Consider the following 71,769-nt stretch of genomic DNA (forward strand, 5'->3'; position numbering starts at 1 on the left):
CCTAAATTAATAGACATACGCACACATATAAGGGAATGGAGGAGAGGGAATGGGACAACATTTATTTCAAACCTATTGTGTACCATGCAGTTTTGTCCTGAGTCTCTCATTTAACGTGAGGCTGGAGTGATTAAGCTTCTAATCCAGTGCTGCAGAATTCCAGGATTCCACTGCCTTCAAGGCATCCATAAAAACCTGGTCTACTGTTCATTCTGGGCTTGCTGTGCTCCATGTCAGATGCTAAACACTTCACATCACATTCAGTCTTCATAACATCCACTTGAGGTATTGTTATTATCATCTCTGTTTTACAGGTCAGAAGACTGGAACACAGTGTGGTTAAATAAATTACCCCAGGTCACAAATCTAGTGAGGAAAGTGTGTATTCGCATCCCGGCTGTCTAATATTCCAATGACTTCACTATTAACTACTGCTGCTAACTATGCCCTTGCTATTAACCATTGCAATTTAGTAAGAAGTAGGATTCAAATCCTACTTAGTTACTATCTGTGTGACATTGGGCAAGTCACTTAAAATCCATAAGCCACCTATAAAATGATAATAATAATAGCATTTACTTTGTAGAATTGTTGTGAGTTAACATTTATAAAATGCTCAGAAAAGAGCTTGGCACATATTTTGTACTAACCCTTTATTTAATATTCATAATAGTTAAGCAGCTGTACTTTCTATTGATTGATACTTTTTTATGGACAATTACTTGCAGAAATTCTTGAAAATTTTTGGATAACTTTTATGCTTAAAGTTAGATTATAAATTAATTGCTACTTATCACTGATGGGAGCATATTTAGATAACACTAAAGCATAATCTAGATTTCCTTTCTGGGCATGATAAAAGTCCAATATCTCCATTTATTCATTTGTTCACCCATTTAACATTATTATGCCCAGGGGACACTTGGTAAATAAATCCCTGCTCTGGAGGGGCGTTCAACCTAGAGATGACTACATTGTCTGATATAGCGTAGAAAGAGAGCGTGAGAAAGTTGTAGGTTCTATGACCAGACCTGTGCTCGTGTTTGCTGAGTGCACTGAGCTAGGCACTGGGACTGTCCAGGTAAACGGTTCCCCTGCCGCTAGCCAGTGTCCAGTGGGAAGACATCCTTAGCAGATTCCTTGCTGTCCTACATTATATCAGGGATCTTGTTAGAGGAGCATAGGAGAGAGGCACTTACACCCAACCCAGAGCTGGCAGGATAACAGACTTGTGGACATTGTCAACCAATTATTGTGTTAAAAGTACAAGAAGCCAGAAATTAAACTGCATTAGATGGGGCCGGCGCCGTGGCTCACATGGTTGGTCCTCCGCCTGCGGCGCCAGCATCCCATATGGGCACTGGGTTCTGGTCCCGGTTGCTCCTCTTCTAGTCCAGCTCTCTGCTGTGGCCCAGGTGCTTGGGCTCCTGCACCCGCATGGGAGACCAGGAGGAGGCGCCTGGATCCTGGCTTTGAATCGGTGCAGCGCGCCTGCTGTGGCTGCCATTTGGAGGGTGGACCAACGGAAGGGAGACCTTTCTTTCTGTCTCTCTCTCTCAACTCTGCCTATCAAATTAAAAAAAAAAAAAAACTGCATTAGACAATATGGAGAAAGAGTTCCCCCAGAAAGTTGGAGCACCAAGAATCAGTGTGGCACAGTGGGGAACCACAGCTACCTAGCAATGCTGGCACCTAAAGCAAAAGGGAGGGAGTAGGGAAGGTGGGCATGAGGAAGGGGTGAAGAGTGTGTGTGATCAACTGATGGGGCCAAGCACTGATGAAAACCCCCAGCGAGGCGGCTGCATGAAGAGTGAGCCATCCTTAAGCTTCTTTCTACCGAAGTCCAAACAAAAAGAGTATCATTTTCCTATTGAGAGTCTCAGAACCAGGGCTATGGTAAATCCTTACAAGGAATATTGTAAAGAACACCAGGTCTGCTTTCTGTGGCTGGGTTGCCTATTTCCCTACCTCCGTCCTGCTCAGCAGACCAAACATCGGGATTGACTCTGGGGTCTAGACGGATATTTAGACTGAAAATGCATCTAGTCCATGGCTTGAAAAGACCGATCAGCAAATCCTTCCGGCACTTAAAAGTGTTTTATTCCTAGACTTAAGAACTCAGGGTAGGGTAAACCGCACTCTCTGGATGGCCTCTGTAAAGTTGGCCATGGCGGAATTTCAGCAAAAAGTCAGGAAACTAGAGAGATGAGCGCTTTCTCCGCTCTGCTGTTACTGCAGACACTGGACAACTCACCAGTGACTGACATGTCGCCAGGTGGGTGGCGATGTGATTGCTCATCAAGGCAGCGATCACTCCCTTGCATCTTCATGCCAGACACAGGGCCCTCTGGCTGCGGTGGGGCTTGCTCCCTGGATGGAGAAAACACGGAAGAAGGGATGCCAGGAAACAGGCAGGCACAGCAGTTCTGGGTCAGAAGTTGGCTGGGGAACAGCCTGACTGCCAAGTAACTTGCAGTGATGTCAGAGCCCAGCACCACCAGCAAACACCAGCCAGCTCGCCAACAAAAGGCTCAACAACAGAGAAATCGTGGGGCTGTGTTGCCAAAACTGTTCTTTCCGCCCCCTACCCTTTTCTTCTAAGAGGAAGAACAGCAGGAAGAGGGTTTATATTTGAAGAGCCTTCCCCTCCCCAGGCCCCTTCTTTTTGGTCACAAAGTGTGAACCAGTGAGGAAACAGTTCTGTGGATGAGTCGGGTAGCAGTTTTTTTGGGGGGTGATCTTTTTTGAGTTCCTTTCCAAAGCTGGAGGAGGAACTTTGAGAAACAACACAGAACAGGGTATTTTCCCTAAACATCAATATGTGACTTGGGGGGCGGGGGGGGGGGGGAGCAGGGACCACGGAGGAAACGAAGACCTTTTTCTGTGTCCTCTCGGCTCTCACCATGATTAGCCATACTCAACTGAAAATTAAAAGTTTGACCAAAAAAATTTTTTCTTTCTTTTTCTTTAAACGGAGCATCGTAGTTCATCCCAGCATTTAGAGCCCTCAGGAATTCATACTTCCCCTGGAAATTAATAAAGCATTCTTGGAAATGAAGTTTTGGATTAAATCCTTCTTGTTTAGGAATATATGACTTTTTTCCCCCCTTTCATTTTTGACAGTCAATTTTAAATGATGTCACTTCAAGGACATTTTCATTTCTCCCACAACGTATTACACGAAACACTTGCCTGTAAAAACCGGCTCATTAGCCTGCAAAATTATACTGTACTGAATGGCTTTCATTCAACGGAGAAATGGGATTTTTAGGAGGCAATTTCTGTATTTTATAAAGATAAAGCAATGTTTGATTGCTTCTCCCCAGCTGTTTTGCTTAGCGGTTATAAAGAGAAATTGTGGGGAGGGGGGAAGGTAATGCGGGGGCGGGCTGCTAAGGATATGCTTTAAAAATAAATAAATAAATCTCACACCAGAAAACTAAGGCAGAACTTCCCGGAACGGCTGCGCCCGCAGCTCCACCGGGCTGCAATGGTCGTCCTCTGGTGACTGGAGGGAAGCTCTGAGAAGCGAGGCAAGGAGGACCGAGGGGGAGACGCGCTAAGGCTGCTTGGCAGGCTGCAGCCGCCACCGCGAGCTGGAAGACTGAGGCGCGGCGCGGCGCGGCGCTGGAAGGAGCAGCTCCTCCGAGGTGGGGAGGGAGGGCGCGCAGCGGAGCCACAGCGAGAGCAGGGACGCGGAGGCCACCGAGGGGTCAGCGGGGCCGCGGCGCCAGGGTGGGGGCCTCCAGGCGGCGCTGGCCGCGGCGCTGGGGCGAGGGCGAGCGCGCCGTGCAGCCCGCGCCTCCTGCCGTCGGCTCCCGGGGGTGGGACCCGCGCCGGGAGCTGCTGAGTGCGTGGAGGGAACCCGGCGCGGCTCGCCTGATGGATTGACTTGGAGATGGATCGAATTACACCATTTGCTGTGCAGCGGTTTGTTTTGCTCCTGCTCCGTCCCGCCGCCGCCGCAGCAGCCGCTGCAAGACCGGGTGGTGGCGAGTTTCAGGATTCTGTCGAGGACGCCGACACCTAAGGAGACCGAGGGATCTTGTTTTCTGCATTTTCGCCTTTATTTGCTTTTACCTCCCGGAGCGTGACAAGCTTTCTATTTTTTTAATTATTATTATTATTTTTTATTTTGCAGCAGCCACCCCCCATGAGGTAAGACCGTCTTTTACACATTTGCTGATGTTCCGCGAGCGTGATGGGGTGGGACCTAGAACCTCGGAGAGTCAGCACGCAGCCCCCCACCCCCGCCGGGGTGTGTGCACGCGCGTGTGTGCGTTGTCACTAAGCAGCCGATTGCTTTTCCAAGCCGCCCTCCGGCCAGCAGAGCTAGGGACGCGCACGGGGGTCTAGCGGAGCCGTCAAAACTGGCAGCGCCTGGGGGAGGGGCCCGCGGACGCCCAAGACCTCCCCCATCGTGCGCCCCCTTCCAAGAAGGAGGTGGAACCGCCGAGGGGTGAGGACGGCGAGGAAAAGTTTCTCGCTAGCCAGGGCCAGCCCGGCGCTCGCTCGCACACTGTCAGGGGCTGTCGGGGCCGCCTCGGGTTCCTGGCCCCCGCGCTCCCAGCTCGCGGCTCAGAGCCGGGCCGAGGCCGAAGGCGCCGGCTGCAGGCTCGGCCCCTGGATCGGACGCCTGGATCGCCTGGGTCCGGTCGGAGCAGCCCCACCGCGGGCGCCGCTACCTGTCCGAGAGCTGCGGGGTGGGACCGCTGGCGAGGGGCGGGGGCTCGGCGACTTGGCCGCCTCCCCACCCACGCCCCCCTGGCTCCCGCACTCGCTCCTGCCCTGAGGGCTGAGTCGCTGCCCACCACTCCTCTCTCCTGCGGCTGGCCCAGCGCGCGCCCGGGGAAGGCGAGCAGGCTCCGGGGTCCGGGGCTGCCCACCCCACCGCCCACCCGGCCCCCGGGCTTCTGCTCCTGGCCACTTCTCTCCGGCAACTTTGCGTGCTTTGTTCTCGGCTGGAAATGCTTGGCGGAAGCGCCTCGGTCAGGGTCTCCGCCAGGAGGCAAGAGCTCGGCGCAGAGATGGGTTGCGTTCGCGTCTGCCCATCAATTATGGATGGAAACAAATAAGGAAGAGTCAATTTTGCATGAGCCCCTGCTCCGGCGGCGAGAGGCGTCGGCTGCGCTGGCGGGGGCATGGCGAGCAGGAAGGTAGGGAAACTTTCACAGCGGCGCAGAAACCCCGACGTAGCCCGCCTCGGGTCCCCAGGAAGGGCTTAGAGCCCCCTCTTCCGTGTGGGACCCTGGGCTTGGAAGCAAAGGGCACCAGGGTTTGGAGGTGTGCACGAGGACTGGGTTTGAAAAATCGCTGCTCAGTTGGCTCTCGGGACCCTTGCTGTCAGGTGATTGTTTTTAGGAGCTGAACTTGTAAAAAGCCGAATGCAGGGGAGCTAGGTGTGTGGATTCCAGGACCGGCTTGAATCAGGCGGTACCGCCGGTTTCAGGGGAGCAGTGAGAGTAGCATCCCAGCCCCTCGCCGCTCGGAGCTGGCACATTTTCCCACAGAAAGGACGGTAGATCTTTATTTTAAACGCATAGGCTTTGTAAACAGACATTGGATCTGTGTCTGCCACTGCATTGCCTGCTTTCCCAAAAATAGCCCCACTGTGTCCAATGACTTGGAGGGACAGTTTCTCCCCAAAACTTCTGGCTAGGGAAAATTTTGAATCTTCAGTAAAGCGTACGGGTGCTTTGTAAGGTGGCTGTTCCCACCGCTTAGTAAGTGGACTATTTTGTTTATTTCAAGAGTGAAGTCCTAGGAAGATGGTTTCACATTTTTTTTTTTTTCCTAAACTGGTTGGGTCTGTGTCCCTGAGAGCAGGAGAAAGAGTTGTTGGAGGCAAATTTTCAAGGTTTCTTCCAGGCAGTATTGAGAAATCTTATCTCAGACAGCTGCGGGGGAGGATTTTACTATCCTTTTGGTGGTTGAAAACAATAGGTTTTGGTGGTGGTTTATTCCTGCTGTTTAAAAAGCCCTCTCGCTCTCTTAGGTATCTAACTCAGGAAATGAAGTTGTGTGTAGTCATGTTTAATGTAGTGAGTGACAGGCAAATTCTGTCAAGCTGGCAGTTATTACACAAACATTTACTCTGGCTTAGATAAATAAAAATTGCCAGATAAGCTCTGAGATTTGGGTCTCTATTGCCATGAACCTAAACATCTTGAGATAAATACACTGTAGCTCAGCCATCGTTGAGTTTTGTTTTTTGATAGTTAGTGTCTGAGCTTTTATTTGGATGTCTAGAACATGCTCTCAGAAAGATGGTTAAATAGATTACCTGAAGATTTCCAAAATGTGTGGTTTTCTTCCATTGGCACATTTAGATAGATTAACAACCAGCTATGGCTTCTTACTGGATCTTACAGAATATTGTTGCCTGACCTCATGTGTCTACTGGGCATGTTACTATACTTTTTTTTTTTTTGAGAAGCATTTCTATGATACAGGAAAGTATGCCAGGAATATTGTGACTTCCCCATCAACAGCCAGCTGGTTAACTTGAGTTTGATTTAGATTTGTGGGCGTTCTGCCTTTTTTTTTTTTTTTCTGGTGCCCTCTAATAGCACCATCTGGTCATGTCTCCCCTGGTTTGATGGATTTGAAAGATGGCTGTGACGTAAGCCTGTTAGTCCGTAGAGTGAGGGCAACTTGGGAATCCAGAGGACTTCAGTTCACTTGCTTGCTGTATGTGCAGGAAGGCTCTGTCCAGTAACTGTGCCTGGGGTAAGTGGCTCCCTAAATCATGCGGGATAGCTCCTATCCCGTGAGAGGCCATGGACAAGTAAACAAAAATTAGAACTGTGATTCACAAAGATGCCCATAATTGTTAAGGACTTATTGACTGGAGAAGTTTTCACTTCTTGTTGCTCCATCCTAATGACCCATGGTAATTAGCTTAGTCATTGTTCTTGCATGTGAGTTTCACTAAGATACAAAGAGTGAAAAATGCATCTGAAATAGGGTCATTTTTCACTCTTCTGATATATTTTCTGCAGAGTTAAGAGCCTGGCCGAATGCCTAGCCATTATTAGTGTAACCATAGGAGGTGAACTCCTTCCTTAGCATATTACAGGATAAAATATTATCTTTTATTTCGATTAATACACTTTCAGCCTGCACATTGTAGATTCATTTCTTGAGGAAGCAAGATATCATTGGCGTAGGCCAGTCAGTCTTGGTTGGTTACCTGTCCTTTCGCCAGTTGTCTTAGCCAGTGTTCCAACACTGTGTGGGCCAGTCATGTTTCTATATGTCCAACTTGAGCAAGAATTTAAGAATTAGGAAAAAAAAAAAAGAATAATGAAAGGGATCATTTGATAAGAAATGTAAATATGCACCTTTCTTTTGAAGCCTGTTATTTTATCCTATAGAGATTTTAAAACAATATGGTCCACACCAAATATTTACAGAGATTCAGCCTTCTTGCCTTTGACACAAATGAATGATGCAGTATACTATCAGGAGAATTCACGGACTGAATGTGTCATTAGAGTGGGAGATCTCACTTTCTCTGACTTATGTGATTGGAGACAGCGTTCAAATCCACCAAAGCCTGTGTCTTGGGTTGCTGCTTATTTTGTGAACAGCTGCCAACTTCCAGTTGGGAAAAAAAAGTGTATTTTGATTTCTTCCCATGCCACATGAAGAGAACAAAAGTCGCAAAGCTCTGGGCAGCATACCGTGGCACTTTTTTGTTGAAGTGGCTGTACTTGCACAGAGGACTGATAATTGAAGCTGTCTCCATTTTTCCCAAGAAAACTACTAATCTTTTTCTTTGAAAAAGCAACCATTTACATTGCCAAGGGCGATCAAATCAGTGGTCCACCCAGATACCACATGAGGTGTACTTATTTCTCAAACTTCTTTCCTATTAGGCTTTTGTTAACTCATCCAGATTAGCATTTTAACAACCCTGAAGTGAACTCCTGCCATTCTCTCTACTTGGACACAGTATGTAGATCATCCATCATCCTGTCCTTGGCTACAACAGGCTGCTGGCTCCATCACCATTTGGAGCTACACAGAACCCATCCGACTGTGAACAGCACAGCTGGCTACAGCAATTTTTTCTTCCACACCACTGGCAGCATTGTCTGGCTGTGGTAACTAAAGTTAACACCCAGAACAGGAAGTTTCCGTTGTTTTGCAACCTGCGCCAGGCCCCCTCATCCAGGTCTGGGGGCACACCTGCCAAAAGACCCTGCCGAATTGCTGTGGTGTGTTCCAGATAAAAGGGGGCTTGCCCCAACCTTAAGTGACCGCAGGAAAGACTCGCTATGCTTGGTAAGTTTAAACTGCTAGAGTTACAGAATTAGAAGGAGCCTGTCATTCAGGCCCCATTCATCCTATATTTTGAGAATGTATTCTGTTTGAAAAGGTAAAGAAAGGAATGAAGCAGCCTTTAGCTTGAGATCACAAATGACTGAAGACAGAAAAAGACCCAGTCCTTGGGTGAACGGAGTTTCTTACTCCTTCATCTTTTCACAAATGACATGGATTGTACCTGTTCCTAATTGTGGGTTCTGTGTCTCATGGTCCTCAATGCTTTCTATCCCATTTGTTGTGTTGTTTTCTTCTTTTGTCCCGATAAGATATCCATTACAGTAGTGATTGCTTGTTAAGCAATCATAACATGAATTAGATGCATGCAGTCGTTAGATGATGTGGCCAAGCTTTGTTGTTTGTTTAATTCTGGCTTTAGAGTTTGCTGTGTACAGCAGAAATGGCCTGGTGTTTTGGTGTGAGTTAGGTGGTAGTCTCTGTCCTCTGCATACCAGAAAACAACAAGGAGGAGGAGGAGGAGGAGGGTGATGATGATGATGATGATGATGGTGGGATGAAGGGGAGAGTGAAGAGGTGATGATGGAGGAGGAAGTGGGGGAGGATGAGGAGAGTGATGATGGTGGAGGAGGAAGAGGAGAAAATAGTACCAATCAATATATAACACTGAATGTTCATGTGCTTATTAAATTCCAGACACCATTCTAGGATTTTTGTATCTTGATTATATCATGAAGAAAAACCCACAAACAACTGCATGAAGTGGGCACACTATGATTTTGCTTCTTTATCAAAGAAGAAACAGAGGGACTGGGAAAGTGTAGTAATTTCCTTAGGTCACGTGACAGAGTTAGGATTTGAACACGGGTCTTGAAACATCTCATCCCACTTTTTCATCACGGCACTGAAGTGCTTCCAAGAACACAGACCGCCCTGAAACTTTTTGTCTCCTTAATGTTTCTTACACTTGATTCTCAATAAAACAGTCATCTTTAGGGGAAAAACTATACTGAATGAAATAATATGCTCAGTATGGGCATGCTCTTAAATCATAACCTTTTTTCCCTCACCCTAAATCATGTTGTTACATTCCTCTTCCGTTTTTATTTCTTTGGCCAAATAATTATGACATACTCTTCTTCCCAAGTGTCCTAGAGCAGTAGCTTCTCCTATCATTTTTTTTCCATGTGAGACTTTTCTGTCCAGGATTATAGTGGCACAGGACAAATGGCAAGATCCATCACTCTCCACCCAAAAGTGCTTCTGTGTCTGGTTGCTGTTGATATTCATTTCCCTGATCTTGGCAGGTGAAGATCCATTATGTATCTTGGTCCCATTTCCCAGGAGTATTTATGGGCCCCATCAGCAAAGACAGTGAGAGCTGCAGCTGTTCCAGCATTAGTGGCTCCAGGATGGGAACTATATTATTAAAGCTGACTGTGTATCACATGAACCATGCTTTTTTTCTTGGTTGTGATTGTGGGAGAATCCTTTTGTCTATAGGAATCAGACCATCACTGAGAAGTTGTCACCAATGCATCGGCATTTTTTTTTTTTTTTGGTTTGTTATTCTTTTCATTCAGGATTGCTGTGGGAGGGGAAAACCCAAATGTATGCATTCCCACTACACATAATGCTGAGATGTAAGGTTTTCAACATATATTTATGGGGAAGGAAATATGGGTTTTAAAAGTTCAATATGTTGGTACATATAATAAAGCCTTAGGAAGATCTACAATTACTTAGCCTATTGTTGGAGTCTGTACTTAAAAATAAAGTTAGAAGTTTCTACCCAGTCAGGGAACTGGCACATAAGAACTAGTGCAGATGAAGCTCTTTGAGAAAAATCACACTTTCTTTCATGTCCCAGGAATAGGCTATCTGCAAACCAGGGGCTTAGACTCTTACCTACCTTGGCCTACAACTCACTTGTTATGAGAAAGGTCTTTGGAAGCTTGCTTGGTCTGCAGTCTACTGTCTGCTACATTTGTCATCCAATCTCCAGACCTCCGCTGGGTAATAGTTGAATCAAATAAAGATATTATTAAAGCTACAGAAGAAGAAGGGGAGGCAGGAGAAAGTACAATGTAGGGTGCAGTTGCTTCTGTTTGTGCCACTGCTGGAGACATTGAAGAGCAGGCTTAAGGAGGAACACGACACAGTTCTGGAGCCCAAAGTTTTCGCGGAGTGCCACTGTAGAGACAAGGTAAACAAATTGCTGAAATAAAGTGGCATGTGTTTTCAGTGCCAGAAAAGATAGACACAGACCCATGGCAGTTGAGTGGAGTGAGAGGTTATTTCTGGCTAGGGTGGTCAGGGAAGACTTTGTGGAGCCACTGGTATTTGAGCTGATCCTTGAACTAGGTAGGATTTGGACAGGTGGACAGTGCGGGTGGGTGGAGGAGGTGTTGAGAGGGAGGACATTCCAGGCATACAGAACAGCCTGGGCCAAAGCCCTGGGGTAGGGTGGGGCGGAGTAGAAGTCTAGATCATTTCTCCATGTTTGAGTCCTTACCTCCAACAGCCTCGCGCTGCAAGTGTGAAAAGACAGTTTGACGTGCGGTCCTCAGATGTCTACTGGGTGTCTCTGGTCTACTGTACTTAACCATTCAGCAGGTGGCCCCACAGCTTAAGCCATCAGAATGAATGGGATCTATCTTGTGGCAATTCAGTAGGTGGCTCCGTGATCAGAACTAAAACCCCCACATCAGCTGCCAGCTGGTTCAGCGGCACACGTGAGCATCGCAGTGGGTAACGGGCTTTGCCTCAAGTTATCCAGCAAGATGGCTCTCCTCACAGAGGTGTTCAGCAGCACCAAAGAAGAGGTTGTTGTTTCATCAGCTTCGTCGTTTAGTTAAAACTTGAAAACTCTAGACATACAAACGAGTACATTGCATATGTACGTGGGGATTCTGGAGGGGAGTAAAGGAGATGTGGATGTAAGAGTAGAAACATTGAAACCATGATAACCATATACTGCAGGCCCCATGAGGCTGTATTGCTTCTTCACTGTAGGTGAGCAGAGGGAATGACACATAGTAAGTATTTAACAAATATTTTAATAAGTGTATTGAGTTGGACTTTGTATTACATTGCAGAGAGAGCCGGTTGTGGCTGGCAAACTGTGCAAGGAGTAGGGTTGGAGCTATGACAATTGTATCCTTATAGAGAAAGGGAAATGACTTGGAAAGCTCTAAGTACTTCCTCTTGGAAAATCTCATCCTTGAGGGTCCCTGGGGATTCAACATCCTTTGTGGGTCTGAATTGTCAGGATAAATCTTTCTGCCATCAGCAACTCCCCATGTCCCCCACTTTCCCAATTCCTTCCCCTCCCTTCTTCCCACCATGCCCAATCCCCATCCCCAAGTGAAGCTGTTAAGGCACTGGAGTTTCCCAACCATCATTAAGCCAGAAGTTCTGTGTAGTGTAAGTAGGCTTATTAGAAACCATAAGAAAGGGAAAATAAAACGAAAACAGTGACATTAGGGAATGTTCAAGTCAATTCCTTTGCCAAGAATTGCTCCAGTGGTTCAGTTTTCCATGTTATCCTTAAGTCTTTTACACGTTAATGGTTACATGACAGACAGTCTAAGAGAGGGATCTTAAGTTTGAAGTATCACTGCCAATTAGAGATCAATCAAAAATCATAAAATTGGCCAATAGGGAAAACAGATTAAGCATAAATAGACGCAGTATTGGGAACTTTTCAGGAATATCCCGGTGACATAAAGCAGAGAACCTGTTTAGTAATTGGTCTGGCTCCCACCCAGTTCTGTTAAAGTGAAGGTTGCAAGCTGCCTCCCCCTGCATGAAGCACAGTTGCCTCCAGACAGGTTCTAAAATAAACTGGCCTTGCTCAACAAGACTAATAATAACAGCCGGCACTTACAGTGTGCTTGCCCTGTGCCGTGGCACAGTGCCGAGCACTTTAAATGTGCTATCTAATTTAATGCCACCCCTGAGAGTATAGCTAACTGAGAGCTAACGTATATTCAGTGCTTACTGTGTGCCTCATACTCTTCTCCATACCTACAGAAATCATTTGGTCAGCAACCTTTTGAGCTAGGTACTATGATTATGAATAGTATTCTTGTTTACACAGCAGGAGACTGAGGCATGAGAGATCCACTATTCAGCTAGTGAATAGTGGAACCAGGGGGCTTGGATCCATTCGAGGCAGTAGTGTACTGTGGTGGTTGGGAGCATGAATTCCGGAGCCAGTCTCATGGAGGGGTGGGGGATGGGAGGTGTATGATTGATATGCTGTGTGATCTTGGACAGATGACTTAACTTCTCTGAGCCTCAGTTTCATCTTTTGAGAAGTGGGTGATGATGGTAGTACCCACCTCCCAGGATTGTTGTCAGACATAAATGAATTAAATATTTGAACAGCACTTAAAATAGTGCTTGGCATGCACTGTGCGCTATAAATATATCACTGTCTGTTAAATAAAAATAAACGTAGTCTGGCTCTAGAGACTGTGCTTTTAGCCCTTATACTGTGCTGTCTTTCCATGTGTACTTTTTATCATACCTCTTTAACTGATAGATATCTACCTTGAAGCCAGTCCCACCATAGCTGTCTTCCACTCCCACCCACAACACTTGCCACACAGCCAGCCAGACTGGAAGAGGGAATTTGTTTTGAGGGGTCTGGTGGTTTACAGATTTATGCCAGACCTTGATGCCTAGTGGACGACCCCTAACCCAGCTGTCAGCTGTTTAAGTATCATGACATTAGAAATCTGGCTGCCACTATCAGTTGTGTCAAAGGACAATTGTAGATAATAGGCATGCCCTGAATGCTGGCTGCTGGGCTGATAGGAACCTGTAATAATACCAGGAAAACCCATGCGTACTCCCAAACCGTCCTCGTCACCACCCGCATCTTTGATCTTTGCCAGTAATCTTCAAACTTTAAGATTCAGCAGAATCACATAAGAATAAAAATCAGATTCCCGGAGCTCCAACACTAATGGGTCTCTTTTGCTGGGCCTAGAATGGAGCCCAAGCGCCTGTGATAATATTGAGAAAATGTGTGCTGGAGTAGCCAGAGCTGCTGCAACATCGGTGTGCCTGCAGGTATTGCCTGGCATCTTGTTAAAATGCAGGTTCCCCTACACTATAGGGAGAATGACTGTGAGCCAAAGACATCCCAGCCAGCTCATGAAACAGTGAAGAAACTAATCAAATCTGCTCAAAGCTAAAGAGGCCTTTTTTTTTTTTTTCCAGTTTGCAAAAGATCTTCATAGTGAGCAGAAATTATGAAAGAAAAGGGCACTCACTTATTTCTGCTGACTAGCCTATATCATTTCATAAATGGAGTCCTGAGCCAGTATTCATATCAACAGTTTTTGATTTAATGATAAACTGAGATAAGGGTAATCAAACTTCATGCTTCAGGGCATAAGGTGATTGCCTGCTGTGGTCAGGATGGAATTTTTTCCCTTGTGCTTTGCACAATTGACTAGATGCATTAGAGAGAGTATTCAGGCTGTGCTTGGAAGAGCAGGGGCCGGAAGCTCTGGCAAGAAAAAAACTCCACTGGCTGAGATCAGATGGGAAATGTTCTGTTTTGTGATGAAGAACCCCATCATCGTTTAGCTTTATCATTTTTGTTTAATGTTAAGATGCTGTATACTGTATGTGTATACTTCTAAAAGCCACACAAGGAGGCTAGAAATGTACTGTGTTTGGAAGCAGATGCTCTGCACTCCAGCTGTAGCCAACAGACTGAACCTCTCATGACCTGGGGAAAGCATTATTCCCTCGGAGAACAGTTCCCTCATCTGTCCCTTTGATCATCAAGTAAGGCTGTAGATGAAAGTGCTTCATAAAATTTGGATAGTTGCTGTTCAAAGACATGTATTATTGTGATACAATGAGATATTCTTTATGGAATCACCATTTGTTATCCTCAACAATATATAAATCCATGCTCTATGTGATAATATAGTATGCATAATGACAGTGAACAACTAGTGAGTTCTTAATCCGTACCAAGCTATGAGTCTATTATTTACATTCTTCCATTGAATGTTTGTATTAGCCTTTTGGGTTTCCTACTTTTTCATTCCCATTTTGTAGAAGACACACAGATGCTCAAGGGGTATCAGTTTCCCATTACTGAGGTCAGAAGTCGGAAGTAAGTTTCACTGGACTAAAAGGGCATCAACCCTAGGGGAGAATTCATATCCCCACACTTTGTAGCTTGCAGAGGGTGTCTTCACTTCTTCCCTGGGGCCCGTTCCTCTTCTTCAAGGTAAGCAAGCCTTGAATCTGATGTCCGCTTGCATAGTCACTTCTCCTTCTTTGACTCTTCTGCCTCTCTGTTCCATCTGTTTGAGGATCCTTTTGATTACATTGGACCCATCCAGATAATCTGGGATAATCTCCCTATTTCAAGATCCTCTACTTAATCAATATGCAAAATCCCTCTTGCAATATAAGTCAATGCATTCACAGGTTCCAGGGACTGGGGCATGGACATCTTTCATGGGCGGGGACTTTATCCTGCCTGCACAGTGAAGTACCTTGCTTGGGTTACACAGTGGCAGAGTCAAAATTCACACCCAAGTCTAAGTTTGACTTCACAGCCCCAGATCTCAACCTCTGACTATAAACTTCAATTTAATCAGTGGAAGAAGCAGTAAATCATACAGTTGAAGTGTAAATAATCAATGTAAACATAGTCAGCATAGGAATAACAACACAGACATTAACCTTACTGATCTTCATGTCCTACTTGGTAATAGACGTGAACTCATTCGTTGATTTGTTCTGAGTGTGGATATCTGATTGACTTTATTTACAAGGATCCCTAAATCCATTTGTCTTTCACTAGGTGACTTAATGAACAAGGAGCCATTGGGAGAACAAGTGACCACTGGGGAGGTTGATAGGAAAGGGTTTTAGTAGAGCTGCAAGTTTGCAAAGGATGGTGGGAAAAAGATGAAGACGACAGGGACAGACTTTTCTTTGCTAGCTCTGGTAATTTCTCTTGGCCACTTGGATGAGGTTCCTCAGATTAAACCATCTCACATCATCCACTGAAAGCCAAGACCACCTCCAGCTTGGGAGGCTTATGACTCTCAGGTCAATTAGAAAATCAAGAGCCTATGTTGTGCGAGGTCTCCAAAAGGCTGTAACAAGTTATCAGAGGCCTCTCCCTCATCCTTCCCCATCTCTCACTTGTCTGCCCTTTGTCACACACTTAGTTCCTATCTGAGGTTTAGTATACTCTCAAGTTCAAAATGTGTACCCATCACTGAAAAGGCTGTCTGAACAATTTGAAAAAGGAGGAAGAACACAGATCTTGGCATCTGGAATCTATCCTAGGTCAACTATTAGCCAACCAGAAATCTGTGGTCAAAGCACCAGCCTTGCTGGCCTTAGTTTTCTTTTGAGAGCAAAGTGAGGAAAGGGGCACAGAGAGCGTCTAGCTGACCTCTAAGTTCTTTCTAGGCATAGGACTCCGTAATGCTGCATTTATCTATGTGTGTTAATTACTGGGCAGGAGGATCAGATAGAAGAGTGATTCTAAAAACTATGAATCCGCTTCCTGAATGGGGGTATAGCTATCTGTGTAAAGAGACAGACACACAGATAGTTCAACTTCGCAAATTTATTCTTGCCATTTACCTTTTACAGCACCTTGCCCTTTTCTTACGGGATCACTTAAACTTCACTGCTGCTAATATAGTTTTTAGACTCAATTTTCAGAAATGCATAGATAATATTTTCAGTTAGCGGTAATTGCACATCATGCCGCTCTCAGGAGTTGATACGTTACTATCACACAATTTTTCTGTAATTTTCAGTTATATCCCTGAAGGGCCATCCCTCATGGATCATGTAGAACTGAGAGGACAAATGAGTTTCAAAGTAGAGAGCCAAATAGGACTTAGTGGTAGTGGCTATTGCCACTTGTGTTGCAGAAATGTGTATGCCTGCATCCAAGGTCAAGGAGAAAAAGAATGCCTGGATTGATTCGCACAGTCTTCTGTGACAAGGAGAGGGTATACGGTAGCCTAGAACGGCAAATTGGCCATCTTTGATTCAGTATTTGCTTTAGAGGTACAAATCTCTCTCAAAGCACTCATTCTCATTAAGCATGATCTCTGTACAGGTTGGTAAGGATTTAAGGCAAATATCTGAAATGATGTCTTAGCTCACCGCAAGCATGGAGCTCGAGTTCTCCGACCCATGGGAAGGAAGATATGAACTTCAGATGCATAAAGAACCTTGGTAATGATGACACAGTTTTTGCGATTTGATGTATTCTGTTGCATATTCCCTCAATTATTCCCACTATCTTTAACATATTATCAAAATTTCAAAGCTGTTATAAATGATTATGCAAGTATAGATACCCCCTTTGCTATATTTGGATGTATGTAGTGTAGATGGATAGGTATTTGAATATATAACACTATCGTATATGTGTCTATGTCCCGTATGGAGAATCTGAATGAAAATCTTCCAAGTCTGACATACATAGGTTAGAATCCTATCCTGTTTGCTTAACAGATGTGAGAAATTGCATATATCACTGGTTTCTCTTAGTTTCCTTTTATGTAATAGAAAGAAAATATTCTTAAAGAGATGCGAAATCAATTAGAGATAATGCATAGAAAGTGGTCATTGCAGTATTTAGAATACAGTCATATTGGACTTTTCATCATTAGAATGCTCCATACTACATGTAACAGAAAACCCAATTCAAAATTGCTTAAACCGTTCAGACCTCATTAAGTCACATAATAAGATGCCTTGAGACGTGGTGGTTCCAAGGTTGATTAATTCTTTGGCTGAACAGAGTTATCACAGAGTCAAGTACTTTCTGTGTCACTTCTCTGCCTTTCTCAGCCTGTTAGACTTCTCCTTAACCAGCTCTTTTCTTGTCCCCAATATAACAGATATGTCCCAGGTGAGAATCCAATAGGTTAAGAAACCAGCATGTCCTTGGAAACCTCTCCCAGTGATAGACTTTCCCTCTTAGAATCATGTCACCTGCTGGAAGCTGATACCCTTGGGAGGGGAATGGGACCATCACTGTTGACTTAGTTGGGGGAGGTTAGCTTACAGATACAAAAACAAAGTCCATGTTTTGTTATCAAGTATTTGCATAATACTAAATATTCATATCATGTATACACAGTACACATTACATTAAAACCATTGTGAGTACACTCAAACTATAAAATTTTGACGTTTGGCCACAGATATTTTTCTGACATTGTTTGAAACTTTTGCATGACTGGAACATAATTTGCATTTATTTGGGCAATTTAAAAAATATAAGAGCTATGACCCTGGAAGAAAATTCTACCAAGTTAGCTTTCACTATGCTTCCATGTTTTTTTTTTTTTTTCCTGTAGATTTTTTAAATAAGCAATAGGATTTTCCCTGCCAGATTAACATGTTGAAATATCATAGTAAATATAAACCATAATTATGAAGACACTTTTATCTCTTGAGAGGTAGAGACAGAAATGCTAACTCCATTCTCTTCAACTCTGTGAGACATTTCATGATTAGACATTCACATTTTCTCATGGTTCCTGTTTTAAAAAAAAACCATTAACCCTTGGAACTCTAGACTTTCATGAGTTCCTGTTACATATGATAAATCTTATATCTACAGAGGAAAGCTATCCCCTTTGTGAATTCTTTGTTTCTTGTCATTTAATGAAATACATTGCAGGCCTCCCAGTAGAAATCCTAGCCTGGTGCTGAGCCCTCCTTCACTCTGCACTGTGTAACCTCTTTTCCTGGTACAACTATACAATAAATCACTTCTAAGGCACCATAAAATATGGGCGAGGAAGCTCCTCCTTTACTTTTCTTTGTTCAGCTGATCTACCTCTGCATGAAGCCATAAAAATTAACTGCCTACATTTTCAATATCTGAAAATTCTACTTTCAATGTTTTATAGTTGCATTTTTGTTCACCAAGGTGAAACTTCTCTTGGGTTTCATTAAAAAAAAAAAAAATCTTACTCCTTAAAGGAAAATAGCCCTTTACTTGCTATCCCCTGTATATTCAGCCTCCATGATTTTCCTTTCTAATTGTTAGTCCTGCTGAATCCAAATGGTCCTGAGTTCAAATTCTGATTTCGCCACTTAACCTCTTAAAGGCTCGTTTTTCTCACTGGAAAGTTGGGGTGGTGTTTTCACCTGATGTTAATTCAATCTGACCCTGAGTCTTAGGTGTGATGCTCTAGATGCTTCTGAATCCTTCACTCATTCAGTCACTTAGTTGTGCAGTCGATGTCTTCTGTGCATTTTCACAGATCAGAGAGCATTTCTTTCTCTTTGCCTTCCCAAAGTCCTAGTCCAGTAAGCAGTGGATGACTGCACACAGGGTCGTTCTCACAGCTATGTGGCCTGTAGAGTCATACCTAGCCACAGGAATGGAATGCTCGGGTGTGACCATCTTGAAATGTGAAATTCTTAATACTTTTTAATCAAGGAACTTGACATTTTTCTTATTTTGCACTGAGCCCTGAACATTGTGTGGCCTGGCTATCCCTTATCACCAGCGGTATTTGATCTGTGTTGGTCTGAGTAGGCCAAAGAGTCACCTACTCTTGTCTGAGCTCCCACTGTGTCACTTACTCCAGCAGCCACCTAACTTTGCCAGGCCTGAATTTTCAAGCTGAAAAGCATAGCAGTGTAGGCACGGTCCCAGGGTCATGGCTGTTAATCTCCAGCCCTCAGGAGAGGAAGACGTAAGTAAAATGATGTTGGGCTGGAATTTGGATTACAACACTGTACTTAGAAAACTAGGAACTAGAACATGGAGATTATGGAACCAAAAGAAAACTGAAATTAGGACTCTTGAGAAAGTTGGGCTGAGTAGCAGAAACTTGACGTCTAGCCCAGGCCCACATGCTGTTTGGTGGTTTTACAATAAAATCAAACTGATTGGGCACTGCCGTTATTCTGCTGATTTCATTTGGATCTGCCCTTTTCTCTCTGTAGATTTTATGCTAATCCCCTCCCCCAAGATAATGAAGTCATTCCTATGCTTTTGGCCACCTTAAAAAAAATCTATATACAGGATCTTAAAATTTGTATATATGAATATTGGCATCCCTGAGAGTTTTCTGATTTTAAGCCAGAGAACTTTAGTGTGTTGCAAGGTAATATATATTTAGTCAGGTCTCTGGCATGGACATGAACCAATCAAAACAGATCCATGGTGTAGTGCCACATGATTGGTGTACTCCCTGAAGTCTTACACTTTTTTAAAAGTGCTCTTGGGCCGACGCCGCAGCTCAACAGGCTAATCCTCCGCCTGCGGCGCCGGCATACTGGGTTCTAGTCCCGGTCGGGGCGCCGGATTCTGTCCTGGTTGCTCCTCTTCCAGTCCAGCTCTCTGCTGTGGCCCGGGAGTGCAGTGGAGGATGGCCCAAGTGCTTGGGCCCTGCATCTGCATGGGAGACCAGGAGAAGCACCTGGCTCCTGGCTTCGGATCAGCTCAGAGGCCATTTGGGGTGAACCAACGGAAAGACCTTTCTCTCTGTCTCTCTCTCTCTCACTGTCTAACTCTGCCTGTCAAAAAAAAAAAAAAAAAATGCTCTTGGACCCAGGGCACAAGAAGAAAGTACCACCTTTGAGTCTGCATTCATTTTGTAGGACCGGAGTCTCTCCTGGATCTGTCACTCTGCCATGTCTCTAAGCACTTTACAAATTCCATATTAATGTGTAGCTGTTTAGTGGAAGGCACAGACTTCAGATACGCTGTTTTTCAAGTTGAAGTCACTAGCAAATTGCAATGATAAGAGACATTTCAAAGGGAACAAACAACTCTAACCTGAGATTCAGCAATCTTCATTTTTAGATATATCTGCAGTTCTGCCTGAAGCCACCTTTTGCTCCACAACAAATTTGAGATCACAAGAGAACTGGATGCTCAAAGTGTCTCTAATCACCCACCTAACCATTTGCATCATTAAGTCTGGGCCGGCCTGTTTGCTTTGTAAACACACTTGTTTCAGCAGAGGAGAGATGGGAGCCTTTCTATAATGTTTAAAGCCACAAACAACTCCAGTGAAAGCCACAGTATCTGGAGCCAATTAAGATCAAAGCTATGATGCTTAGTGCTACAAATTTCATCACTTAAATATTAAGCAGTTTTTACTTAGACACTGATCAAGAGGTGTTAATGTAGATTCTTTTAAACAACTCAAATAATTTAGAACATGTGTATGAGAGGAAGAAAACTGCAGTCTTTTTGAGGGAGAAAATGGGAATCTTTTCCACTTTCAAGAGTTGTAAGCATTTTGTCTTTGAACTTTCAGAATGTTATCCAGTTTATGGGGTATGTCTACTTATTTACTTTATTTCATTTCATTTTATTTTGATGGAGAACATCTTGACCTCTGCCTATTTTTATTGTTTGAAGCAATAGGATTCTAACTTAGAATCCTTGGAACCAAATGGGAGTTTACATTTTAGTTCCCAAGATGTTTCTTCTGCCCCTAATGGTTGGCTAACTGATGTGTTTACATTTGTATTAGCATTGAGTGGGCTGGTTTGAAAAGGGCCACAGAGATAGTTGAAGTCTGACTTCTTGTTGCTGTAACAACTAACTCGAGGCAGTTTTTCAGCATCACCCTTACCCACTATAGAATTTATTTTATGACTAAGAAAAATAGCCCAGTGTGAATAAATTCTGACATAATTGTATTCTAGCAACCATTTTATCTCCTGCATAAAATGTAAACAGTACAGCTGTATACATCAGTTTGTCAAACATACATTTTGCGTTTAAAAGAAGTTTACTTAACACTTAGATGGCCACTTATTTGTATCTTAGTGAGGTGGGTTGAAAACTCCAGCTAGAAACAAGAAGGTTGGCAGAGAAAACTTCCTGACTTCCAGCTACCACTCTTCCAGAACTTTAAGGGGAGTTTGAGATTTGAGTGAGCCAAGTCTTCATTCTTCATTTTCCTGTGCATATTTTAGAGTAAAGAAAAGAGATCGTAATGCCCCTGCTTGAACAATGGGGGTACAAACTTTTTTGGCTTTCAGTATCCAAGTTGACAGACAGTTTTCCGTTTGCTTTTGCTGGCTGTAGATTTGAGCACTGAGAATCTAAGCCGTGTTTTCTTTCTACTATGTGGCTGTAATTCCTGGCTTTTAATGCAAAAGACAATCCCTATATTACTGGTACCAAGAGAACAGCAGTGATTTTGAACTGGCAGGAATCTTTATGAAAATATATTAAAGTTCATTCTAAAATTAGAAACTGTTGTTGCAGGTTTTATTTTAGCACTTTATATTTGGAAGTTTCAGAAGGAAAAAGTAGGAGGTAGGAAGGCGAGAAGAACAAAACCTAAACTATGCTATGCTAATTTAACTGAGATCTGTGAATTAACCTGCATTTCTCTTACTGCACACCTGCAGTTCAAATATGACATGTAAAATGATAGAGGACTCGTTCTCTAGGGAATCACCACCTAAAATAACTTTGATATTTTAAGACATATACCCTGTAAGTTCCAAGTATTAGTTCATTATTGTATTCAGCACACAGATAATAATTGTCCTTACCAAGAACGTTCTCAGCTTCTTTGGGTGAAAGGTGACTTTATATTCTTAGTGGAACATCTCCTTTTCTGTTTTTTTTTTTTTTTTAAGATTTATTTATTTATTTGAAAGTCAGAGTTACAGAGAGAAGGAGAGGCAGAGGGAAAGAAAGAGAGAGGTATTCTATCCACTGGTTCACTCCCCAATTGGCTGCAGCTGCCGGAACTGGGCTGAAGCCAGGAGCCAGGAGCTTTCTCCAAGTCTTCCCAGGAGGGTGCAGAGGCCCAAGGACTTGGGCCATCTAGTACTGCTTTCTCAGGCCAGAACAGAGAGCTATCTAGGATTTTGAACAGCTGAGATTCGAACCGGCGCGCATATAAGATGCTGGCACTGCAGGCGGCAGCTTTACCCACTATGCCACAGTGCCAACCACCTTCTGTTTTTAAAAGTTAAAAAATTATAGAGATCTGTCTTTAAAGGAGATAAAATGAAAATAGCTTCTTTTTATTTGTTCTCTTCTAGTATTTGTCTATATAAATGTCTTTTTATAAAGTCATGATAAGAGAACATACAATTTTATCTGCTGATTTTCTCCTACTTCACTATTACATCATAAGCTGAAGATTACTAGTCTTATTATTTAAATGGTTGCATAATATTCCATGAGCCTGGTATAATGCCCTTTTCATTCTTTCTCCGTGTTTAGAGATTTAAGCTGTCTCAAGTTTTATCACCATTTTCAATAAGCTGTTTTTTCTAATAAGTTCTATTTTCCTTCCTACTTTACGTTGTTTGCTTAGGATAAGTTATCATAAGGGAAATTACTGAGTCAAAAGTTAGTAGTGTTAGTGCATGTGTATGTTACACATTGACAAATTACTTTGTAAAATGATTGTACTAATTTACCATGCCATGTGCAATATATTTATTTCATCTCAACTTCAGTAATACTGTATTGAAAAAAAAAAAAAAAACTCAAAACAAAGAAACTAATTTTGCCAGTGCAAAATTGTACTTCCTTTATACAATCTGATTTTCTGTGAATGCTAACCAGAAACCCGATTTTTTGAGAGACTGGGACTAGACATATTAGGGACAAGTCTTGTACTGTTTGACACATAGAAGGACAATCTGAAGACTTGCTGGGGAATTGTCATAACATCTGTGCTCTGACTGAAGGTTCCCTTGTCTCTGCAATATATCCAGCCCTGACAGCTAATTTCCATCTTCAGCTGGACCAAGAGGAAGGAGCAAAGGAAGCAATATTTCAGGGTAGAGATAATACTGAGAAGATCCAGGAAGATTGTTCCTTAAACATGGAGTATATCACTGATCTAGCCGCATGTGAAACCAATCCAAAACCTAGTGTTTAAAACGGCTACATTTATTTAGGAAATGAGGCTGTCATTTCAGTAGAATGTAGCAGAGACAGGATACAGTTCTGAGGTGGCTCACTCACATGGGAGGCCGTGGACACTGCCTATCAGCTAGGAGCTCAATCAGGGCCAGGAGCTGTGGTGTGAGTTCTCTCTGGGTGGGCCTCTTCATGAAGGCTTCTTTATAAACAGCTTGGGCTTTCTTATGCCATGGTGGCTGGGTCCCAACAACAAGTATCCAAAGAAACAGGAAGTGGAAACTGTCACTTATGGAGTTCTGGGCCCAGAAATTGGCACAGCATTGCTTCCACTGTATTCTATTACTCAGCCACAGTCCCAGGCTCCCAGTTGGGATTTATATAAACATTTGAGGACCATGATTTCAAGCTGCCATTGGTATTCCCAGATCTTTCCTAGATACCTGCAGCACCATTGACCGGGAAGTAGGATAGGCCTGGCCTCCACTCCTGCTTTGCAGAGAACTCCAGGGTGGGCTTTCTGCTTACCTAATCCACTGTTTCCAGATCAAGGAATCCAGCCCTGTTTCTCTTGGACTAATATCGGCACTATGGAGAAGCTAGCAGTGGTCTGTCCTCATCCTGCCTCACCCCAGGGAGGCAGGTTGCAGGACTTTGCCATTGCCATTGCTCTTTTCTGTTAGGATAGATGTTACAGGTAGATGTGAGTGTGTTGATGCGTCTTGAGAAGAATAAATGGCATTAAGTATGTTTGGTGCATTTATACTGGCAGAATGCTTGACTTCTAATGAGAGTGCCACCTGATTACTGAGTGATTGATTTAGGTGTTTCTCTTACTGGTTCCAGGAAAAGGGAAATTATTTGAACTGCAGTTTCTTGGATCTGTTTTCCAAAGAACACTCCAAAAGAGAATTGGGCACATAGAAGAAGATACTGAAACCATCAGAGGTAGCCTTCAGAAAAGACTAGAATACCACGGTGTAGGAGACAACGCTGGGAAAGCATAATGGTGCTAATAATACAGTCAACAGCAATAATCACAATAAGCGCTATTGCACTTACTTGCACAGTTTTAAATGTTTTCTGTGTATTGAGTCTGCCACCCTCAAAACAGCTATTTAAGATGGCTGTTTAAATTTTCTGTTTTCAAAGATGCAAGCTGAAGTGGTCTTTCCAAGGTCACACAGCCAATGAGAGGTGGAATCAAAATGTTCTTGAAGTCAGCCCTGTTTCCTGGAGGAATTCTATGAGAGTGTTTATTCGCAGGTGTGGTAAGATGGGTCATCATCCAGTGTCTCCCTCCCTCCCAGGGTTTCATGCATTTACACTCCTTTTTCAACCACTTAATGGGGGTTGGGGTGAGGTGGGGATGAAAACTTCACCTTTTACTATTTTTTTATTGGCTGTTGAAAGAAGAAAGTAAAAAGAGCAGACAGACTGTCCAGAGATGGAGACTAGTGTGTGCTGCCCCCCTCACAGCCTCTCAGCCTGGACCACCAAACATGTAGAGGAAATAGTTCCAAAGGCATCCTATCTTTGCATCTGAAGGCTAGGAACAGAGGGAGCAGCTTGTTTGCTAGCAGGTGCACCAGAGCAAGGAGGCACCCAATATATAGTCTTCCTTGACTGTACACAACTCACAGACTTGAATGTTGGATTAAGGACAGTGGTGAAGAGGCCTCCAAGCCCTAGCGACCCTTCAACTCCACAGATGGATATAGGAGGAAGAGGTGGAAACCAGTGCCCAAGTAACTCCTAAGGAGGCAAGATCTTGGCTCACTTTCTGCATGAATCTCCTCTCACTATTTTTGCATAGAGATACGTATTTTATTTGATTTTTCTGATAACTACCTGCTAGATCATTAGACTAGAAGAATGAATGTAGAGGAAATAGTGCTTTTCACATCCTAAAATAACAGTAATGAAACCAAGCTAAAAATATGATAGTGCACTTATCTTAACAAATTATAAATGCCTCTATCTCCTTTTCTTTTCTTCCCCAGTTTTTTAAGAGCGTGATTACAAGACCACAGATTTCAGAGACAAATCGACTTAAGCCCCACTATTGAGTTTTGTGACCAAAGGCAGATTACATCATCTACAAGTTTGGAAAAATATCACCAACATCCTAGGGGTGCTTAGCACAATGCCTACTGCTTCGTTGGCTTTGAACCCTGACTTCTGATCATTATCTTTGCTACATTTCAGTATCTAATATCTGCATATTACACACAACTCCAGGTGTGTTGCATGAAAACACAATGAGAATGTTACCAGACAAACTCCCCTTTCTTAGTGGAGTTGGCACTGGGAATATTTCGTGCATTGACCTGTGAACTTAATTCCATGGATAAGTCATGGATTCTACCTTCCAGGAACTCAGTCTAATCAGAAAGCTGGGCAAGTGGCTGGACAGTGCTACCTGCCATGGCAACTCCTCTATGGAAATGAGTGGAGAATCATGGGAGGAGACTGGGGAGAGGGATGGGACAGGTTTTAAAGTGGTGGTGAGCCCAAAGGAACAATTGGGAATTTGCCAGTCAGAGAAGCTGTGGAAGGCATTCCAGAGCCAGAGAGCAGCAAGAGCAAGGGGTAGGAAGCCTCAGCAGGGCTGGCAACTTGCAGAGTTGATGCGTAAGTGGAAATAGGAATGTGACTGATTATTGGAGCACAGGCACAAAGCAATGCCAGTCTACTGGGTTGAAGCAAACTTCGACTAAATAAAGCACTGATAATAATACTCCTTCTTCACACTTGAACAGCACCTTTACAGTTTACAAAGTATTTTTACTCAAATTTTCTCACTTGTCCCTTAAAAAAAAAACATGATGAGGTAGTCAGCAGAGATGCTCCCTTATCTCATCTGCAAGAGGTGAGACAGGAGGGAGCAGGAAGGCTGCAGAAGCCCACATGTGCAGGTGCAGGTGCAGTTGGTGCCTTGCTGCCAGGGATCCTCCTGTTATTACAGTGGCCTCCATTTCTTCTCCCTGGGGCAGTGAAGAGACACAGAGGCAAGAAGATGTGACCAACTCACTCAGTGAGGTACTGGTTAGGGCTTGGGAATTGTAGTTAGTGAATCTCTTGAATCAGGACCCCTTGTTGGGTTGGGGGTTGCATTTGCATTAATGGCTGCCTCTTCTGTTGAGTCCCTACTAATCAGAACATGCCTGGGACTGTCAGCACGCATAGCACAGAAGGGGCAGTTCTTCCTCTCCACCCAACTTGGTACAGACATGACCACTGAGAAAGAAACCCACAGGGTCATCCTGTCTTTCCACCAGTCCTGCTAGAACTTGTTGTTGCAACCCCATCTTGTCCCTATATCCTTTGTACAAAAAGAACTCATACCTTCCACCTTACCTGGTTTTTAATCCTTTGTTTTTATCCAAGCAATGCAAGTGTGTAGTAAGGGGAAGAAGAGAAGGCAGGAGGAGAAAGGAAGCAAATCACTTTTCCTTCCAAAGATAATTAGGCTAATTTCTCTTTTCACCATTGTTCAACTTTTTTGCATGTCTATAGCAACACTTTTTTTTAATACCACCCCCAGGATGCTTTCTGTGACTAAGATAGAATTTGGAGCCCCAAGTCCAAGGCTCTGCTCAATGTAGGAAAGGAATATCATTGGAATATTCTAAGTCCTATGTGGCGATTTCGGTGATCGCAAAAATCAGTGGAAGCCTTAATCTTCCTGTGGTCGTATCTGCAGCTCTAATGTGAATGCCTGCACATTTCATACTACAGCATGGTTAATGGGTTTGGTGTGTGTCTGTTCATTACCAGTGATCACGGGTGACCTATCATTAGCAGTTTATCATCAGTACACAAAGTGTTCTTTAGAGAGTTTCCAAATGTTTTCTTGACAAGAATTGCACACAACAATTTATTCAACAAATTTAAGCTAGTGGCTATGGTGTGCAGGTCCCACATCTAAGTCCCTGGATTTGGTTTCCAGCTCTGGGCCCTGACCCCAGCTTCCTGCATTGCGCAGAGGCAGCAGTGATATAGTTGGGTTCCTACAACTCATGTAGGATGCATGCATTGAGTTCCTGGCTCCCAGGCTTTTGAGGAGTGAACCAGTAGATGGAAACTCTGCCTCCTGTCTTTCTGAGAGGACACAGCCCCTGCACACAAGGCAGTCACACTGGTATGGGGGTGAGTGAAGAAATTGGGAAAATAAGGAAATGCAATGCTATGTAGAATGTGCTCTGATAAAAGTAAGCACAGGTTTTGGTGGCAGAGGAAGGACAAGGGGGAGGATCCTGGTAAGAAGTGATTTCTCATTGGGATTCAGCCATGGGAAGGAAAAGGAAAGAACGCAGAGGGTGTTCCAGACCTTGAGAACAAAACATGCAACAGCAGAAAGTCAGGAGAAGCCAGGCCTGATGCTGGACTGATAGGGCTCCTTGCACGCCCAGAATACAGGGTGGTAACAGAAGAGCCCCCCACTGCTGTCCCCTGGTCTCTCCTGGGCCCTACAGTTGTCAGGCCACTGCTGAATGTCGCTGTGGAAACTTGTTTTTATTTTTGTCTCTCAACTCCATTTGGAGTCTCTCTGAGGTTTGCCATAGGAGTGACAGGAAGAATAGTGGATCTGCAGATGAATGAGCCAGAAGCCTCCCACTTGCTGTAGAGCCTCAAGAAATTCCTTAAAATCCGTGCCTGAAAGGTGGAGACTAGTTCAGCATTTACCAAGTCAATAACAGGTATCAGACCCTGGGAAGGGTGCACAGTTATGAAGATGAAGCAGATGAAAGGGCTTCACTGGAGATGGAAATTCTATCCCAAACCTTTAAAGGACAGCATAGCTAAGACACCTGCTTTGAAAAGCATTAAAACCCATCCAAAGCTGAAAGTTCCTTCCTGGTCTAGCTTGCGTATGGCTGAGACTGGGGGCCTGATATCCCTCATGTAAGTTTATGGAAATATTGCCATCAGCTATGTTTGGGGGTGCAGAGCGGGGCTGAGAAAACTAGATACAGATCCTGAGTGTATGTGAAGCGCCTTGTGCAGCATATCATACTATGTAAAGGAGACGTTAGACAAGATGCGTTCACTGGGGGGAGGAGAGGCCTGAGCCCCTAGCCCTGGGCCCAGGGAAGCTGCAGGTATTACTCCAAAGCTGTGTTTCCCAAGGCCACATGGTTATGGGAGAAGCACACCCTCTGCCATTCCATCTGGGACACCCTCAGAACGCCAAGTCCACATTTGTAAGTGCCAAGCAAGAGCTACTCCATGTTCAACACATCTGTCAGCTTGCACTACAAAGCCATGTGTGCCTGGCCCTTAGAGATCAGAGGCAGAGACTGCAGAGCTCTCTGCCTGGGGTTCAGAGGGAGCACATGCACTTTGTATCCTAGGCAACCCCAATGCTGTATGAAAAATTAAGAAGTGTGAATTGGGAATCATTTTACTTTGAGTAAATGGCCTTTTACAACCCGAGCACTAAACTCAAAATCATAAAATCTCACTTTTGGAAGAGACCTTTGAGATCTCCTACATTCTGGCTCCACCTCTCATTATACAGGTGAGGACGCTGAAGCTGCAGGAGGGGCTGGTTCCTCAGAGGCTAAGGCGGGAGTAGAATCCAGGTTGCCTAACTCCCTGTTATCTCCAGGTGTGTTTAATGTCTGGCCTAAGATTAACATCCCTGGGGTGATTCATAAGGAGAGGTGAGAATTAATGTAGATAAGGGTGCGTGATTACCTCTGGCGTAAGAACCACCAGCCCTTCCCCAAGGTTGTATCTTTGCTCTTGAACAGGCTGCCCAGTGCTCACCCCACCTAACAAGCATGATTTTGTGCTTGCCATGTGCCAGGTAAGCTCTTTACCGTGAGGGAGCTCTTGCAAGAACTCATTCAGGGATGACTCTAGACAACAATAATGTGCTGCATGTTTTGTTTAAAAAAAAAAAGCTAGAAGAAAGGATTTCCATGCTAAGTGTTTGAGGAGATAGATCTGTTTACCCTGATTTGAACATAATACAATGTATTCATGTATGCAGACATCTCATGGTATCTCATGAATATGTGCAATTTTTATATATCAGTTACAAATAAAATAAAACAGGAACTCAGGTTGCTACTGGTATTGGCTTCAGTTTACAAGGTAAAGAGAGATGAAAAGTGGTTAGCTAGCTTGTGCAAAGTCAGGGCCTGGTTAGACAGCCAAACCAGGGGCCCTCGCTCCGGCAGTCTAGCTCCAGAGCCCAGTCCTTCACCGCTGTCCACTTCCCAGCTCCAGTCAGCTTCCTTCCCAACAATAGCAAGGATCTAGCTTTGCTCACGCCCTCTTGGCCTGCCTTGCATTGATCTAATAAAAACTGGCAAGCGAGACTGTAAGGACTAGTATGTGTTTACTTAAACTCCCTTTTTATCTCTGCGGACCCAGAGGTTCCAAAAGTTCATCATCCATCAGATATAGATCCCAGACAAAGATCAGCACATGAGTCACAGAGGCTCTGATTCTAGTCCAGACTGGCCTTTCCCAAAGCTTTGCTGGTCATAAAATTTACTTGCTTCTCACTCTTGGTCACGACTTCATTCCTACTCCAGAATCATTCAGCTGAACCTAACTCAGCAGAGACTTCATTTCCATTGTGAGGACAAAATACATTTAAGAAAATAATCATTTTGAAAAAATATACCAACTCATAGGAAGTCACAATAATAGTTCAGAGAGTCACCCTTCACCCAGAAAGTACATTTTAGAAAACAGCAGAACTGATTAGGGAATGCTGATGTTGGTAATACTTTGGATCCTTGTGAACCAGCTGGCAATCCTGTCTACACTGGCAATAGACAAGCAACTGTCACTGTATTTTCAAATTCAGAGGACAGATTCAAAGTCCATATTTTTGGCGAACAGAAAATCAAAGGACTTGGATGAGGAATTCTTGGCTTTTTTATAGAGGGACCATTTTTCTTTCTTTGGGTTGTTAGAGTTTTAATCCAGGAAACCTTTCAACAGCTGCTTTAAAGCATGAACCTCTGGTGAGGTGGTTTGCAGGATACCAAGCACAAAGAAATGAGCTCCTTAAAACATAGTGAGTCCGGTTGTTGTTGGCAGTGATGACACACACAGATCCCTGGACTCTTGACAACTGGGTTCTGCACTGGCGTCACCATCCTTGGATCATACGTTGCTTAATTCATCTACGTCTTCCTTCCCTTTGTCAGACAGGAATAGAAGCAGCAGCATACCCTCAGCCCTTCTTGCCTGGGTATGGTTCGTATTTGGAAACCTGAAGAAAGCATTATGGAGGACATTGAAAGCTAGGGCCACATAGTGGTTGCATCAGACCAGTCAATGGAATCAGAACAAACATGCTCTACTCCTGTCATCCCAGCCCAGGGGGCAGAACCAGGCATAGACCCAGGCCCTATTATCCTGAACAGAATGTCACATGCAAGCCATATGGCAGCCCCAGCAGGTCATCTGGTAGAAAAAGCTGATGTTCCAAAGATAGGCTGAGTCCTTTGGCATCTCTGTCAACTCTCAGAGCCTTGAGTCCTGCCTTTGTTAGAATGGCTCCTTTTCCTGGAGGCAGAAGGGGAGCAGCCTGGGCTGGCTGGGACTGTGTGTATGGAGGAGATAACAAAGAAAAGGCTTTTCATTTCTCTTGTCACTAGTTAGCCTTGAAAACCCTTCAGCAGTCCTCCCCCAACAAAGGAGACAGCATTGTTCATTTCTGCCACAACAATCTCTCGCTTTGTTTTTGTTTTTTTTTTTTTTTTCTTTTTCAATTGCAGAGGGTTCCTGTGCTTTATAGTCTCACAAAGCCAGTCCTCATCTTGATCTCTTAAGAAGTTCATGTAGAGGCAGGCGTGTGGCCTAGCTACTAAGACGCCTGCTTCTCATAGAGGAATGCCTGGTCTGTACCCAGCTAGACCTGGATTGAGCTCCCTGCTGCCAGCATCAGACCAGTCCCTGGGCCCTTGGGCCACTGAGGACATTTGGAGAGTGAATAAGAAGATGGGAGCACACTTTGTGTGTGTGTGTGTGTGTCCTGCTGTTTGTCTCTATCTCTCAAGTAATGTCTCTGGCATTGTAGCATAGTGGGTAAAGCTGCCGCCTGCAACGCCAGCATCCCTGGTGCTGGTTCATGTTCCAGCTGCTCTACTTCTTTGACAGGCAGAGTGGACAGTGAGAGAGAGAGAGAGAGAGAGAAAGGTCTTCCTTTGCTGTTGGTTCACCCTCCAATGGCCGCCACGGCTGGCGCGCTGCAGCCGGCGCACCGCGCTGATCCGATGGCAGGAGCCAGGTGCTTATCCTGGTCTCCCATGGGGTGCAGGGCCCAAACACTTGGGCCATCCTCCACTGCACTCCCGGCCACAGCAGAGAGCTGGCCTGGAAGAGGGGCAACCGGGACAGAATCCGGTGCCCCGACCAGGACTAGAACCCGGTGTGCCGGCGCCGCAAGGTGGAGGATTATCCTATTGAGCCACAGCGCCGGCCCCAGCTGCTCCACTTCTAATTCCAGCTCCTTGCTAATGGCCTGGGGAAGATGGCCCAAGTGCTTGACCCTGCTACATATGTGAAAGACCTGGAGGAAGCTCCAGGCTCCTGACTCCAGCCTGACTCAGCTCCGACCATTGCTGCCATCTGGGGGAATAAACCAATGGATGGAAGACCCCTCTGTCTGTCTCTCCCTGTCTCTAGCTCTTTCAAATAAATAAATAAAAATCTTTTTAAAAATTTATAAAGAAAGGTTACTGTATTTTTAAGAAGACTTATTTATTTATTTGAAAGTCAGAGATCTTCTATCTGCTGGTTCACTCCCCAAAAGCCTACAACCAGCTGGGGCTTGGCCAGGCCAAATCCAGGAGTCTGGAACTCTACCTGGACCTCTTACATGGAATGTAGGAACCCAAGTACTTAAACCATCATCATCTTCTTCCTCCCAGGGTGTGTGTTAGCACAACTGCATCTGAAGCAGAGGTGGAAATCAATCCCAGGCACTCTGCTATGGGATAGATGTGGGCATACCAATAGGGAGGGTCTTCACTGATTGTGCCACAATGCCCACCCCTGGAAACTGATGTGTTTGATCTCTTCCTAGATGCAAGATTCTTTTTGCTTTGATAGAAGGTTCCTCTTTTCCTGAGTTTCTTGCATTATTTTTGCATGAAATGAGGATTGTTTCTAGAAGAATGTGGCTTTTTAAATGTTATCTGATTTGAGTTAGGACAGACAGGCAAAAACTTGTAGGCAAGTCGCTGGAATTATTCTCCCCAGAGCGAAGGTTCTGATGAGAGGTCAGATTCTAGGATCCTTTTCAGGTTTGCTGTGAATTTAGCAAGGACAGGTTAGGTCCTGTTTTCTGTCCCTTCCTGCCCAATTCTTTTTAAATTCAATTTCTTTTTGAATTGTTAGTATGTGATCAGAAACATTACAATTCAGATGGTCGTGTGCTTTGCTTTAACAAAAGTTAGGCTTAAAGTGAAAATCTTGCATTAAACCTGCTTTAATTTTCAGAACACATTTAAGTGGCTAGCTTTCTCATGCACATAAAATCTAATTAAAACCAACAAAACTGATCCCTCCCCACCTTTTAGGAAGATATTGGTTTTTTAAAAGCAAGGCACAAGGGGCCTGGCGCTATGGCACAGTAGGTTAAAGACATGGCCTGAAGTGCTGTCATCTCAAATGGGCACCAGTTGAAGTCCCAGTCACTCCACTTCTGATCCATCTCCCTGCTCATGCTCCTGGGAAAGCAGCAGAGGATGGCCCAAGTCCTTGGACTCTGCACCCATGTGGGAGACCCAGAAGAAGCTCCTGGCTTTGGCCTGGTCCAGTCCAGTAGTTGCGACCATTTGGTCGCTCTCTCTCTCCCTTTCATGTTCTCTCTCTCTCTCTCCTTCTCTCTCCCTGTAACTCTGCCTTTAAAACAAACAGAAACAAAAAAAGCAAGGCATAAACAAGGAAATTCCATAGCCCTCAGCCAGCTCTGTTCTTCCATGGTACCTACTGCCACTTTTCTTTCTTTTCTCTTCTGTCAGAATCAAGTCCTAAGAAAAGTTCTTATGTATTCATAGCAATTTCTGGCTTATGTTATGCTTTACTACTACTTACTTTTATAACTGGAAAAAAAGGCCATCAGTCAAAGAAAAGAGTTTCCCATTGCAGACTTTCAGGCACACACCAGCCAGTGAGTAGGGTTTTATTTTCTATCTGTTTCTTGGGAGATGGGGAGCCATGTAGGCTTCTTCTCATCTGCCAGTCCCGTATACCGTGCTCTCTAATCTCAGGAATAGCTTTGCTTCCCTGCCCTTTGTTCTGGGAAAGTTGCAAAATGAGCAGGAATTTCAGCGGGTGGTGAGAGAAAGCACTTAGTTCTTTGGCCTGTGTTGCCCATTTCTGGTGGATCAAAGAGAAGGTTTGTTAATCCCCGTTCAGGTGTGAAAAGAGACATCTGTTGCCATTTGTAAAGAACCTCCTGGTTCGCAGCGCCTGAAACTCATGGACCAGAGGCTCATGAGGATTATGTGTCAAAGCCCTGGGAAAATGACGGGAGGCTCAAGACTAGGAGTTTGGGGCAATGGTGAAGAGGTGCTGATTTGGATGTGGCTCGTGTACCACAGCTGAGTCCTGTCGTGTGTGCTAATAAGCATTCTTGATGGTTTCTTCCTGTATTCCTTAAATATTTCTAAGGACCTCTTAACCTTGGGGCAGCACAGTGTCTGTTGGAGGCCAGCATCTACATAGTATGATAGTGTGATTAGCCATCCAGAGCAGAGCAGAGCACCTGAGGAAGAGGGATTTGGGGTAAAGGGAAGAATGGGCATGCACAGTGGGCCGTAGAAGCTTGGGCAGATGAATAGGAAGGATGTTTTAGAGAGAATAGTGTGTGCAGAAGACCCTAGTTTGGGGTCAAGGTTACAGAGTCACAGTATATGAAACAGAGAAGTTGGCAGGAATAAGATTGTAGAGGGCCTTGTACATCTTGGAAGTGAATTAGGGCTTTACACACAAGCCCTCAGGAATCATAACTGTGCCTTTGGATAGCAAGGCAGCATGGTACTGTTTGTCTTGGAAAGATCATTTTCTTGGCTTTGTGAAGGATGAACTAGAAGTAACCAGTTAGGAGTGGATTCTAGAACCATGATTCGATGGAATCAATAGGGTGCACTGACAGTACAAAAGAGATTGACTCCTAGGTTTAAAACACAAGTGGATGAATAGGATCTGAAAAACCATCACTAATAAAAGTAACATTTAAAGTTGTTAGTTATCGGATGCTTCCAAAGTCCATAGGGTTTGTTTTACATGGATTATCTCCTTGAATCATCATAATAAAAGTGCTGTTGTTATTAATAGTAGACAGGAGAACTTGAGACTTTGAGAGGTTAAGTAACACATCCAAAGTCACATGGCTAGGAGTGATGTTTATGTATGTGAACCCCGGGCACATTCAGCTCAAAGCCTGTGCACTCCAGGGAATTCAGCAAGAGGAGAAGTCAAAGCAAGAGTGTTGTAAGTTTAGTTTTAGTCTCGCCAATTTAAATGACATACAGCAGAGTTAGACAGCTGGATCTGGAGGTGAGGGATGTGGTTGGTGCTGGACTTGTGGATTTGGGATTCGGTTAATTGGTGCTAGTGAAGAAGGTAGGTAATAGGAGGGAATCACCAGAGACTCGAGAGGGAACCATAGTAGGATGAGCTCGGGCAGGTGGCTGGAGTACTGGAGAGGTAAGCAGAACTAGGTGAGCCAGAGATGGTCTTTCAAGAACTGATGGAGAGACAATGTGATTACATGCCTCAAGGACCTGATGGAAGACTTAAAATAAGGGTTGGCCTGGATTTGGCCATGAGCAGTAGTCAGTGAGCAGGAGTTAAAGTTAGGCTGGGCTGGGTTAAAAAAAAATGTGATGTAAAATGGGAAAATGGTCTCAGACTTCTGTTCCAAGTCTGGCTGGGAAAGAAATGGGAGAGAAGAAGATAACAGCCAGGGGAGGTGCAACTGCTTATGATGGAAACCTCTGGAGATGCTCATTGCTCGTGTGTTCAGGGGAAGGAACCAGGGAGCAGTGGACTTTCACGGAGATTTTCATCCCAGAAGGTAGGGCACAGACACTTAGAGGACAAAGATATCCCCTACTTTTAATTTACCACTTCCCTTTTGTCACACGAAGAAACAGCCCAGTAACTTGTCTGTGGTCATTCGTGTGTGACCGGAGATCTGGTACGAGGTCTCTCCTCTCCTAGCTGCCAGTGTCCATGGGGGCGGAAGAATCCCTGATTTGCTCCTCAGGGTACCGAGTCCCCAGTTGTCCACAGTGGCTCCTAGAGAGGAGCCTTCAAGTGCATATCCTGCCGGCTTCTGATGTGTCAGCAGGGCTGCAGCTGCGTGCAAGGTGAGTCACAGAGATGCTTTGTCATTTCCTCAGCACGCCACTGGGCAGAGTTTGAGGTGGCTAATTATAAAGTGTTATTTTTCACAACAGAGCAGAAAGCCTCTCCCTCCAACCTGCACACCCAAATTCCCACAGAGAGGAAGGGTCTCTTAAGTCAAGGAGCTTTCGGCCCCTCTTCCTGGGCCAGAGAGAGGGAGGATTTTTTTTTTTTTTTGCTTAGCAGTAGATTCCTTACATGAAAAGTTGGTCCTCCAAGACCCTCTTAGCAAGTGAGCCTGGATGCAAGTAGCTACCCATGCTTTGCAGAACAGCCCGGAGGACCCTGTCCCAGCTCTCCTTAGGGGCCCTTTGGAGTCTGCACATGCTTACTGATGGTTACAGTCCTGTGTTCTCACCACCCACAGAAGATGAAAGGCCCTGAAGTCAGTGTGTTTTACCTTATGTCCCAACTGTTAGACTGTCAGCCTAATTGTCGCACCATTCTGATTAAATCCTGATGCTGATCACTGATTAAAATCCAAAGCCCTACCCAGAACACATTGCTTAGAATCTAGACAAGTGAAGGCTTTATAGACCTAAACCTGTCTTTTGCAATTAACTTGCAGTTACAACCTCTGTGTCTTGGTGGGCTCCAAGGAATAGCAACCAACTTGCTTCTCTTTGCTCCCCTGCAATCTACCTGAACCCACTGCTCCTTTTCTGTTTTGTCATGTGGAGCTGCCAAGTGGTAAATCCATAATTCCTGTAACTCCCAGGGCTGTCATTCTCATTGCCGTCATTGTGAACAGTACTCCCTGTAACTTCACAGATGACAGAGTGAATGGCATCTTATGGTGCAGTCCTAGTCCCATTCCCTCCACTTCCTGTCGTTCATATGATTCTTAGCAAGAACAGTCAGGGCTATTGGCCAGTCGAATCAGGGTGCCCCTCCTGCCTGGGTCAGCTGCCCTCTGTTTATTGTTTATTTAATAGTATTGTATAAATCTAAATTACACAGGAGTCCAAAAGGCTGATCTTGCCCTGAGAGATCCAGTAAGGCTAGAGTGATTCAGGAAACTTCACAGTTCGTTCATACTTGTGTCAAGAACTGATGACGTGAGACATACTTGTCCCAAGGGACTAAAAGACTTCCTTAGGCTTTGAGCAATTAGCAAGACTAACTAGGCCAAGACAGGAGGTGAGAGGGGCCACCTGAGGGCAAGTCTTGGGTGGCAAAGGTGACTGACACATTCCAGAGTGGACTAAGCACAGGGAAGCAAGACAGAGACCCAAGATAAGACTGGTGAGGGAGACATGAATAGAACACGAAAGGCCTGAAGGGCACATTCAAAAGACTTTGGCATTACCTAAGAGTAACAGGATATTACTGGAAGATTATGAGATACTATGACTGGGTTTATATTCTAAAAAGATAATTCTAGAAAATGACTGGGAGACCATCAAGGAGTGGATAGAGGAGAGTGAAAGGTCAGAAGCATGTGGTATAAGGGAAAACTGGAAACACCATGCTTTTAAAGCGGTGAAAGGCAACTGTGTCTGTGAAGCTACTGAGCAGCCACACACAAGAAGACTAGAAAGCGTCCATTGCATTTCGTGCCTGGGGATCACCCGTCTTTCCAGAGAGGTGTTACTGAGAAAGGATAGAGTTGGTCCTTGTATATAAAATTAAACTAAAAATGAACCATAATGAAGAAGGGGATGGGAGAGGGAGCGGGAGGTGGAACGGGAGTCGGGAAGGGAGGGTGGGTATGGAGGAAAGAACCACTATCTTCCTAAAGTTGCACCTATGAAAAATGCATTCATTAAATAAAAGCTTTAAAAAAAAACACACAGGAAGAATGAATAGGAGGTGAGGAGATGATGACAGTGGGCATAGGAAATTTTCTTCCAATGTCTGAGAGGAATCAGAGAGGTGGTGGTGGTGGGAAGAGGTTGTAGGGAACAGGAGGAGCTTTTTCATTTTTTTTTTTAACCTGAGACAGGCATGAGCACATTTAAATGCTGATATGTAGTATTTAAGTAAGTTGAAGTTACAGAATGTATCAGAGAAAGAAAGCAGTAGAATCATTGTCTCTGTATTCAAGAAAAGATTGAAGGGGTAGTGTGTAGAGCACATGAGGAGGAGCTGATGTGGTTGGTACTGGCAAGAAGCGAGGATTGCGGGTGTTCCCATCGGTGGCTTTTCTTTCCTACATGAAGCAGCTGTGGAGCAGAAGCAAAGAATGCAATAGAGTGCAGAAAAACAGCTTATCTGGCTCCAAGGAAAGCATGAGAGTTTAAACGCACTGATTCGGAAAATGGCAGCCTTAGTAGAGGAATGTGGAATCCTCATGGAGTGTCACGGTGCTACTTGTAATTGCTATTAAAGAATTCTGTTATAGTGTTGCCAGATCACCCAGAATGTGGTTGGCTTCCTGGGTTCAGCTCTCCTCGGGTAGGTATAGAAGGTGATTTTATCCAAGGAGAGAAGTTTGCAAGAAAGCCTGCCCAGGATGCTATTAGGCTGAAGGAGGTTGGGGCATAGGTGTAAGTAGTATCCGAAGGCTTGATTCCCTGACTGTGATCTCTAATGTTGAGATCAAAGGGACCCACACTGTGGCATAGTATGCTAAGCCTCTGCCTGTGGTGCCAGCATCCCATGTGGGCTCTGGTTCATGTCCCAGCTGCTCCTCTTCCAATCCAGCTCCCTGCTCTGTCCTGGGAAAACAGTGGAAGATGGCCTACGTACTTGGACCCCTGCACCCACATCGGAGACCCAGAAGAAGCTCCTGGCTCCTGGCTTTGGATTGGCCCAGCTTTGGCCATTGCAGCCATTTGGGGTTTGAACCGATGGATAGAAGATCTTTCTCTGTGTCTCTCCCTCTCTCTGTCCGTAACTCTACCTTTAGGTAAATAAATAAATATTAAAAAAAAAAAAAACCACAGATCAGACAAAGCTCCTGGTTAGATGAAAAGGGAGCAGATAGTGGACTAAAGGCCCTGATGAGAAGGAAGAACTGTTATAGGGAAAGTGGTCAGCCAGGCAAACTGGAAGGACAGGAGATTAGGATCAAAGCAAAAAAATGCTTGACGTTATGGATTTTGAAGTTAAGTTCCAGTAAGGTAACCATGGTCTGAGGCAACAGAAGTCTTCGTAATGTTAGAGAAAATGTCTAGGAAGTTATCAGGTTATCAAAGAATGAGGGGCAGAACCTCAAGTATGCAAAGACCTTTTTTTCCTAATACTGTGGATGCCCAAGGTCTGGAAGAGTCACTGGGAAATGAAAAGGAACCAGCTGCCCTTTCAGATCCTGAGGTCGGTGGAAGAAGAGGATCTAAACGGCTCATCTTTAAGAAGTGGCACCTTTAAGAGAGAGGTCGGGGAAAGCTGTGTTATCTCTGGGTTCTTTGAACTAGGAATAAAGTAAGTCTGCTCCATTTTGGAGTACTTTGAACTAATGTAGCTTTCAGAGACAAACACTGTATTCCAGTTTGGGTTTGCAAATAACAAATCTCTTGAGTTTTTGTTTGTCTAATGCATCTTTGTTTTAACCTTTATTTTAAAAGAATATCTCTACTAGTTGTAGAATTCTAGGCTGGAAATTTATTTTCTTACAGAACCTTGAAAATATCATTCTATGGTTTACAAACTTCCATTGTTTCTATTGATAAGTCAGCTGTCAAGATTATTCACACTTTTTTGAAGGCAACATGTCTTTTAGCTTTTAACATTTTCAAAATGTTTGTTTTCAGCGTCTTCATTATGATGTTTCTAAATGTGATGTTCTTTATGCTTAGAAGTTCTTAAATTTCTTGAATGGATGGCCAAGTCTTTTGTCACTTCTGCAATATCTTGTCAAATATCACTTTTGTTCATTTTTGTCTCTTTACTTTCAGGAACTGTAGTACGTCACATCTTTCATCAAGATCATACGTGTCTCCTACTGTTTTTCTCCTTTTTCCAATCTTTTCTCTCCATGAATCTGTCTGGTGACATCTTTTAAACAATTTTCATTTTACTAGTCATTTCTTCAGCTATGACGAATATTTTCCTAAGAAAATCTATTAGGAAGTTTTATTTATTATGCTTTTTTGTTGCATAATTTTCATTTCATTATTTTTTATAGATTCCAGTTTTCTGTTAAAATCCTTCATCTTACCATCTTGTTTTCTTGGACAAAATAAGTATAGTTATTTTAAAGCATATGAGGGTATTTAGGAAAGTTCATGGGAAATGTCATCCAAATATAAATTTATTTTGGTGCAAAAATTTTGAAACCCATACATACAAGAGGTCTTCAAAACATTTATGATGATACACATTATGAAAAATCTATGCATAGATTTCAAAATTCTTTTGCACCAAAATAAAGAGTTCCATTTATCCATAAGCTTTTTGAAGTGCCTTCACATTGATAACTAATATCTTGGTTAGCTATGGTCCTAGTTCTTCGTGTTTTTCCCGTAAGTCTTGGAATGTCCAGTAATTGCTGTTTGAATGTTGAGCAATGCATGTAAAAATTGTAGTCTCCTGATGATGTTATCTTGCTCTGGAGAGGTTTCACCTTACCTTTTCTGGTACGCAGAGTGGGAGATTATAACCATCTAATCTGGGACTTGTTGGAGTTTTTGTAAGGGTTGGTTTATTTCATGTTTTTCCTCTTTTTTTTAAAGATTCATTTATTTATTTGAAAGGCAGAGTTATAGAGAGGCCGAGGCAGAGAGAGAGAGAGAGAGAGAGAGAGAGAGAGAGAGAAAGGTCTTCTATCCACTGGTTCAGTTACAGTTGGCCCCAGTGGCCAGAGCTGCGTCTATTTGAAGTCAGGAGCCAGGAGCCTTTTCCAGGCCTCCCATGTGGGCGCAGTGGCCCAAAGACTTGGGCCATCTTCTACTGCTTCCCCAGGCCATAGCAGAGAGCTGGATCAGAAGTGGAGCAGCCAGGACTCAAACCGGCATCCATATGGGATGCTGGCACTACAGACCAGGGCTTTAACCCACAGCACCAGCATCCCTTTTCTCTCTTTTCAGGTGGAGCTTTATAGAGGTCCAAATAAGGCCACTTGGATGTTTAGTAGTAGTACCCCTTGGTGTGTCCTACATTTGAGCCTGCCAAAAGCTTGACTTTTCCTTATAACTGCACTTTGATTTTTAGAGCACTTAAGAATTAGCAAATCCCACGTTGTAAAACCAAGTGATGAGTATGGGCTCAGTTCCTTGCACCTCCCTCCTCTTAATGAGGATACTGCTGCTGAAATCCTAACTCTATTGGCAGCTCTGAACTCCTTTTAAGAGCTCTCCTCACTACATGTAGGTCTTAACATCAGTAGAATATAGGAGATTGTAATGCCCCTGCTCTCTGACTAAAAGAACTAACCTCATTTAGATATGCTCTTTACTGTAAGCTTACGCATGACAAAAGTGGTTCCCTCCTCCTACTTGGAGCCATCTACATCTAGGCGGTTGTGCCTTATCCTCTAGGAAACCCCTACATCATTGTGAAATGTATACACAGACATTTTTGAAAATAGTCATGCAAAACAGAATTATGAACATTGCTTTCTTTTCCTTCTTGGCTTTTCTACCAATAAGATTTAGCAACAGTAGTTACAATGACATTAGCTAAATATTTACTGTGAACCATATTCTGTGTTAAATGCTTTATATAGATTATCTCATTTAATTCTAAAGCAAACTGATGATAATTATTATTTTTAATGATAAAGATGATTATTCCCATTATACTGTTGAACAAACTGAGGCTTAAAGAGGTTAAGTAAAGTTCAACAAGTTTCCAGAGCCAGGAAGTAAATGGAAAAAGCAAGATGGAACTTGGATTTTTCTCACCCCAAAGTCCATGTTCTTTGCCAACCTACTGCCTCTTGGCTTACCCTCATTCAGCTTAACTGGTTTGTCTGTTTCACCGAGCCCTGGAATTGGGAAGCATTTCCTTAAATAAAGTGGGAGCTAACTGTTTTGCATGAAAACCTGTCCCCTTCCTTGCTGGTACATTTCTCTCAGGTATTTCCAAATTTTTGTCTCCCCTGTCTATCCTTCCTTTGAATCATGTATAATGTTAAATACTTCCATTTATAACTTCTATGGCAAATCTGAAAATAGGTTTTTTTTTTTTTTCTAATAAAGCTTTATACTGGGACAGGAAGCAGTTAGTGGAAGGACTTTATTTTTGGAGGATTAGATTGGGGGTGTTGTGGGGAGAAATTGCTTTCTGCAGTGTCAGATGAATGAGTTATAGGAAATGATAGCTCAGCCAGCAGCTCCGTGCTTGCCGGTGAGTCAGCAGTGTTCCTGTCTTCAGTCTCAATGCTCCCATCACAGCTGAGAAGCGCTTTTCCTGGGGAGGGTCTCTCCTTGCCCTGCTGTCTGGGACCTGGAGGTTCTGCCCACCTGATGGGAGCCTCGGCAGTTCCCCAGGAGAGGCCGGCGCCGTGGCTCACTAGGCTAATCCTCCGCCTTGCGGCGCCAGCATACCGGGTTCTAGTCCCGGTCGGGGCACTGATCCTGTCCCGGTTGCCCCTCTTCCAGGCCAGCTCTCTGCTGTGGCCAGGGAGTGCAGTGGAGGATGGCCCAAGTCTTTGGGCCCTGCACCCCATGGGAGACCAGGATAGGCACCTGGCTCCTGCCATCGGATCAGCGTGGTGTGCCTGCCGCTGCGCGCTACCACGGCGGTCATTGGAGGGTGAACCAACGGCAAAGGAAAACCTTTCTCTCTGTCTCTCTCTCTGTCCACCCTGCCTGTCAAAAAAAAAGAAAAAAAAGTTCCCCAGGAGAAGGAGACACAGGACTGACTCATTGTTTTCATGCAGATGTTTCTACATTTCCTGAGAATTGTTGGGTGTCCGTGGCGCTTCTTGCTGCCCAGCAGAAAAATCCAGCAGCGTTCCATTCAAAGGATGAAGTTTGGGATTGGTGCCATAGTGGGCTCTAGTTCTTAAGGCAACATTTTTTAATTTTATACTGCCTCAACTTTGGGGGTCAGTATAAATGAGAAAACTCTATGGAAAAGCAGGACAGGAAGATATTGCTTCATAAATGGCAGATGGGAAAAGATCTCCTTGTCGTGATGTTAAAAACAGGTGCATGTGGGACAAGACTAGAACCAAATCATCTTGGTTGTTGGGTTAGGATGGTGGAACCCTGATTGTTTTTAATTTTATTTTCTAGGTTTGATGAAAAGACACAAGTTGTAAAATTCATCCTGAAAGTAGTCCACTAGTATTTTTAAATAACTGTCCAATAGACAACAAAAATGGCTGAGTAGCCTTACTATGTTAGGACATCTTTTTCCCAGGCCCCGTTCAGATTCTTAATGTCAGTCTGGGCATGTGCAGGATTCTCCAGGAGGAAATGGGTAGGGAAGACTGATTTTATTCAGAATCTACTATGTGCTCAGCATTTAGTTCCATTCACTGGAGGAGAAATGCTGTTATCCACATTGTATAGCTAAAAAAGCTAGTGTTCAGAGAGATTGAAGAGCCTTTCCTGAGTCAATTAGCTACAAAGTGGTGGCCACCCCAGCCCACATCAGATGGACTCTAAAGTCTGTACTCTTTTAACTGAAATCTAAAATGATGTTGTCTCCAGTTCTTCACCATGCCTGTTTGTAAGGCATTTAACATGTTAACACTGCTGCATTAATCATCCATTAAGAAAAATTGAATTACAGTGTTAGTCTGTCCTTCAGAACTAAGATTCTAAAGCTCCTATTACTTGGTTCTCACTTTTATGAGAGAAGTACTTAAAGCATTGCACAGCATGCATGAGTGCACGTCCGTGTGTTTAACTTAAAGGAGGCCCAGCTAAGTACCTGGTTGAGTGTTTGCAGCCCCGCAGCATTTGAAGTGGTTTTTATGATTTCCCCTAAAGTCTTTAGTTGTGTGAGGCTGAGTATAAAGCTAGATATGTTAACTCTTCAATACAGTATCTGGGGGTGACATTGTTGATTGAGGAGGGGCTAGTATTTGGAAAGTCGATACAGCTTCACAAAAATATGCATCCCATTGGCTCATCAGGATCTTACTCTACTTTTTAATATCTTAATAACATTTAAAGATCTTTTATATTTCCTGACTGTTATTATTATGCCCCCAGTGTTACATTTTCTAGCTTTATTTAGGCATTGATATAGGGTATACTATACATATTTGATGTACAATTTAACATCTGTGAAGCTTTAATATAGATGAATATATCCATTTCCCCCAAAAAATGTTATGCAATGTTTTATTTTTGAAGGGAAAATTGAATTGTTTTATTTTCTGTATCTAATTTATTGAAAGCAGCCTGGACAGGGACTCAGATGATGTGAATCTGGATTCTAATTTTGCCTTAACTAGCTCCATGAAATTCAGTGAGTCCCTTAATTTTTCCAGCCCTTAGGTTTCTTATCTGAAAAATGAGGGGGTTGGACTAGATGGTCCCTAAGGCCCTCTAGCTCTGAAGTGCAATAAAGCTAAGAGGACAGGCACACTTAGGGTATTGGTTTGTGTCCAAATGGTGTGACGTAAAAATGTAGACATCCCTAGTGGCTAGGTGTCAGCTGTGCTGCTGCTTCTCTACCCCGCTTTATTCAATTGGTTATCATGAAATCATTTCATTTCTTCTGATTCCTTCCCACCCTGCCTCAAGGTCATTTGTGTCACCGTTTCCATATTATCTTACTGAAGCAACGGAATTATTCTACTTAAGAATTTAGGGCTAGGGCTTGGGTAACACCGAGAACTTGGCAAAGAGCTGGTGAGGGGGTAAAGAGACCATCAGTCGCCTGGATATTTTTGAGACAGCTTGGGCATTTTGTGGGGGGCACAGACAAGCTGTGTTGGAACTATTTCTGGACTGGGGGAAGGGAAGCAGATTGTAGTTTAATTAAAATTCTAGTCCCAACTTTGCCCATCTTCTTGCCAAGTCAGCAGCCAGCTTTTCTGTTTGTGGTTCTGGTGATTTTGCTGTGATGACATACACAGTTCCCTCAAAAATTCTTGCAGATTTGCCTCAACCATCAGTATGCTCACCAGATGCTTTAACCAGGCCTGGCACAGGGCCATCTTTTGCCTGTGTTTTTGGAGATACGTAATCCACCACTGCCAGCATTCCGGGGGCGGGGTGGGGGGGTCTTGGACCGAGCTGCTGGTGAAAATTGGGCTGATTACAAATGAGAAGAGTTTCATCGCAGCATAGAGATCTTTCCAAACTGCTTCTGTTTTTCAGGTAGCTGAGTGGGATTTCTGAGAAGGGGCTGCTCTGACTGCATCTGGCCCACCATGAGGTTCTTCTTGCTTTGTGCCTACGTGTTGCTCCTAATGGTGTCCCCACTGAGGGCAGTCAGCTTTCCTGAAGATGACGAACCTCTTAATACTGTTGATTATCACTGTAAGTTGTCTAAATGACTGTCTGCTTTTCTAAGAAGGAATCTGTTTGTTTGCATTTCCAGAAAAACAGTGAAATTTCATATGTCTTAAAATTGTTTTGCATATTAACTTATCTATGATCATTACCTAATGTTTGGGGAACATGGGACAGCTATGTTGGGTGTTTTCCTACAGCTACCTATATTTTGATTCTATATTTTCAGTTAAAAGAAAAATACCATTTGCTGGCATTCACCATCTTTCATTCATTTATATTCAAGACCTTAAGAGGAGAATTTAGTTAAAACCCTTCTACAACTAGTATATACAGCTAATCAATGCTGTATATTGATTCTTCAGCTCCATAATCCTGACTGATGGTTTAGCCCATTTTTACTTGCAGATTCAAGGCAATATCCGGTTTTTAGAGGACGCCCTTCAGGCAATGAATCTCAGCACAGGCTGGACTTTCAGCTGATGTTGAAAATTCGAGACACACTTTATATTGCTGGCAGGTAATTTTCCTCTCGTTGGTTTATTAGATTAAAATTCTTTTCTCTTGTGGTGCTTGCATTAATGTGTCTAGTTCATGAAAAACTAATATGTGATTGTGATCAAGAATTGCAAGTAGCCAAAAATATTCACCAAGAAGAGTCAGTGTTGTATACCAAGAACAAAATGCAAAACTAAAGCCTTCAGCAGTGCTATTTTTTTACTGCCATCGAGAAATCATACACCATTCTTTTTTCCCTAAAGCAGCAGGGAAAAAATATTTCTTTATTCTTCTTTAACTTAGAATTATTCAAGCAAACATTAGAAATATGTCTATGCTAATACCAAGTAGCAGTTTGACCTATGCCTGCAGAGAAGTGTTTTCTTTGCTCCCCGATGACAGCGATATATAAAAGCATCTCACTAATGAAAAAGTACTCTTTGTTGACTTTGTTTGAGACACAGAAAGTCCAGATGATCTCCAAAACACAATAAACGCAGATCTGTAAAAATAAAATAAGAAGCAGCTTAACATTTTTATGCATTCACATGATATGACTTATTGCTTGGTTTCCAACAGGGATCAAGTTTATACAGTAAACTTAAATGAAATCCCCCAAACAGAAGTAATACCAAGCAAGGTGAGCAGCTATGATTGCCAAATTTATTTGCATTCACTCAGAACTTGAATGATGTCCCCTTGCCCTCCACAAATGTTCCCAGTTAAAAACTAAACTTTGGTTTCGCTTGATTAATTCAGAAGCTGACATGGCGGTCAAGACAACAGGATCGAGAAAACTGTGCTATGAAAGGCAAACATAAAGTGAGTTAAAAAGTCAGGAGCCTGCTAGATTTCACCTTTCTGTGCAATTGATACTACAGTGTCAGCATATGATATGTCTAATGTTAATGTAATTCTTACTTATTTTTAGGATGAGTGTCACAACTTTATCAAAGTATTTGTTCCAAGAAATGACGAGATGGTTTTTGTTTGTGGTACCAATGCATTCAATCCCATGTGTCGATACTATAGGGTAAGTGTCTTTTATATGGGATGCTTTTTTGATCAACTTTTGTTCTTCTTCTGGTAGCTGTTAGAGTTGAATCCTTTCTGCTCTAAACCAGTAATTTATCTGTAATGCTGTAAAAGAATAAAGGCAGAATTCCTCAAGTAGACTTTCAATACAAATAAAGCAGTATTGCCTTCAAACAGGTACGTTGAACGGATGTGACACCAGCTATTTATTTTTCTTTTGTAGTTGAATACCTTAGAGTATGATGGAGAAGAAATTAGTGGCCTGGCAAGATGCCCATTTGATGCCAGACAAACCAATGTTGCCCTTTTTGCTGGTAAGAACCTTTACTGTAATGAATATAAATGATTAATGACATTGAAGGTGAAAAAGGAATTTAAAGTAAGGGAAAAAAGTTCATAACTTCAATAGGCTCGTTGATATAGGTATTTCAAAGGCTACAGCCTATGAACAAATGTTTTAAAAGGAGGAAATTAGAAGTGAGGGTGTTTCAGTGCCTATTACAGGCGTTGTGACATGTGCCTCTCTTGTTAACTCAGCCAGTGACCCTGAATAAAATGCTAGACGATCTGATGCTTGGGTCTCCCATCTGAAAAATTGGGTGACTTCTTGGGCCAACCTGTCACAGGTTGATTATGAGCATCAAGTATATATTTAACCAAATCAGTATTGTTAACACAGGTGAAGGCACTACAAAGGGTATAACCTACTACTTAAGCTAATATACTGTGAGATGTTTATGATTATGTTACCAAAATTATAATTTTGGTTTCAGATGGGAAGCTATATTCTGCCACAGTGGCTGACTTCTTGGCCAGTGATGCTGTTATTTATCGGAGCATGGGAGATGGATCTGCCCTCCGCACAATAAAATACGATTCCAAGTGGATAAAAGGTACCTTTGAAGAGCAGTGTGATGGGCTCACTGAGAATAGTGGCATGGCCTGAGTGGGAACAGCAGCCAAGGCCACCAGGAAATTCAGTGCATGACTTGACATGAGGGTTCTTCAAAAAGTTCATGGAAAACTGAAGTCAAATGGTAAGTTTATTTTGGTGCAAAAAAATGATTTGAAATCCATGCATAGTTGTTTCATAATATGTGTTTTCCCTGAGGTTTTTGAAAACCCCTTGTATGAATGGATTTCAAGTTTTTGTACCAAAATATACTTATCTTTTAATTCCATTTTCTGCAAACTTTTGAAGTACCTTCGTATTGTTTCTTTAGTACAAGTACACTCTGCTTTGATTGTGAATGGGATCATTGATGGAGAATGTGGAACGTGGTAGTCAGTGTTTGTCCTGGGTGACCTCAAAAACAGAGGGAGCTCACCTCTGAGTGCGGATTTATCTGTCTCTGAATGCACACAGTCTACTTGGCTGCTTCCGTCTGCCCAGCTTAGAAAGTTAACAGTTAGCTCAATAGGCTAATCCTCTGCCTGCAGTGCCGGCGCACCGGGTTCTAGTCCCAGTCGGGGCGCCGGATTCTATCCCGGTTGCCCCTCTTCCAGGCCAGCTCTCTGCTGTGGCCCAGGAGTACAGTGGAGGATGGCCCAAGTGCTTGGACCCTGCGCCCCATGGGAGACCAGGAGAAGTACCTGGCTCCTGGCTTCAGATCAGCGTGGTGCGCTGGCTGCGGCGGCCATTGGAGGGTGAACCAATGGCAAAGGAAGACTTTTCTCTCTGTGTCTCTCTCTCTCACTGTCCACTCTGCCTGTCAAAAAAAAAAAAAAAAAAAAGAAAGTTAACAGTGAGAGTTGATGAGTCCATATCTGTATCTGTAGACATTTTGACGTTCTTTGGCATCTAGAAACCAAGGGTTTCTAACCTCAGCATAAGAAGTTTTCTTCCCTAGTTAAATAGGTTAATGAATAAATGTGTTGAAATGAGGACCTATTCTGTAGTTCAGTTCCCTGTAGGCCTCTTTACAGTCCATTAGCTTACTTTAAAGACAATGGTTCCTCGAAGCTTGAACACACCCATATTTGGACTCCTCAAAATCGTTGGCATATCAAAGTTCTTGTTAACTTGAGGGTAACTGTGACATCTGCCAGTCATGCCCATGTCAGTTGAATGGGGGTGGGGGGTGGGAAGACTGTGTCTGTTTCTGATTGAATTATCATTTAGGAACCAGTTTGTTTTCATTATTTCTTTCAGAGCCACACTTTCTTCATGCTATAGAATATGGAAACTATGTCTATTTCTTCTTTCGAGAAATTGCTGTGGAACATAATAATTTAGGCAAGGCAAGTACATGCAGCTGACTTATATTGTGCACTTTTACACTTTTACGGCGTAGAATTGAGACCACTTTGGTAGAGTTAAGGATACTCCCTTGGCAGGTTTCCCAGCATTTAATTCATGGTGCGCCGTGTACAAGGAAGTAGGTTGCTTATCACAAGAATAATTGCTGCAAAACACCTGAACGATGGTCAGAGTGGGAAGGGTGGCCTTGGGCCTTGGGAAAGTTTCTTTTTTTTTTTTTTTTTCCTGTCACTATAGAGCTGTGTACCCTTGAGCTGTGGAGGCTAAATTTATTCCTTAAAAATCCAAGGATACTCCACTTCCACTCTTTCTCGGTGTGTAAAAACAGGTTGGAAAATAGAGGCCCTTGTTCAATGTTGAGGGCTTCAGTAAAAGTCCACGTGATTGCAGCCACTTCCATGCCAAGTTTAAAGCAGCACATTTCATAAACAATAGGAGAAACAAAGTTGGAGACAAGCTACGGGAGAGGCTTTGGTCAGCGGGGCAGCCACAGAGCTCACATCTCAGGAAGCACGGTTGGCAGAACAGGAAGATGGCCCCTTCTCCTCTGGGACAGATCTTGTGTACAATTTCATCTTCTTGATCCCTAAAGTGAAGGCTGCTAGATGATCTTGAACAGGATGCCTGTCTCATTTTCGTTCTTCCCTTAAATATCAGCATTTTCTTTCTGTGCCTCTTCTGTGTTCATAACCCCATTGCTTTGCTTTTGTCCCCGGGCAGGCTGTCTATTCCCGTGTGGCCCGCATATGTAAAAATGACATGGGTGGCTCCCAGCGGGTCCTGGAGAAACACTGGACTTCCTTTCTGAAGGCTCGGCTTAACTGCTCTGTCCCTGGGGATTCGTTTTTCTACTTTGATGTTCTGCAGTCCATTACGGACATTATACAAATCAATGGCATCCCTACTGTGGTCGGGGTGTTCACCACACAGCTCAACAGGTGAGGACGGGTGCCTGACAATCCCAGCAGTGTTCCGGGCTCGCTTGTTGGAGCCAAGCACAGGCCCATTGTCACCAGCCTCTTCCTGACGCCTCTCTCCTTTGTGTCAGCATTCCTGGCTCTGCGGTCTGTGCCTTTAGCATGGATGACATAGAGAAAGTATTCAAAGGACGGTTTAAAGAACAGAAAACTCCAGATTCTGTTTGGACGGCAGTCCCTGAAGACAAAGTACCAAAGCCAAGGTAAAGGAAAAACGCTGACAAGGGTTTTGTCTTGAACCAAACTCTCTAGTTCCTGAAAGTATCCATCCTTCCATCCATCAAGAGAGCAGCTGGGCCAGCGTCTCATGCCAGGAAGGGCTTCCTCTGCTGTATCTCACACCCAGTCAGCAGCCCTAACCTGTGAGCTGCCACCCAATGCCGGGGAATGTAGCAGCCCCAAAGAATTCAGCAAAACAGCATCACTCCTCTGGTTTTGCTCACTCTCCTGCATCTCCTTGACCCCTTCTTTCAAAATGTACACTTATTCCTTGCATTCAATTTGGAGGAAGTGGATGGATAAAAGAACACTGTTTTCCTTGTAGGCCTGGCTGTTGTGCAAAGCATGGCCTTGCTGAAGCCTACAGAACCTCCATCGACTTTCCAGATGAGACGCTGGCATTCATCAAATCCCACCCTCTGATGGACTCAGCTGTTCCACCCATTGCCGATGAGCCCTGGTTCACGAAGACACGGGTCAGGTGAGACGTGTGGGGAACGCTGGGCCACTCCCACCCAATGGGCCCTTTTCCCATTGCTGACCCTGCCTGACCCATCCCGCCTCCTCTGGTAGGTACCGATTGACGGCCATCGCCATTGACCGCTCTGCTGGCCCCTACCAGAACTATACAGTCATCTTTGTTGGCTCTGAAGCTGGCGTGGTACTGAAAGTTTTGGCAAAGACCAGTCCCTTCTCTCTGAATGACAGCGTATTACTGGAAGAGATTGAAGCTTACAACCATGCAAAGTAGGTGTATTTCACAAGAACACTCCCCGGTGCTGCTCAGAAATTGCCCATGTCAAGTTTATCAGTCATTTCTTTTCAGCCCTCTGAATTAGTGGTGGTTGGCATACTAGAATTTTATTTTCTCACTGAAATAAATCCTGCGGTTTTTTTGTTTGGTTGGTTTTGGTTTCTTGTTTTGTTTTGTTTTGTTTTCTTTCTGGGTCCACTAGGGCAAGGAGGGTAAACCGCTGGTGAATTTAAAAATAATTCAGCCCTTGTTTTTCACATGTGGAAAATGAGAACATATTAGCACCACCCTTTTTGTCTCACGGATATATTTCAGGATGCTACAGGTAGCAGACAGGGGTTATAAGCATGCACACATCGAAAATATAATACTGGTGAGACATTTTCTTCTAATCATTAATAAATAAGAGATTATTTGGAGCCATTATCACACACATGAAATAAATGAGAGAAATGGAGTAAAGGCAACTAAAAAGAAATCCAGAAACATCTGGTATGGTAAAACTTACATGCATTACAAGGTTGTCCTTCGCCTTCCCTGTAGTCTAGCCTAGCCTTCACAAATGCAATTTCCTTGAATCACTGTGACAGGAAAGCAATCTTAAAATGAAAACTCTTGTCCTGCCCGAATTTTTAAAAAAAGATTTATTGACTTATTTGAAAAGCAGAGTAACAGGGAGAGAGGGAAAGACAGACAGAGAGAGACAGAGATCTTCCATCCATTGGGTCACTCCTCAGATGGTCACAACAGCCAGGGATGGGCCAGGCTGAAGCCTAGAGCCAGGAGCTCTATCTGGGTCTCCCAGGTGGGTGGCAGGCAGGAGCCTGAGCCATCATCTGCTGCCTCTTAGGATTCATTAGCAGGAAGCTGGGTTGGAGGTGTTGGAGCTGGGACTCGAAAAGTACTCCAATATGGGTGTCCCAACAAGCGGTGTAACCCACGTGCCGTAATACGTGCCCTCCGCCTGAAATTTAACAAACCATGCAGTGAAGTAGGAGATGAATTTTATAATTATTGCTCTCCACACTAACTATTTGCCTGGGTTGCCACCAAGAATTCATCCCTTCAGATTTCCCAGGCTCTCTGTAATTACAAAAGCAAACCATACTTGCCTTGCACAATGCGTGTGGCTTGTGACTGACTAAACCTATGGCTTCAAAATGTATCCCACCACCTAGGTGTAATGCTGAGAATGAGGAAGACAAAAGGGTCATCTCGTTGCAGTTGGATAAAGATCACCATGCCTTGTACGTGGCATTCTCCAGCTGTGTTATCCGCATGCCCCTCAGCCGCTGTGAGCGTTATGGATCATGCAAAAAGTAGGCTAGCGTTTCTTTACTTACCCTGGGCCTTGCAGCTTGGGAATGTTTGATGACGAGACAACCCCAGTTACATTCTCTTTGGTTACCTACAGGTCTTGTATTGCATCTCGTGACCCCTACTGTGGCTGGCTGAGCCAGGGAACCTGTGGGAGAGTAACTCCAGGGATGCTGTGAGTATGCTTTGTCACATTAGTCATCAGCTATCTTCTCCAGCATTTGTAAAGTCAGAAACTTAGGAAAACTATTGATGATAGTACTTTTCTTTTTTTGATGTGGATGAAAGAAAAAAAAATACATACAAACTGGAGATGTGCTAAGGAAGTGAGGTTATAGACAATAATACTTAAGGAAAAGGGATGAGAAACAGCAACACTTCTGTTCTATTCTCTTAAATATTCTAATTAACAACTCTTTAGCAAAAACAGCTATTTTAGCAAGTTGTGTTGAACTGTACATGTTTGTCTCTGCCTGTTTTTACTAATCAGTCTTGTGTTCTTGGTTCTGCTCTGGTGGTCACTTGTGTTCCTATGAAGGCTGTTAACTGAAGACTTCTTTGCTTTCCATAACCACAGCGCTGGAGGCTATGAACAAGATGCAGAGTACGGCAACACAGCCCATCTAGGGGACTGCCATGGTGAGCCAGAGCCTTCCTTCCCTCCCGCCACTTCTTTTTGACCACATTTGCACGTGAACATTATTTTACAATCAGCCTTTTTAACGACTTGGGACACATATCACCTAGCCTTTAACTTAAACTTCGCAAAAGCTGAGCTGTTTCATCCTAGGGGTACATTAGAAAAGAATCTTAATTTTTCTTTTCCTTCACCATTTACAATTTTGTAGGAAACCTAGAGAGAGGTAGTCTAGTAGTCTAACCAGTAGGTTAACCTTTTAGTTTCTAGTCTTTTCTTTTGGCTTTTTAATTGGAGTTCATAAATTTTTACTTTCTTTTGGTTACTTTTCACTGATTACTTGTTCCTTTAATTCTTTTAGAAATTTTGCCTACTTCAACTACACCAGATTACAAAATATTTGGCGGTCCAACATCTGGTTAGTTTTTTTAATTTTTTTGAATTAACAACCTTTTCTTTCCTTCAGTTCAGCATTTTCAGCCCCTTCTCCCCTCCTTTTGTGCAGTTTGGCAGCCCTCCATTTTTCCGCTTTTACTCATAATCCCACTGATGGTACCAAAAGACTTTTTCTTACTCAGCCCTTCACCCCTGTGTAGCATGTTTACAGCTCATCATGACCGAGGCACATCCTTTAAGAAATCAAATGGGTTAACCTAGGCTGCATTCCAGCTGCACGCACGCCCACCCAAGCTTTTCTCTTTCTCGCCCGTTTGCATCGTGAATGTTCCTTCTGGCCATCCGCATTTGATGGATGGCAGGTTTTCATTATTTCCCCCTTCTCTCCTCACCTTTCCTAAGACCTAGTCAACAAATACACATTTCCCAAAAATGTGTATTTATGAATTTCGGAGGTCTTTTTTGAATGTTTGCAGTAACCTTGGAATCTCTGAATGTCATGGGCTCAGTGTGGAAGTGGTCTCAGTGTAGAGAAAGCTTCAGTCAGTTGAAGCTGTTATGATGTGTTAAGATGATCCGTGGGCTCTCCATGCCCCTCTGTCTGTATCTCTTTTGGAGCCTCCATCCGAGACTGTTACCCAGTCTGGATTAAGGTCTCAAAGGTTTTAACCTAAAAGCATGTGCTTACATTTTGAGGGAAATCAACTTGATGGAAATCAGTAATGGACACACTAAGAGGTGAATTTAACTCCCTCCCGGTCCTGTTGCTGCTCCTGAAACTGGCCAGCAGACCCATTTCTCAGTATGGAGAAAAGAATGGCGTACCTTGTATATCCAGACATCCTCGGGCAGGGTGTGATTGTCATTGCTCTCACATGAGTTGCTGCTACGCCTTTGAGAGACACTCCCAGGGCATTCTGGAAGTCACAGAGAATGGCTGCCCATGCTACAGTGCTTCGGTGCAGAGGGTAGGCCCTCAGAGCAGTGAGACATCTACAAATGGACAGGAGGCCCATGTTGAAGCTGAGTAAACCTCCGAGGCAGAACTGGCTTATCACTTCCAGACCCAAGGGTTGACAGGGATTTAGCCAGTTATTTCCTGATGAGGGTACAGTAGTGCTTCCCCAGTGAAGGAAATAAAGTTTCTAAGAATCCGTGGAAGAGCTTTTTAAAACACACATGCAAGAAAGGATACTGTCACACAAGAGGATGAAATACGAGTCATTTATTGGCTTTGGGATTTAAGTTAGCTTTTCCCGTATGTGTCATTAATAACCACAGAAGCTTCAGTAGGAATGTTTGGAGTAGTGTTGCAGTTTGCTTAATGTCTTTACAGTTAATTTTTAGCTTTTATTCTTCCCTTGCAAAAAAGGGATTTGGGGTAGCCTCCTCAGGTTTGTTTTTACAAAATCCTAGAACATGTTTTTTCATAAAATCACCTAAACTTTCTTTAAAAATGCAACAGACCCACCAGAAAAGCCTTCTGACACTACCCATGTTAATAAAAATCTGTTTGCATCACAGACATGGAGGTATTTTCATCTTCTGTTACCACAATGGCAAGTATCCCAGAAATTACACCTAAAGTGAGTGATACCTGGAGACCTAAACTGACGAGCTCCCGGAAATTTGTAGTCCAAGATGACCCAAACACTTCTGATTTTACTGATCCTTTATCAGGTATCCCAAAGGGTAAGGCCTCACCAGGGAACTCATCTCCAACTGCATGGAAACCTGATTCCCTCTCTCTCTGAGAAGTGTGTGGTTCTCCAGAGGCGAACCTGCATCGAGCTGTCCCTCCGCCGCCACCAGTCACAGCCACTTGGGTTTTCTTGTGGTTATGTCTGAGTGCCGTCCTTCAAAGATGAAAGAGGTGGAAAGCTGTTAAAGGCAGGGTTGGTGAAACAGCCACTCAGACAATCTAATCTGTGTTGATTTCTGTCTAAAAAGCTGAATGCCTTCTGGAGATCAGAGAATTTGCAGGGTCACCCACGCAAGATTAAAACAAACAAACAACAAAAAAAAAAAGAACTCATTAATTGCACATATCCTGATGTCAGATGTTTTGTCTAGGAACCTTTCCCAGCTTCTTGTTTAGCTTCAATTCGAAACCCAGTATGAAAAGGATATGTGACAAGTTGCTTGAATGCCACAAGCAATCAAACCTAACAGAGTGCTTGTCCATAACTATCATTTTCAGCCCATAATAGAAGCAGTTATCAAATAGCTGCCTGTTGAGTTAGCTTATTAGATCTATTACTCTGGGGAAAAAAAAAATCTATTCTTTAGTGCTTACTAAAATAGGGTATCAGGTTTCCAATCAGTTTTTATGGCAGTGCCTTGTCATTTATGATTTACGTCTGTTGATTTTGGTTTTATATGTTTTCATTGTAACCAATTTTGTAATCATTCTTCTTTCTACTTTGTTTTCTTTAGTAATACCATTTCTTTCAGTTTCACCAACCCTACCTTTTTTTCTTGGCCTTTCACAATGCCACCGAATTCCGTAACACTGAACATTGATTTAAAGCAACTAATTTCAAAGCCCTTAGCACTAACCTAATGCTACAGTATCTTCCAAATCACTCTGACTTAACCTTACTCTGGGATAGCTGCATTTATAGCATGTAACAGACTTGGATACCTCTCAAACTAACATTTCTTGGATTGGCTGTTAGATGTCTGTGGTTGCATTGAAATTTCCAATAATTACAAGTTAATTACCTCTTCTCCTTCTAGGTCTAATTTAATATTTCTCAAGTATTTCCAGATAGTTTAATGACATTATTTAACTTGTAGGTAGTATATATTTTCTCACAGTGTTTGGAGTTCTTGCATAACAGGTAATTCAAGGTTGTTTCACCCAAAGGTGGAAGTGAGAAAAAATCTAAAACAAACAGTAAAGTCTATATTTGTAGCTAAAAGTCACCCAGCAGATGCTTTCTGTTTTTTATCCTAGTTAGTGTAACTGTATTAACATAATTATTTTAGTGTTATATATTTATGCTAACTTATGTATTCCCACAGTCTCAGCAGCTGCCCTTTAACTTGATTTATGAATTAGAAGAAAATCAGACAAAGCATTTCGTGAACTTAAAATCAGATGTTTAGAAGATTCACACTCTCTAACTCTGTATTTTAGGTAGAAACTCTTAAAATTTCTAACATTGTTTAACAACTATTAATGAGGGATTGGAAAGAAAAGGATAGAAAAATAAGAGCAGGAGATTAGAGTTATCCTGGCTTTGCAGCGATCAACCTATGTCTCTAGAGATCCTACTGTGATGAAAGAAAAAAATGTGTATTTGAAATAATGGGGTCTACCTGACCCCACAAGCTAATAAGCATGTGGACCATATGGGAAGGCAGTGATGGCTCAGTGGAAGTCACTTGCTGTTAAGTTCTGTTTTTAAAAAGCACCTCATTCAGACCTTTCCTGTGTGTCTGTTGCAGGTGTGCGCTGGGAAGTCCAGTCTGGAGAGTCCAACCAGATGGTCCACATGAATGTCCTCATCACTTGTGTCTTTGCCGCTTTTGTTTTGGGTGCGTTTATTGCAGGAGTGGCAGTATACTGCTACCGCGACATGTTCGTTCGGAAAAACAGAAAGATCCATAAAGATGCAGAATCTGCCCAGTCATGCACCGACTCCAGTGGAAGTTTTGCCAAACTGAATGGTCTTTTTGACAGCCCAGTGAAGGAATATCAACAGAATATTGATTCTCCTAAACTTTATAGTAACCTGCTAACCAGCCGGAAAGAGCTGCCACCCAGTGGAGATACCAAATCCATGGTGATGGACCATCGCGGCCAACCTCCCGAGTTGGCTGCTCTGCCCACGCCTGAGTCTACACCCGTGCTGCACCAGAAGACCTTGCAGGCCATGAAGAGCCACTCAGACAAGGCCCACAGCCATGGAGCTTCAAGGAAAGAAACGCCCCAGTTTTTTCCTTCTAGCCCTCCACCCCACTCGCCATTAAGTCATGGGCATATTCCCAGTGCCATCGTTCTTCCGAATGCGACCCATGACTACAACACGTCTTTCTCAAACTCCAATGCTCACAAAGCTGAAAAGAAGCTTCAGCACGTGGATCACCCTCTTACAAAGTCATCCAGTAAGCGAGATCACCGGCGTTCTGTGGACTCCAGAAATACTCTCAATGATCTCCTGAAGCATCTAAATGACCCAAATAGTAACCCCAAAGCCATCATGGGAGACATCCAAATGGCCCACCAGACCCTAATGCTGGATCCTGTGGGACCCATGTCTGAGGTCCCACCTAAGGTGCCTAACCGGGAGGCGTCACTCTACTCCCCTCCTTCAACCCTCCCCAGAAACAGCCCCACCAAGCGAGTGGATGTCCCCACCACTCCTGGAGTCCCAATGACTTCTCTGGAAAGACAAAGAGGTTATCACAAAAACTCCTCCCAGAGGCACTCTATATCTGCAATGCCTAAAAACTTAACCTCACCAAATGGCGTCTTGTTATCTAGACAGCCTAGTGTGAACCGTGGAGGGTATATGGCCACCCCCACGGGGGCGAAGGTGGACTACATTCAGGGGACACCAGTGAGCGTTCATCTGCAGCCCTCGCTCTCCAGACAGAGCAGCTACACCAGTACTGGCACCCTTCCCAGGACGGGACTAAAGAGGACACCGTCCTTAAAACCTGATGTGCCACCAAAGCCTGCCTTTGTTCCTCAGACCACACCTGTCAGACCACTGAACAAATACACTTACTAGGCCTCAAGTGTGCTCTTTCTGTGTGGCTTTATCCTGTCCATGTTGTTGAGAGCATGATGTCGTAAGGGTACCGCTGAGACAAGAGACTCTCTTGTATTTTAGGAGAACCAAGTGGCCAAAGAAACTCTTCCTCACTTTGGCAGCATCAGAACTTGCCACATGTAGCTACTGCAGCAAGGCTTCTGTGTCCTTGCCTGAAAACCAAGGAAGGTGCTGGTCATTCCATTTCTTTTGTTTGAAGCTAAAGAGATGTGTAGCTCCCTGGGGCTACCTTACTGGTATAAAGAGCTGATTCAGTACTCAGAAGAATCTGTGAACAAATACTTGAAAATGGGTTCAATTTAGACTGCCATTATGTGTGGTCTTCCCATTAAATGTGAACATTTTAATATGTATGCATTCACCTTGCCTCTTGCACAAATGTCAGAAAAAAAAAAAAAAAGATGGTAATGTCTCAAAGAAATGAACTTGTAGATTTCCATGCAGATTGCTAAAACTTCAGTCTTTGACCCAAACTGTAGCATTGTTTTTTTCATGTGTGGCATTTTTTTTTTTCCATGCCACGACAGTGTTGTGTGTGTGAATGTGTGTGTGTACGTGTGTGTGTATATGCGCGTGTGTGTGCATGTGTTCTGTAGCCACTAGAATCTGTCTAGGTGCCCATTACATCTTTTTTTGTGCTATGGAGTTGTTTACATGGAGCATGACTGAACAAGACACAGTCACTTCTTCCCTCAGCTGTCTGTTGTGTTCAGCTTCGAGAAAAGAGTAAAATCAAGGCTCCTTTGACCATCAAAATGATCAGCTCCACCTATATAGTACCCAATGCCAGAATGTAAGAGTTCTAAGTAATTTTGTGCTGCTATTCTTGAAAACTTCTATTCCCGTCTTGCCAGCTTAAGGAGATAGAGATATTAAGAACTATTGTTGAATATCCACAAGTATTCAGTATAAAATTTACCTGTCCACTGTGAATCAAAGCCTGAGTCCCATCATATAACCTTGGACACTAATAGTGTTTAATTTGATTGTGTTTATTTTTTCCCCATGTAGCAAAATTTCTCCTCTTCTAACTCCTCCTACCCATCAGGTTAAAAAAAAAAAAAGACAAAAGAAAGACATATGAAAAGAATTGTAATTGGCTTAACAGAAATAGCCTGTGAAAACCTAACAGTGGTGCAATCATATTGTCTATGTTGTGTTTTGTGAGAATTTTGCCCTAAGAAATGCAGGCAATGACAATATACTGTAAATACCACATGTGAGTTTACCTGAATCTGTGCATTTTGTGCCTTATTCATGAGAATGATAGAAGTACTAAAATATGTCACGTGTTTTCAATATAGCACATCATTTACTGAGTGCCAGTTGTAAATGTTTTTCAACCAGCACCTGAAAGACTTTTTAAAAAAAAAATCCTAGAAACAATCTAGAACAATTAATTATTAAACAGTCCACTCGAATAGCAGCATTACATCTTTTGCCATGATCAACATTCCACTTCCGCTTTCCTAAGGATGACACAGGGATAATGTGAAGTCAAGTGAGGTTTCCTGGGGAATGACACCTGAGGAAACCATAGAGACTCATTTGCAGGGAGTTTGGCAGAGAACACTTACAGTTGATGATGTGCAACCCTGCTGACTATTTCAATTAATATGCTGCACACCACACAATTGTTGATTGAACCTAATCTACAAAGCACCAAGGCAAAGGAATGCTCAGACAAGTTCAGTTCAGCTGATGTCTTGTGCTAACGCTGTTGGTATATAGTAGTTGGGGGAGGACGAGTGGCCGAAGACCAGATCATTTTTATACAGAATGTAGAATACTGATAACGGTTATTCTTTTCCTTTGAGAACATTGTTTTATAAAGAACATGATTTTCCTGTGATCTCTGGAAGCTCAAAAGCTAAAACTTTCATTCTTGAAACACTTCAGCTTTGCAACTAAAATATTACAGATTAATAATAAATTAAACCAACCAATGGTAAACTCTACTCAGTCCGCCAACAACAAACGTGTTTGAATTTATCTTACCAATATTAATCCCAGCGTGTATAAAACAGAACAGTAACTCTGTGTGACCCCGATAACATTTTGTAACATTGTGCTGCCTTGTAGTTTGTAATGTGAGTTCTATCAGTATTTATGTTGAGTTTTCTAACATTAAATCTAGTCTCTATCCTGTTAATTTAATTTTTAAATGCTTTATCCATTTGTGCAAAGGTAAAACACAGATTGTATCTTTTTTAATGGTACGGCATAAAAAGTAACCCTAAAGTGAAGTGACTCTATACTGTTTTATAGAGTACTTTAACATGTGTAGATACCTTGTAAACTTGTATTGTGGATGTGTAAATAATATGTACTTGGGGTTTTTAACACCGCATGTAAAGTCAAAATAAAATATACAACTCATGATATCTTGCCTCTTGAGAATGAAGAGGTTATTGATGTATCATATCATAAAATGTCTTTAAGTGAGTCAGCCACCAATAAGTTTTTTCAGAATCTACCAAATATTGTTATCTGGGGTATTCTCTGCCTGGTTACAGTTGCTTTGCCATTCCCTCCTTAGAAGGCTGTTGCTAAAGGCCAGAGCCCCTGGAAGAAGAGAGAAACTGTCCAGGAAACCAGATGGACTGTTGTACTTCATCTACAGTCATATGCTTCGGGCAAACATTCTAGTGCCTCACATTGTCCACTTACCTAGCTCAACAGACATTTTTACAATTCATTATTTGTATTCTCACATGAAATGTTAAATGTAATTTTAGTTCACAGTTCTAACTGGCAAACAGGGTTCTTGTGAGCATATTTTGCTCTCAGGTATATGGAATTTCTCATTCCATTGTTTTCACTGGATTCTATCTATTAGGAGATATCTCCCTAAATATTGAAATGGAAGGTAAAAACGCCATTCCATGGTTCTGTCAACATGTAATTGATGGGAGGCTGCTGTTATTGCTTCTTGTGGATACCTAGGGTATCCCCTTGGAAAGACAACCAAGATGGTTGCAGCCATCCCTGCCCTCTGGGTTCTAGCAACTACTCCTGTCCAGAGCCCGTCTGCACCTGCTGTGTGACTACATTTTCTCAAGCAGCTTCAGCAGCATCTTTGCAGAAGAGCAAAAGTCACCATATTACTGTCTTGGGTCCTACTTTCTTTTCATGATGTTGTCTTATTAGGAGTGCTGCATTTTGATGTCAGTTCAGTAATATGGGGGGCCTTGTTCATTCCTATGATGACAAACTCTAGTAGAGAGAGGGAGAATTGCAGGAATCTGTGAGAGAAAAAGATGGGTGGGAGATCCTTTTGCCCCTCTTCACAGCTACCAGCACTATTGCTGTGTAGACACCTGCCGCCTTGATGTCCCAAACCCCACCCCACCGTTGAAGGAAGTCCATGTGAGCATGTATTCCATTGCAGTGCTAGAAGAGAGCGTGGAAGCTGTCTCCCATCTCACTGACCTGCGAAAGTCAATTTGTAACTCTGAGTTTAGAAAAATTGATGAAGGAAGAGATAATTAAGGGCAATATATAGTCAACCTTGTTTCTTCCTGGGCATTTTTGCATTGTACTGTATTTCATTTAGATCGCCTGTTTCTATTAAATTGGTGCTTCTTATACCTCTGGCCAGTATGCCAGTTTTTCTGGAGTCAGTGACTTGTTTTTCCTATAAAACATATGTCTTTTTTCACCCTTTATTGAAGTTCTTAGTCCTTTTCCATCATGGGCATCTTTGTTAATTTAATGACTGCCATGTACTGAAAGGTGAATTTTACTTTCCTTTTTAGGGAATTTACAGTCTGCTAAAATGACACCTGTGAATCTGCAGGATAAATGCTCCTCAGATTGCATTTGAAAGAAATAGGGCAAAGGAACTTGGAATTATTTTTATAAGGAACACATATAAAGCCAGAGAATAAAGACACCAAATAATTAACCAGGACAAGTCACTGGTGCACCTGGTTCCAGAAATCCCATTGACTGGGCATGAAAGTGACTTTGGGAAGTGGGAACTTTGAATCCAGATGAGATACTACTGAAATGCTGAGACAGGCTAAGGAGAAAAAGCACTTTGTCCGGCAGGTGCTGGCCTGGCATCAGGAGGACTCACCTTTCTGGCTTCTGAGAGAGGCCAGCTGTCTCGCTTTCCCTCCCTACTTGTCTTCCTTGGCCTCCTTAGAAGGTGAGGACAAAGAACAGAGTATCCAAATCATCCCTGGGTCTAGGTCCAGGGAGTGGATTTTAATCCCAACTCCATCACACATCAGGTGACTTGGGGGCACTCCCCCTCTCAACTTCAGTTTTCTAATTTTTGAAGAGATGGTTTGACATCTCTTTCTCTGACAGTTCTATGGTCTCTGTCAACTCTAATGCTATTCTTTATTTTATGAATGCTATGCTTAAATATTATTCATTCAATAGCTTGGTTTGTAGGCTGTTTATGGATGTGTGAGGCCTGCTCTCTCTATAAGATGTGAGATTAGCAATAAAGTAAGGCATGATAAACAATGCACTTTAAGCCATTTAGCTCGGATCTATATTTGATGTTTACCCTTTTTGCATATATAACATGTTAAACACTTAAATCTCTGCCACTGTTGCATTCCCTATCAAATAGATGGGATGCTGTAAACAAAGAAGCATGAGCCTATAAAAAAATCAATCTTTAATTCTTGGGGGAACAGGGAGAAGGCAATGTTGTAGGCATTCAGACCATGAATCAACTGGAATTCACATGTAAAGGAAAGGAGCATATTTCTAGCCCCTGTCCTATAATTCTTTTTAAAATTAGGTATTGACTACTGGTTGACAAATCTCTTTGTAACATGCACTTCAGCATTTCTTAGACTCTTCTTCTGGGTTTGGGTAAAAGTATAAATACAGTATTCATTGCATATGTGCTATTACTTTTAAGTGCTCTGTATTTGTGTGAGATAGATTTTCCTGATGCTATTGTAAAGTTTGGCTGCAGGCCAGTTAGAAGAATGGACAGGGGGAAGGTTTGCTGGTTCCAGGCAGCTCTGTCTGGTGGAAATATTCTATTTCTGGGCTGCAGGTAGTCTAGCATGTACGGCTTCTGAGCACTTGAAATATGGATAGTGGGGCTGGCATCATGGTGCAGTGGGTTAAGCTACCACTGTGACACTGCATTCCATACCAGAGCAAAGGTTTGATTCCAATTTGCTTTGCTTCAGATCCTACTCCTTGCTAATGTACCTGGGAAAGCAGAGATAGCTCAAATACTCGGGTCCTTGCCACCCACATGGAAGACCCAGATGGTGTTCCAGGCTCCTGGCTTCAGCCTAGCCCAGCCCTGGCCAGTGTGGTCATTTGAGAGTGAACAAGCAAACAAGCAGATGGATGATCAACTCTCTTGCTCTCTCTTTCTCTTTCCCAATCTCTCTCTCTCTCCCTCTCTCTCTCTCTCTTCCTATTTCTCCATCATTCTGCTTTTCAAATAAATCTAAAAATAAATTAATTAAAAATAGGGCTAGTGCCTCTAAGGTACTTAACCGTATTGGACAGTGCCAATCTAGAAGGAACCACTGCAACTGGCACAGAGGCCAGGCTTTTGTTCCAAATACAGCAATTCCATGGGATTTTTTACTGATTAAAAGATGAGGGATGCAATGGCCAGCACTGTGGTATAGCAGATAAAGCTGCTGCCTGCGACACTGGCATCCTATATAGGCACCAGTTTGAGCCCTGGCTGCTCCACTTAGTCCAATCCAGTTCCCAAGACATGGTCTAGGAAAGAGTTGGAAGATAGCCCAAGTGCTTAGGCCCCTATCAACCTGTGTGGGAGGTCCAGATTAAGCTCCTGGCTACTGGCTTCAGCCTGGCCCAGCCCCAGCCATTGCAGCCATCTGGGGAGTGAACCAGCAGATGAAAGATCTCTCTCTCTCCCTGATTCTTTCAAATAAATAAATAAATCTTTAAAAAAAAAAAAAATGATGGCCGGCGCCGTGGCTTAACAGGCTAATCCTCCACCTTGCGGCGCCAGCACACCGGGTTCTAGTCCCGGTCGGGGCACCGGATTCTGTCCCGGTTGCCCCTCTTCCAGGCCAGCTCTCGCTATGGCCCGGGAAGGCAGTGGAGGATGGCCCAAGTCCTTGGGCCCTGCACCCACATGGGAGACCAGGAGAAGTACCTGGCTCCTGGCTTCGGATCAGCACGGTGCGCCGGCCGCAGCAGCCATTGGATGGTGCACCAACGGCAAAAAGGAAGACCTTTCTCTCTGTCTCTCTCTCTCTCACTATCCACTCTGCCTGTCAAAAAAAAAAAAATTAAATTTAAAAAAAAAAAAAATGAGGCATGCCTTGTGCATTCGGTCTTTCTACATTGTGCCTCACAGAGAGTTTGCTTACAAGTGATCATGTGATCAACCACCGATCCAGTTTGAGGTTTGTTATTTGGAAATGACAGTAAGCACATTGGCCACTAGGAGAGACCATCACACTTGGCTGGTGAGGACAAGCTTCTCCTAGATTTCCGGGGTGCTTTTGAGCCCGATTCAGTTAACCACCAACCTGCTTTTTGTGAAAAGGTTCAAGACTTGTCATTCCCATTTTTTTTTTTTTTTTTTTTTTTACAGGCAGAGTGGACAGAGAGAGAGAGAGAGAGAAAGGTCTTCCTTTTGCCATTGGTTCACCCTCCAATGGCCACCGCGGCCAGCGCACTGCGCTGATCCGAAGGCAGGAGCCAGGTGCTTCTCCTGGTCTCCCATGGGGTGCAGGGCCCAAGCACTTGGGCCATCCTCCACTGCCTTCCCGGGCCATAGCAGAGAGCTGGCCTGGAAGAGGGGCAACTGGGACAGAATCCTGCGCCCCGATCGGGACTAGAACCCGGTGTGCTGGCGCCGCAGGCGGAGGATTAGCCTAGTGAGCCGCGGCGCTGGCCCCCATTTTCAAAGTACAGAAATTAAGGTCAGTGGGACTATGAAAACTTTGAAAATACATATGACAGCTGATTCACAAATAGGGGATTATTTCTACACTCATGCCATGCCCTGTGTACAAACTACTCTTTGTGAAGTGTTGAAAAGGGAATATCAGTGTTCAATCAGAAAGAATGGCCTCAATCTAGCACTTCATATACAATGAAAGAAACAAAAGAGGTACCATAATTTACATAATTTAGGGATATGTGCAGACCTCCAATGAAAAATGAAACATTCAATGAAACCAGTTAATGAACATGCCAAATCAATTATTCATAAAAAGAATCCATGGGCTGAGTTAATGTGATAAAGACTGAAAGCAGGGACTGGCATTGTGATGGAGCAGGTGAAGCCACCGCCTGCAACGCCAGCATTCCATATGCTGGGTCATGTCCCATCTGCTCCACTTCCAACCCAGCTCCCTGCTAATGGGAAAGCAGCGGAGGATGACCCAAGTGTTTGGGTGTTTGGGCCTCTGCCAGCACATGGGAGATGCAAATGAAGCTTCTGGCTTCTACCTGGTCCAGCGCTGGGGTTGCAGCCATCTCTCAATCTCTCTCTGTCTCTCTCTTTCTCTCCTCCCTCTCTCTAATTCTTTCAAAATAAATACACAAATCTTAAAAAAAAAAAAAAAAAAAAAAAAGACTGACAGCAACCAAAGGGGTTTTCAGAAGTGTTGCAAATAACTAAACTAATGTTTCCAATTTTACCCATCTAAGTTTCTGTGCCTCCTTCAATTTCTTCTGTAGATTGTCAGAGTCTCCGGGGAGAATTTTTTATTTCTTATTGTGTAATTTCTTCATATTGAGCTGAGACATACATATTGGGAATTAAACATGTTGTGATTTCTTTACTGCATGGTATGGTTTGGGGAGCTAGACTGTATCTCAAGGAGAAACTTTTCTGGTCATTTGAACCGACCAGTCTTCTGTGAAGCATGGAGTAGGCACAAAGTAGGCAGCAACAATGTTAATGATTGCCCCAGAGTTTTACCTTAAGTCAGTTGGCAGAAGCTGGGCAGACATTTGTCTCTGTTAACGCTAAGGAGAACTGCAAAAACCTATAGCCCTTCTCAGCATCTGCAAATCAGGTACCCAGTAAGAGGACTGTAGCATTCTTTACCCATTTTTTTTTATTTAAAGGTCTTTCTTCCGTTGGTTCACCCCCAAATGGCTGCTATGGCTGGAGCTACATTGATCCAAAGCCAGGAGCCAGGTGCTTCCCCCTGGTCTCCCATGCAGGTGCAGGGCCCAAGCACTTGGGCCATCCTCCACTGCCTTCCTGGGCCACAGCAGAGAGCTGGACTGGAAGAGGAGCAACTGGGACAGAATCCGGCGCCCCAACTGGGACTAGAACCTGGTGTGCCGGCGCCGCAGGCGGAGGATTAGCCTAGTGAGCCGTGGCGCTGGCCTGTCTTTACCCATTATTAAAGGAACTTCTCATACACTTGAAGCGTAGCTTTGGAAAGTTTAAAAAGGAAATGGAATCCGTGAATTACTTTTGAAAACTGGAAAACCTTAAATGTCAGTGAGTCTTTGGTGTATGACTTAAGCTACATCTCTAGTTGAAAGACATGGCTGTTCACTGGCCCAGACCATCTGAATTTTTGTGGATCAATATGTGGGATGATTTCCAAAGTTGAGATGAAAATTTAAGATCCAGTCTGACTTAATGATAGCCTCTTAATGCTGCCCAACTTAAATGTGACCCTTGAATAACTTCATGCCATTTCCATTTCCATTACTTACTAACATTACTTCCAATTCCTGTGGAATCTACCTTCACAGAGGTGGGTATGGTTACATTCATGATACGTGTTTAGGTTACATAAATATTTATTATAAGTGAATGAAAGTAATCAAATACTAAATCTGAAAAATGTAATAGAATTCAAATTATTTTAAGTATATGCACACATATGGGAGTTTAGAAAGAAGTATGCAAAAATATTAAAAATCTGTTATAATCATTAAAGCCTTTTGAAACATGCTTTATTCAAACATGTTTTTGAAAAGTCTCTAAAAATTTATTTTTTAAAGATTTATTTATTTGAAAGAGTTACAGAGAGCACAGAGAGAGAGAGAGAGAGAGAGGTCTTCCATCCACTGGTTCACTCCCCAGATGACTGCAATAGCCAGAGCTGTGCCAATCTGAAGCCAGGAGCCAGGAGTTTCTTCTGGTTTTCCCATGCAGTTGCAGGGGCCTAAGAATTTGGGCCATCTTCTACTGCTTCCCCAGGCCATAGCAGAGAGCTGGATTAGAAGTGGAGCAGCTCGGACTCGAACCGGCACCCATATGGGATGCCAGTGCTTCAGGACAGGGCTTTAACTTGCTGCACCACAGTGCCAGGCCCTCTATAGTTTTTTAATTCTGTCTTTAAAATTTAAAATTCTGTTTTTAAAAGAAAAAAACCCTGATACACTTCTGACTGCTCACTTATTTGGTCTAAAGAAACAATGAAGTATCTATTCACCCAAAACAAATTCCCAAAAGGTTTGCTTTACAAGCGGGATGCCAGTGAGTACCATCAATCTTGACGATGTCCTTTGCTTTCTAAGGTGTCTCAACAAGGTGCTGCTTCTACAGATGGAGATGCTGGGACCAAATTCATGAAATATAGCAACTGTCAGAGCAGGCATTTGGCACAGCATTTCCAAAGCCACTTGAGTGGCAGATATTGTGGTGCAGCAGATAAGCTGCTACTTGGGGTGCCAACATCTCATATCTTATCAGAGGGCCTGGTTCGAGTCCCCCCTACACAGGACTTTCAATCCAGCTCCCTGTTAATGCACCTGGAAGTCAGCAGATGATGAGTCAAGTGCCTGGGTTCCTGTCAGTCATTTGGGAGACCTGGATAGAGTTCCTGGCTCCTGGATTCTGCCTGGCCCAGACACAGCTGTTGCAGGCTTTTGGGCAATGAGCTAGCAGATGGAAGATCTATTTGTCTGTCTCTGTTACTCTGCCTTTCAAATAAATACCTTTTTTAAAAAGAAGAAAAGCAATGGCTACAGCTACTTGAAACAACCACATCCCATATCAAAGTGCCTGGGTTTGAGACCTAGCTCTGTTTCTCATCCCAGTTTCCTGCTAATGCACACCCATGGAAGTAGCAGGTGATGGCTCAAATACTTGTCTCCCTGCCACCCATGTGGGCTACTCAGATGCAGGTCTAGGCCCCTAGCCCTGCCTTGCTGTTTCAGGCATTTGGGGAATGAGCCAGTGGATTCATTCATATTCTCACCCCCTACCTTTTCCTCCCTCCCTCCCCCTCTCTTTCTTTCAAAGAAATAAAATAAAGAGATAAAAAGTTCAAAAACATAAAAATGGAAATTGTGAAAATACCTACAGACAGACCAGGGCCTTCCTCAGGAGAGAATTACAACCCAGGCAGGGTGGCCTGGGTGGGCCTAGAGTGGGGGGAAGAGGCCTGCTGGGATGCAGACTGGAGAAGCCTTGTCAGCCTCACCTTCTCCCTGTCTCAAAAAGCCAAGGACTGGGACATCTGTGAAGCCCCATTTTCTCCTTTGTCCTCTCTTCCTGGGATTCAAGAATAACAGAAAGCAAGGCAGCGGATAAACAGCAGGTAGCTTTGGGGACAATGAGATGATTATGGTAATGACAACTTATGCAAATGCAAAATGATTAGCAGAGCAGAATCCTTAGCTCTGTTGACAGGTGCCGGTTTAAGGATGTCAGGAAAACCACACCCCTCTGCCAGCATCCCTGGGGTTCCTCCCCTCCTCCCACTTCTTAAAAAATGCACTTTTGTAATCTAACAAGTCCTCCCTTGGAAGAAGTGACTGTGCATCCTTGCATTGTAGCAGTGAATTACCTTAAAGAGATTAAAGATGTCTGGAGATCATCAGTACAGTCAGCCAAGATGGAACTGGCCTTTAAGGGAGGAGCTATGGGTTATGTTTTTGTTCCCATGTCCCCACTGCTCTAACTTCACCAGCAGTGTCAATAACCAAGACAATTTAATAGGAAGATCTTACTATCTGATAATGAAACTGCAATATGAAAGAGCCACTATAAAAAGAAGTATCCTATTGTTGAAAAAAAGTCTACTCATCATGGGACTGGACAAGATGTCCTGGTTTTAAATTAGTCTATTCCAGGGATGGAAGGAAAGGGATCATGAAGGAAAGGGATGAAAAGCCCTCAAACCCTTTATGCTCTGTCAAGCTGCTGAACTAACCAACTTTGAAGACCCCCATGTCTGAGCTGCCTATTAAAGAAGAGATTACGGATTTTTGTGTTGGCTGAAGCCGGAGTAACAAGATGGCGGCGTCGGCGGAGTGACAGGGGTCCCTTCGGCCCGGAGCGGGCGGCACTGGTCGCAGCGGTATCGCCAGCCTAACTTCACCGCGCCCCTTCTCCAGCCCGCGACGTCGCCGTAAAAAAAAAAAAAAGAAGAGATTACGGTTCTTGTACCATGGTCAACCAGATGTATGTGTCTTCTGGATAAAAGTACTCCAACTGATAGAGTCCCAACATGTTCATGGTGCTCATCTCACAATGGGCACATCTCACAATGGGGACGAAATCTCCCTGTCTCTCATACGTCTACTTATATATCATTTGTTTTATATTTATAGTTGTTTTCAATCCTAGCTAGATATTAGAATCACCTGGGGAACTTTTAAAACTATCAATAATTGGGCCACATCCAAAACAATTAAATCAATTACATCAGTATTTCTAGGATAGACCCAGGCATTCATAGTTTTTAAGTGCTCTCTACTAGATTCTGAAGTGCAGCCAGAGCTGAAATCCCTTGCTCTATGTTATATCTTTCCTATGTATTGTAAAAATCAGTGTGTGTATTGGCAGCTACTGCTATAAAATGAACTGTCTTATTAGTTTTATATTGCTGCATAGCACTTTTATCACACATTCAGAGACTTAGCTGACAGTTCTGTAGGTCAAAAATGTGGGCTGCTTAGACTAATAAGTTCTTGGCTCGGGATCTCAGGAGACGGTAATCATGGTGATAGTGGGACTATGCTTTGATGGGGAGGTTCTGGGAAAGAACCTGCTTCCAACTTTCTTAGGCTGCTGCCGAAATGCAGTTTCTTGTGGTTGTAGGACTGAGGTCCCATTTCTCTTGCTGGCCATCAGCCGGTGCTGCTCTTACCTTTTAGAGGCTGCCTGTGTTCGTTTAAGTCAGCAAAGGTACAGCAAATCCTTCTCATTCACTGAATCTCTGTGACTCTCCTTTCTGCGGTCAGCATGATCACAGAAATCAGGTCAACTGGCTTGAAGCTTTAATTATAGTTGAACAATACCTTCACAGCAGTGCTTACGTTAGTATTTGATTAAATAACTCAGGAATGAGAGCTTCAGGGCTGTAGGGGCATCTTTAAAATTCTGTCCACTATGATGCCCCAGAATGTCATGGCTGACAAGATTAACCACTTATTTGCTCACAGTTCTGTACGATGGCATCTGAGGCATGGCTCTCTTTGGACGGTGAGGCTGGCCAGTCTTTGATGGCCTCATGTCTCTTGGGCCACAGCTAGCGTGTGCAGGACAGCTGCACCTCCATCATCACATTGTCTCTCGCTCTTTCCCGATGACCCCTCGCCATCAAGGAGACTGCTTATGCTTCTTTCAAGGCTCATGTCCCAAGAGAGTGAAGTAAAAGCTCCAAGGCCTCTTTGAGCAGAGACTGAAAAACCACACAGAATCAGGTCTGCTGCTTCTTTTTGGTCCAAGCAAGTCACAAAGCCAGTTCAGATCAAGAACAGAGGCAACAGACACCACTGTTTGATAAAAGGAGCTGTAAAAACATTTCCAGCTATGTATAACAGATCAAACTGAGTAGTCAATATTGATGACGATGCCTTAACAAAGAGGTGTTTGGGTGGTTTTAGAGGTGCGAAAAGCACACATAGAAGGGCCTGAGTTATCCTTAGCTGCAGCCCAATACATTTCAGCTAGCTCTGTTTAAGAAAATCCTCAGTAGCTAGTCAAACCCTTAGAGTAGGGTGTGACCTCAGGTGCCTGCTGAGAGAAACAAAACAATTTGCTTCTACAAGTTTAACTTTTCAAATCTTAGCACATCTACGAAATTATTCATTTTGATTTCTAGCACTATAAAGAACCACGGGGATCAAAGGCTTTTCTTTCCCAGAGGGATGTTAAAACATAGACATGGGAGCATTTCTCTTTCTTAGTTTGAAGGTAGTCTTGTTTGCCATCAAGATTCTGGGAGTTCCTTGTGATTTGTACTGCACTGAAATGATAAATAATTGAGCACATTAGCTTGTGGCAGTCTCATGAGGACATGCTGTCTTCTAAAACTATGCAACACCCTCAGACCATGTCAGGTGGGCAAAGTATATTTATTTCCACTTGTAAACAGTAGAATTAAGGCAGCTGCACCTGTGTTTGAACTCAAAGCCCTTTGTTCATTGAAGTTTCCATTGTCACTTTTCGAAAACAACAAAAGCCTAGGCATACATCAGATTTATCACCACAGCAATCGATCTTCTATACAACCATCAGAATGATCTTTCTAAAACAGCCTTGACCACTAAATCACTCCCTGATTGCTTAAAACGCTTCAGTCATTCTCTATAGCAAAAAGAATAAATAATAAAACCCAACTCCTTAGTCTTTTATTCAAGACCCTTCCCAACATGACCTCAATGATGGGACCTCATTATCTCCTATCATTCCCTAAATCATGCTTAGATGACAAGATTGTTTATTCTGTGATGTAGCTGTTCATTCAGTCATTCAAGCAAGTAAATCTTAAGGGCCTATTAGGGACCTTGTATGCTCTTCTAGCGGACTGAAATATAAAAATGATCAAAGTATTGTTTAACCCCCTGAAGTAGGGTCAGGGCTTACTAGAGGCTGAAAGAGAGAAAATAAATGTTAATTACAGTACATTTAGAGAGATAATTATGATAATTCCTCAATCCAGACACTTCTTGCAAACATTCATTCATTCAGCATGCATGTACTGAGCGTCTGTGGCTGAGCCTTATGATGTCATGTAGAGAAACTAGTGGGAATGCATTGAGTTCGGATTTTCCAAGGCAACGGGGCTTGTATGGGAAATGAAAAAACAAAAACCAAAAGCAAATAATGCAGCAGGAGA

At 43.4% G+C, this 71,769-nt stretch overlaps 1 protein-coding gene across 12 annotated transcripts; it reads left to right on the forward strand.

Moving 5' to 3' along the window:
- The first annotated feature begins 5,075 nt into the window (after window positions 1–5,075).
- On the forward strand, window positions 5,076–60,123 carry SEMA6D (semaphorin 6D). Of its 12 annotated transcripts, none has more exons than XM_062205841.1 (19): window positions 5,076–5,156; window positions 44,737–44,898; window positions 45,280–45,391; window positions 45,949–46,009; window positions 46,129–46,191; window positions 46,301–46,402; window positions 46,628–46,718; window positions 47,178–47,297; window positions 48,557–48,645; window positions 49,385–49,602; window positions 49,713–49,844; window positions 50,186–50,341; window positions 50,434–50,607; window positions 51,793–51,933; window positions 52,029–52,106; window positions 52,470–52,570; window positions 52,930–52,986; window positions 54,489–54,656; window positions 56,418–60,123. In XM_062205841.1, exons 2-19 carry the CDS (start codon window positions 44,790–44,792, stop codon window positions 57,704–57,706), a joined length of 3,261 nt encoding a protein of 1,086 aa, XP_062061825.1. In that variant the 5' UTR covers window positions 5,076–5,156; window positions 44,737–44,789; the 3' UTR covers window positions 57,707–60,123. The 12 variants fall into 12 exon arrangements, with proteins under 12 accessions (XP_062061825.1, XP_062061827.1, XP_062061828.1 ...); XM_062205843.1 differs by having other exon boundaries at window positions 54,489–54,644; XM_062205844.1 differs by having other exon boundaries at window positions 52,509–52,570.
- The last annotated feature ends 11,646 nt before the right edge of the window (window positions 60,124–71,769 follow it).

This window comes from Lepus europaeus, chromosome 11, assembly GCF_033115175.1.
Source record: "Lepus europaeus isolate LE1 chromosome 11, mLepTim1.pri, whole genome shotgun sequence".
Taxonomy (NCBI): Eukaryota; Metazoa; Chordata; class Mammalia; order Lagomorpha; family Leporidae; genus Lepus; species Lepus europaeus.

Bases quoted from the DNA above. Each gene is read 5' to 3' on its own strand.
- SEMA6D (XM_062205841.1), top strand. From the start codon at position 44,790: ATGAGGTTCTTCTTGCTTTGTGCCTACGTGTTGCTCCTAATGGTGTCC. The intron at 46,192-46,300 runs GTGAGTTAAAAA...ACTTATTTTTAG, and splicing joins CTATGAAAGGCAAACATAAA to GATGAGTGTCACAACTTTAT. The intron at 46,403-46,627 runs GTAAGTGTCTTT...TTTCTTTTGTAG, and splicing joins CCATGTGTCGATACTATAGG to TTGAATACCTTAGAGTATGA.